Below are 72,089 nucleotides of genomic sequence, written 5' to 3'. Positions count from 1 at the left end.
CTCTCCCTGTGCCCCATGCAATCTAATCTTCCAGACCATCCTGTCATGTGGGACCTTGTTGAAGGCCTTGCTAAAGTCCATACAGTCAACGCCCGCTGTCCTACCCTAATCTATCCTCTTCCAAAAACAGGGTTTCACGCTTAACCTGCTGAGTTCTCCCAGCATTCTGTTTGATGCTCCATAATATGTCGATTCTGTCAGAATCATCTCAGCTCCAAACACCAATGGATCCACTTTGCTGAATGCCAAGAACAGAGGGCAACTTATCAAAATCAATGTGGCAGTCAGCAACCAAAACAAGCACCTCTGCTGGCAGGATCAGCAAGGTGATATTGTTTAAGTAGAGAGATTACAGTCACAGGGAAGCCCTCTGACCCAACAAACCTGCAGCAACCATCAAACGCCCAGTTTTACACAAATCCTTTCCAACATATTCCACAGAATTTCCAACAACTCCTCCGGAGTCGACCATACATATTTACAAGAAGGCAATTTGCAGTGTCCATTTAACCAAACAGCCTCCACATCTTTGGGGTATGGGTGGAGACCAGAGCACTTGAAGGTAAACCCATATAGTCCCATATGCGAGTTGACTCAATGCCTGTCACTGGCAGACTCTGTCAACAGAGATGGCACATCCTGACGTCTACCAACCAGGGTGCATGATGTGCTCTTGATTTAGCCAACATGGTGGAGTCCTAATTCATCACCTGAGAGTGGTAATCAAGAGGTTTTCATCCCAATGCCCTGAGACATTATGGGGTCTGGAGTCAAAATTGAGAAGTCCCCAGTGCCACAAACTCCCACCATATCATCCCCAGGATGTTTATCCTGCCAATAGGACTGGACACATCCAGTGACTGTGATATGCCGTTCAGTTGGCTGGCCAGTCTGTGGGAACTGATCCCCCAACCTAGGCATCAGTCCCTACGTGTTTATGAGCAGGTCTTTGCAAGGCCAACTGGGAGAGGAAGGGCATTGACATATTGCAATCCAGCACCTGGCTGAATGCAGAAACTCTCTTTAGCGTAACCGTCCATTTTGGTGCAATTGAATGCGAGGGGGGGGGGGGTGCTATCAATCACATGACGTAATGATGACTGAGGTAACAGAATCAGGAAAGAATGTAGATTTCCTTCTCTAAAGATTACAGAACCAGTCATAGCTAGAGTCATAGAGCCCTACAGCACAATAACAGCACTTTGGCCCATCTAGTCCATGCCAAACTATTATTCTGCCTAGTCCCATTGACCTGCACCTGAACCTTACCTCCTTACCCCTCTCACTCATGTATCGAATTCCCCTAACTGCTGAAATCGAACCCACATCCACCACTTCTGCTGGCAGCTCGTTCAACACTCTCACCATCTCTAAGTGAAGACGTTCCCCCTCATGTTCCTCTTAAAGATTTCAGCTTTCATCCTTAACCCATGACGTCTAGGTTTGTCTTACTGTCTGTTGGTTTTCTGGTCACCACTTCTGAGACAAGCTCCCTCTTCTCACCTTTTAATTTTCAATTATTTAATTAACTGAATTAAATTTCTACAGCTGCTGCGATGGGATTTGAACTCAACTGTGAGTTTAAGCTCCCTTAATTCACAGACCCAACACCACAACCCTTCCTCCCCGGCAATTGTAAATCATGGAACGTTTATCAGACAAGAACAAGGAACAGGCCATTTGATCTATCACATCCAAGCAAGCAAGAAACAAGCCCCTCAGCTATCCTTTCTGCACAGGATCTGTAGCCTTACTGGTCAATGCTCTTCAAGTATATACCCAGATACTATTTAAAAGCAAGAAGAACTTCTGGAGCAGAATTAGAGCATTTGGCCCAAAGAGTCTGCTCCATTTCATCATGGCTGAAATTTCCCTCTCAACCCTATTCACCTGCCTTCTTCCATATCCCTTTATGCCCTGACTAATCAAAGATCTATCAAGCTCTGCCTTAAATACAGCCACAATGCCTTTGCCTCCATGGTCACCTGTGGCAATGAATTCCACAGATTCACCACACTGGTAAATAAATTCCTTCTTATCTCATTTCTAAATGGGAATCCCTCTACTCTGAGGCTGTGGTCTCTGGTCTTAGACTCCCCCACCATAGGAAATATCCTCTTCACGTCCACCCTATCAAGGCTTTTCAACATTGGATAGGTTTCAATGAGAACCCTCCCTCCCATTCTTCTGAATTCTAGTGAGTACAGGCCCAGAGCATTGAAGGTTCCTCATATGATAAGCCTTTCAATCCCAAAATCACTTTTTGTGAGATTTCCGTTAAGGTACTATTGCAAAAACAAAACAACTTCTCTTTACCAATCTCTCCACATAGCTACTGGTTTCCAATCCTGGTAGATCTCTTCGGCAACATCTCCATTATAAAAATATCTTTCCTTTGAAGTCTTCAAGCTGCAATAATCAACCTGTATATTATTCTAATATAACTCTGATATTCTCTACCTCAGTCTGTAATGGAAACCTTGTCCCTTTCTAACCACCTTATTGACTTATCCTGTTGCCTTTACAGATCTGTAGGTATACAATACAAATTCTTCCTTTTCTTAACTTGGCTCATTATGCTTCCATTTATTGTATATTATTTTGACACTTATTATCTCACACATCTCTAAATTAAGACAAATTTTTCATTGTTTTGCCCAACCAATCATACAGTCTGTAAACAACAACACACACAAAATGCTGGTGGAACACAGCAGGCTAGGCAGCATCTATAAGGAGAAGCACTGTCGACGTTTTGGGCCGAGACCCTTCGTCAGGACTAACCGAAAGGAAAGATAGTAAGAGATTTGAAAGTAGTGGGGGGAGGGGGAAATGTGAAATGATAGGAGAAGACCAGAGGGGGTGGGATGAAGCTAAGAGCTGGAAAGGTGATTGGCGAAAGTGATACAGAGCTGGAGAAGGGAAAGGATCATGGGATGGGAGGCCTCAGGAGAAAGAAAGGAGGGGGGGAGCACCAGAGGGAGATGGAGAACAGGCAAACAACTAAATATGTCAGGGATAGGGTAAGAAGGGGAGGAGGGGCATTAACGGAAGTTAGAGAAGTCAATGTTCATGCCATCAGGTTGGAGGCTACCCAGCCGGTATATAAGGTGTTGTTCCTCCAACCTGAGTTTGGATTCATTTTGACAATAGAGGAGGCCATGGATAGACATATCAGAACAGGAATGGGACGTGGAATTAAAATGTGTGGCCACTGGGAGATCCTGCTTTTTCTGGCAGACCAAGCGTAGGTGTTCCACGCAACGGTCTCCCAGTCTGCGTCGGGTCTCACCAATATATAAAAGGCCACACCAAGAGCACCGGACACAGTATACCACACCAGCCGACTCACAGGTGAAGTGTCGCCTCACCTGGAAGGACTGTCTGGGGCCCTGAATGGTGGTGAGGGAGGAAGTGTAAGGGCAGGTGTAGCACTTGTTCCGCTTACAAGGATAAGTGCCAGGAGGGAGATCGGTGGGAAGGGATGGGGGGGATGAGTGGTCAAGGGAGTCGCGTAGGGAGCGATCCCTGCAAAAAGCAGAAAGGGTGGGGGGGGGAGGGAAAAATGTGTTTGGTAGTGGGATCTCGTTGGAGGTGGTGGAAGTTACGGAGAATTACATGTTGGACCTGGAGGCTGGTGGGTGGTAGGTAAGGACAAGGGGAACCCTATCCCGAGTGGGTTGGCAGGTGGATGGGGTGAGGGCAGACGTGCGGGAAATGGGAGAGATGCGTTTGAATCAGTCTGTATCTTCTTGAATTTCAAAACTATTCACTCAACAGTCACATAGGGAATCTCAGAATCAGGTTTAATATGCTGTTTTGCGAAAGCAGTACACAACAATACATTAAAAAAATCAAATAATTACTATTAGAAGTATATGTACATGAAAACATAAATTAAATAAGTAATACAAAAAGAGAGCAAAAATAGTGTTCATGGCTTGCTTCATTTTCCGTTCAGATGGCGGAGTGGAAGAAGCTATCCCTCAACAGTTGAGTCTGTGTCTTTGGGCTCTTGCATCTCCTCTTTGATGGAAGCAATCAAAAGAGGGCATGTCCTGGGTGATGGGGAACCTCAGCGATGGATGCCGCCTTTTTGAAGCGTTGCCATTTGAAGCGGTCCACAATGCTCGGGAGGCTAGAGCCCATGATGGAGCTGGCTGAGTTTTCACCCTTCCCCAGCTTTTTCTGACTGTGCAGTGGCCTCTCCGTACCAGACGGTGATCCAACCAGTTAGAATGCTTTCCATGGCACACCTGTAAAAATTTGGTAGAGTCTTTAGCGACATACCAAATCTCCTCAAATTCCAAATGAAATATAGCTTTCTTTGTAATTACATCAATATGTTGGGCACAGATTAGACTGTCAGAGATATTGACACCAGAAACTTCAATCTGCTCACCCATTCCACTGCTAATCCCTCGATGAGGACTGGTGTGTGTTCCCTCGACCTCCCTTCCTGAAGTCCACATAAATTCCCTGGTCTTACTGATGTGAGACCACACGACCAACTGACCTATCTCAGTTATCGTCACCATCTGAGATTCCGCCAACAGCAGTTGTGTCATCAGCAAAGTTATAGATCTGCCTGCCTCTGCCACCCCTAATCAATAATCTGGTGAGCTATTCACACTGGCCTGGCTTGACTTCTAGCCTGCAACTTCTGAGGCTATCTATCGGAAAGAGGAACCATCCTGGTCATTTTTGCTTTTGGAAATACACACCACTCAGTCAATTACCATCAGATCTTTGGGTCTAGAGCCCAGCCAAAGTTTTTTTTTGTGAACAATAGTCACTGGAATCCAACAATACAATTTTCAGGCAAGAATTCTTTCTTTCATCTCTGGCTTTTTGATCATCCCTGTACTAATCATGAACATTCAGCCATCTATGGTTTAAGCTGTGGAATTTTCACTTTAAAGCTCCATCTATCACTCTTTTCATTCCAGAGTAATCTCCTTAAAATTTATCAGCATTGACTGAGAAAACTTGTGGTTATATCGTATTTGAGGTCTCCCCAAAGCACTTTACTGCCCATAGAGTACCTTTGAAGTGTGTCTACTGTTATGTGGGCCAATTTGTACACATTAAGTCCTGTAAAAACCAACGTAGAAGAAATGAGTGATCTATTATTAACATGGAGCAGTTAATCTATTATTAATGTGAATGCTGAGTATTGAAAAATAAGGATTCGTGATTAATTACAGTTTTGATGACAATGAGAAAAGATAGCAGATTATCTCAACTTTTAAATGATTTTTAAAATTTTAAGCAATGATTCAGTGTATATGTTTAAGCGATGAGAATTTCTACTGTCACCCATTCAGATATTAAGTTCCGTACTCTTCCTGCTTCTGGGTGAAATGGTCATCTCTTGTCTAATCCTGCTATCAATTGCTTTGAATATATGCCCCTTGTTATAGATCACGATCAGGTGATTAGAATGTACATGCAGTACTAAATAACTCCTTTAAACAAAACAGAATGCAATCAACAAATATACTGCAGGATATATAGTAAATCAGCAATGAATTTAGAACGTTCCACTTACAAAGTGCAGCAGAAGTCTAGAAAGCCCTGCTTCAAACACCAATTGAAGGAAAGGGAATTGTTAATATGACAGAGTCCAGATTAAAAGTCTCAGTCCAAAACATTGACTGTTTATTTCTCTTCATAGATGCTTCCTTGACCTGCTGAATTCCACCAGCATTTTGTGTGTTGTTAATGCTAAAGATGGGTTTTGTAGATTTAGATTAATGAAAGGAAGTATGACAGACAAATGGCCTGGAATGTGAAATTAGGTCACAGATCCTCTTGAAAGCTTGTGGAGCACAAAATCTACACAGCTTGATGCAGTCAGATTCAGAGATAGCCTGCAGGAACAAAAAAAGAGAAGATTTTGGAAGTACAAAGCCAAAATATAACATGCTAGGCCGGGTAGGATCTGTGTGTTGAGAAAGTGAGGGGCAAGAACCCTTCAGCACAAATGGTAATTGTTTTTATTGTCATATGAATGAAAACCTTTGGTTTGCATGTCATCAAGACAGATGATGCCATATGTAATTACAATGAAGCTGTAAAAAGAAAACCGAATGCAGTATATAGTGTTACAGCTACAGAGGACTTGCAATGCAGGTAGATGAATGGAATGCGAGTGCAATGAGTACAAGCAGTATCAAGAGTTCATGTTTTAGCACAGAGGGGTCCATTCAAGACTCTGGTGAGAGCTGCCCTTGTGTTGTAGTACGTACAGTACTGTGCAAAAGTCATAGGCACGTGTAAAATATTCGGAAAAGTGAAGATGCTTTTGAAAATAATTAAATGAAAAGCTTCTCAAAACGAAATCAAAAACATTTACTATAAAGCGTAGTAAACAGTAAAAAAATCTAAATCAAATTAATATTTAATGTAACCATCCTTTGTCTTAAAAACTCCATCAGTTTTCTTATTACACTGTTGTGCAGTTTTTTAAGAAAACCGACTGGTAGGTGTTCTTGGGGACCTTGCCACAGTTCTTCTGCAGAATCTGGCTGTCTCATTCGCTTCCAGGTTATCCAAGGCAGTCTCGATGATGCTGCGATCAGGGCTCTGTGGAGGTCATACCATCTGTTGTAAAACTCTTTGTTCTTTCTCTCGCTGAAGGTAGTTCTTTATGACCTTGGCTGTGTGTTTGGGGTACAACTTTTAACAACTGTCTGCCGCAAAATTTCTGCTTCCGAAAGAGCTTGCTGATGCAGGTTAACCAGGTTGTGTCTTGTTGCTAAACTCAGTCTTGCCACGGTGTAAGGACTGATGATTTGAATGTTATGCGACATCCTCACCTTTTAGTTTGGTGGTCCTCTGTCTAGTTTGATTCTTTCTGCACCCATTTCTGTTTCAGTTAATCAGACTAGTTCATTCAACTCATTATGTCATTGAACATTAGCACCTTTGTTTAATCATGCACTGGGCTACATACCTACAAAGTAATTAAATTTTTATTTGAAAATTATTTTCTTTAACAAAATAAAAAAAAAATCATTGTAACTTTTTTTTGGAAAATTAATGTTTGGATCTCTAAAATGTGTTCTTTTATACTGATACTCTAATAATACAGAGGATAATGAATAAACATATAAAACTAAATTTATATAAAAGTCTAGGGTGCCCAAGACTCTTGCATAGCACTGTATCCTCTGCCTGACAGGAGATGGAAGAAGAGAGAAATGCTGGGATGATAGGGATCCTGAGGCCATGGGATTTCCTCACTGGAACAAAGACAAAACCACAGGGACTGGAAAATAAAACAAAAAAAAAGCAATGCTGTAAACACTCAGCAGGTCAGTCAGCGCCTGTGAAGAAACAGAACTTCTGTTTCCCTCCACACAGATTCTGCCTAATACACTAAGTGCATCTAACATTTTACATTCTTTTTTTTCTACCTTCCTTATTCGTTTCCGAGTGGACTTTTCACCTCAATAATAAGCAAATGCTTTGAGAGGCTGGACAAGGACTATATCTGCAGCATGTTACCACCCAAACTGGACTCCCTATGATTCACATACTGACACAACTGACCGACAATTGACGCAATAGCCACAGCTCTACACACCATCCTTACACATCTGGAGAAGAAGGATGCTTATGTGAGAATGCTGTCCTTGGACTACAGTTCAGCATTCAACACCATAATTCCATCCAGGCTCAACAGGAAGCTCAGAAACCTCGGCCTTCACCCTGTCTTGTACAGCTGGATCCTGGACTTCCTGTCAGATTGCCAGCAGGTGGTAAGAGTGAGTTCCCTCACCTCCACCCCTCTGACCCTCAACACAGGAGCCCCTCAAGGCTGTGTGCTAAGCCCCCTTTACTCCCTGTATGCCCATGACTGTATTGCCACCCACAGCTCCAATCTGCTTATTAAATTTGCTGACGACACTACATTGATTGGCCTAATCTCAAATAATAACGAGGCAGCCTATAGAGAAATAGAAACAGCTAACCCCATTAACATAATTGGATCTGGGGTTGAGAGGGTGAACAGCTTTAAGTTCCTCGGCATCCACATTACTGAGGATCTCATGTGGTCTGTACATACCGACTGTGCGGTGAAAAAAACACAACAGTGCCTCTTTCACCTCAGATGGTTGAGGAAGTTTGGTTTGGGTCCCTAAATACTAAGGACTTTCTGCAGGGGCACAATTGAGAGCAGCCTGATTGGCTGCATCACTGCCTGGTATGGGAGCTGTACTTCCCTCAATCGCAGGACTCTGCAGAGAGTGGTGCCGACAGCCCAGCACATCTGTGGATGTGAACTTCCCACTGTTCAAACATTTACAGGGATAGGTGTGTAAAAAGGGCCCCAAGGATCATTGAGGCCCTGAGTCACCCCATCCACAAATTGTTCCAGATGCTACCAACCGGGAAATGGTACCGCAGCATAAAAGCCAGGACCAACAGGCTCTGGGACAGCTTCTTCCACCAGGACATCAGACTGATTAATTCATGCTGATACAATTGTATTTCTATGTTATATTGACTGTCCTGTTGTACATACTGTTTACTACAAATTACTATACATTGCACATTTAGACAGAGACGTGACGTAAAGATTTTTACTCCTCATGTATGTAAAGGATGCAAGTAATAAAGTCAATTCAATTCAATATTGCCAGAGGGCAGAGGTCAGGACTTGCAGAGATATGAAGCTTTGGCCAAACATTGCCTTTAATGTGCCAGGAAGCGTCTTTAAGAAATACGCGAGAACGACGAGTTATCGCGAGATGTGATCCCCTCCTCCCTGAAGCGGCGCGGGAGCCATCTTGTTTGAGGACGGTATTTCCGAGCGGGGGGGCAAAAAGGCGAGTCAGGCCGGAGAAGAACGGCGGCGGCTGGCTGGAAGGAGGCAAGTGTCGGGTAGGCGGCACGCCACAGACCAGCAGGTGAGTGTGGTGCAGGACCGGGGCCGGCCGGCGACGGGAGGATATGGGGACATGGCGCCATCTTGAGCCTGCGCCTCCCGCCACTCTCATTGGTGGACACGGGTCAGAGGTGTGATTGGTCTGAGGGCCGCGGCCGCTATTGGTTCACGAGTCCGAGCTCCGTGCACTGCCTGGCGTCCCGGTGGCTGCCCGCCATCCTGGGGACTGAAGGTCCCAGCCGCTGGCCCTCCGTCTATCCCCGCTGGCCGGCCCTGCTTGGCGCCATGGGCCTTGGCTAGTAGCCGCGCGTCTCACTCAAACCCGCCCGAACACCCTTAATGGGCGTGCAGCTGGGCCAATCATCAGGCATAGACCGTGGGATAGTTGGCGCGGACTCGTCTACCCACCAATCGGTGGATTCTGGGGGCGGGTACGGTGCTGCAAGCAGGTTGGATTGTATCTTGTCCGTCTCCTAGTTGCCAACAGCTTGCATTGTGTTGACCGAAGTTGAGTTGTTCACCGTCCTGGAGTTTTGTAACAGATCCTCTGCCCTGGTGGGGGAGGGATGGTAAACGGTTGGGTCGGTCATCCGTCCCGGGGAGCTGGGGCTGAGGTGGGTGCTCTGTCCTGGAGTTCGGACTGGGACTTGGATTGTTGATGGATACTCTGGGCTGCAAGGAGCTTTGACTGGATCTTTGTAACTTCATGCTACTCTTTTTTTTTTACCTAATCGCGAGTTTGATTTAGTCTTAATAGCCTATGCCTCTCTTGCTCTGCACCCTATTTGAGTGCTGTTACAGCCACAAACTGACTCTACTTATTTTCTAACGCTGCTAATAGCATGCAGTGTTCTTGAAGATATATTGTTTCAGGCCCCATACCAGAACTTCCCCGAAACTTTATCAGTATCGATCTGTTGGAGGAAGTCAGCGGGTGGAGTAGCATCTGTGGGGGAAAGTGAATTGTAGCTGTTTTAGTTAAAACTTTAGAAAACTACCCACCAGGGATTAGAACTGAAGAAGCCTCTTGGATGAGTGGTGAAATGTTTTCTAGACAACACAGCAAGGCCAGTTACCTTGATTCACAACTGCTTGATACTGAATGACCTGGATGACTGAGAACCTTCATAGACTTCTATCAGATGCTGCTCTACCCCAACCTCCTCCCCACACCTTGATATACAATCTCTTGTGCCTCCATTTTCCTGTTCTGTAATCTTTGCAGTATGCAAATTTATTCTCATGATGGCCTACAAAAATAACAATGATCTCGTTTCAAAATGAACTTGGTGTGCAAATGAGGAAATCTGTAAAGTGGGAATTGAAAATAATACACACATACAGTAAATCATATAGTAACCAGTCGATGTTTCAACACGCTGTTCCATAGATGCTGCCTGGCCTGCTGAGTTCCTGCAGCATTTTGTGTGTGTTACTGGGTGTGTAAATTTACAAATTACCTGGTCTATTTCTGACACCTCCCACCCCTTTCTTGATCTTTCTGTCTCCATCTCTGGAGACGGCCTATTGACTGATATCTACTATAAGCCTACAGACTCACAGCTACCTGGACTATTCCTCTTCCCACCCTGTCTCTTGCAAAAATGCCATCCCCTTCTCACAATTCCTCCGTCTCTGCCGCATCTGCTCTCAGGATGAGGCTTTTCATTCCAGAATGAAGGAGATGTCTTACTTTTTTTTAAACAAAGGGACTTCCCTTCTTTCACCATCAACTCTGCTCTCAAATGCATCTCTCCCGTTTCCCGCACATCTGCCCTCACCCTTTCTGCCTACCACCCCACTCGGGATAGGGTTCCCCTTGTCCTCACCTACCACCCACCAGCCTCCGGATCCAACGTATAATTCTCCGTAACTTCTGCCACCTTCAACGGGATCCCACTACCAAGCACATCTTTCCCTCCCCCCCTTCCTGCTTTCCGCAGGGATCGCTCCCTACGCGACTCCCTTGTCCATTCATTCCCCCATCCCTTCCCACCGATCTCCCTCCTGGCACTTATCCTTGCAAGCAGAACAAGTGCTACACCTGCCCTTAGACTTCCTCCCTCAGCACCATTCAGGGCCCCAGACAGTCCTTCCAGGTGAGGTGACACTTCACCTGTGAGTCGGCTGGCGTGGTATACTGCGTCTGGTGCTCCCGGTGTGGCCTTTTATATATTGGTGAGACCCGACGCAGACTGGGAGACCATTTCGCTGAACACCTACGCTCGGTCCACCAGAAAAAGCAGGATCTCCCAGTGGCCACACATTTTAATTCCATGTCCCATTCCCATTCTGATACGTCTATCCATGGCCTCCTCTACTGTCAAGATGAAGCCACACTCAGGTTGGAGGAACAACACCTTATATACCAACTGGGTAGCCTCCAACCTGATGGCATGAACATTGACTTCTCTAACTTCTGTTAATGCCCCTCCTCCCCTTCTTACCCCATCCCTGATATATTTAGTTTTTCTCTCTCTGCCCATCACTCCGTCTGTTCTCCATCTCCCCCGGTGCTCCCCTCCCCCTTTCTTTCTCCCTAGGCCTCCCGTCCCATGATCCTTTCCCTTCTCAAGCTCTGTATCCCTTTTGCCAATCACCTGTCTGGCTCTTAGCTTCATCCTACCCCCTCTGGTCTTCTATCATTTTGCAGTTTCCCCTCCTACTTTCAAATCTCTTACTATCTTTTCTTTCAGTTAGTCCTGATGAAGGGTCTCAGCCTGAAACGTCGACAGCGCTTCTCCTTATAGATGCTGCCTGGCCTGCTGCATTCCACCAGCATTTTGTGTGTGTTGCTTGAATTTCCAGCATCTGCAGATTTCCTTGTGTTTTACTTGGTGTGTGACGGATTGAGTTCTAAATGGCTATTGGTATCACATTCTTGTCTCAGTTTGAATGGTGCGTTCTCAAGAAAGTAATTTAAACTGTCTAGTCAGGAAGGAATTTGCACATTAAGCTTGGTGCACCTACATCTCTCTTCCCAACTCCCGCAACTACCTTAGTTGATGTAAAACCTATCATTTTTCTTTCAAGATTAGTGTATTTCTCTTTGGTGTCTAATCAATATTTTCCAGCTAATATGCTAACGACTTTCAATTAATTTAGAGACACACTACCCATATGTCTTTGAGATGTTGGAGAAAACTCATAATCACAGGGAGAACATGCAAACTTCACATGAGGTTAACACCAAACCTGTGAGGAGGTACCTTTACAAGTACAATCATTGTGCGGCCCTTTATAGCAATGTAGTAAAAAAAATAGTCTGGGGTGCCACAGTAGTAGTGGTCAGTGCGACACTGTTACATCTCTGGATGTTCCAGAGTTTGAACTTCAATTCCAGTGCTGCTCTGTATGTCCTCCCTGTGGAGTATGTGGGTTTTCTCTGGGTCCTCTGGTTTCCTCCCACTCCAGTAGGTTAATTGTCATTGTAAAAGCCAAAGTAAAAGCAAAAGAGAGGGCATACAAGGAAGCCAGAGCTAGTAGAAAGATGGAGGATTGGGAAGCTTTTAAAAACTTGCAGAAGGAAACTAAGAAGGTCATTGGGAGGGAAAAGATGAATTATGAAAGGAAGCTGGTGACTAATATCGAAGAAGATACCAGGAGCTGTTTTAAGTATATTAAGGGTAAAGGAGAGTTGAGGGTAGATATAGGACCAATACAAAATGACGCTGGAGATTTTGTAATGAGAGATGCTGAGATGGCAGAGGAGCTGAATGCATATTTTGCATCAGTCTTCACAGTGGAAGACTTCTGCAGTATACCGGACATTCAAGAGTGTCAGGAAAGTGAAGTATGTGCAGTGAAAATTACAACTGAGAAGGTGCCCAGGAAGGTTAATGGCCTGTGGATGGATAAATCTCCTGGACCTGATGGAATGCACCCTCGGGTTCTGAAGGAGTTAGCTGTAGAGATTGCGGAGGCATTAATGATCTTTCAAGAATCAATAGATTCTGGCATTGTACTGGATGACTGGAAAATTGCAAATATTACTCCGCTATTTAAAAAAGGTGGGAGGCTGCAGAAAGGAAACTATACACTGACATTGGAGAGGGTTCAGGAGAATGATTCCAGGAATGAAAGGGTTACCGTATGAAGAATGTCTGGCAGCTCTTGGGCTGTATTCCCTGGAGTTCAGGAGAATGAGGGGGGATCTCATAGAAACATTCCGAAAGTTAAAAGGCCTGGACAGATTAGATATGGCAAACAACACACACAAAACACTGGTGGAACACAGCAGGCCAGGCAGCATCTCTAGGAAGAAGTACAGTCGAGGTTTTGGGCCGACACCCTTCATCAGGACTAACGGGAAAAAAGAGAGATTTGAAAGTGGGAGGGAGAGGAGGAGACCCGAAATGATATGAGAAGACAGGAGGGGGAGGGATGAAGCTAAGAACTGGGAAGTTGATTGGCAAAAGGGATACAAGGGGGGGGGGAATATCATAGGATGGAAGGCTTTGGGAGAAAGAAAGGGGGAGCGGAGCTCCAGAGGAAGATGGAGAACAGGCAAGGAGTTATTGTGAGAGAGAAAGAGAAAATAAAATTTAAAAATTAAGGATGGGATAAGAAGGGGCATTAACAGAAGTTAGAGAAACCAATGTTCATGCCATCAGGTTGGAGGCTACCCAGATGGAATTTTAGGTGTTGTTCCTTCAACCTGAGTGTGGCTTCATCTCGACAGTAGAGGAGGCCATGGAATGGGAATGGGACGTGGAATTGAAATGTGTGGCCACTGGGAGATCCTGCTTTCTCTGACGGACAGAGCGTAGGTGTTCAGCGAAACGGTCTCCCAGTCTGCGTCGGGTCTCACCAATATATAGAAGGCCACACTGGGAGCTGTGTGTCCCTCCCACCTTAAAATCTCTTGCCATCTATTTTTTCCGTTAGTCCTGACGAAGGGTGTCGACCCGAAACGTCGACTGTACTTCTCCCTATAGATGCTGCCTGGCCTGCTGCGTTCCACCAGCATTTTGTGGGTATTGCTTGAATTTCCAGCATCTGCAGATTTTCTTGTGTTTAGATATGGCAAAGTTATTTTCCATGGTAGGGGAGTCCAGGGCAAGAGGGCATGATTTAAGGATTGAAGGAAGTCAATTTAGAACAGAGATGTGGAGAAATTACTTTAGTCAGAGGGTGGTAAACTTGTGAATTTGTTGCCACAAGCGGCTGTGGAGGCCAAGTCATTGGATGCATTTAAGGCAGAGATAGATAGGTTGATTAGCCAGGGCATCAAAGGGTATGGGGTAAGGCAGGGGAGTGGAGATGACTGGAAGAATTGGATCAAACCATGATTGAATGGTAGAGCAGACTTGATGGGCTGAATGGCCTACTTCTGCTCTTATATCTTATGAGGTTAATCAGATCTGTCAGGTGTTGCTGGGGCAGTGTAGCTCAAAGGGTTGGAAGTCCCTACTCTGTGCTGTAATCACTAAATGAATAAATAAAACTGTAAATCTGAGAAACATGAGGTAGTTATTTTGTAAAGAAGCAATAAGACGATACAATAAACAAGACAATATGGAATGTAAATCTTGAAATGTACCTGTACAGATCTATAGGTTTAGGACAGTATTGTTCAAAGTGACTTGTGGTTTTAGCTAGGTATATAAGAGCAGGGAGATTGTACTAAATTGGTTTATAATATTTGTTGGGCCAAGCCTTAAGTGCTGTACTTTATAATATACACTGCTCCATTCCCTCTACACTTTTGATTGGATGGGTTAGCAAAGCTCAAATGACATCATTAAATTTGCTGGTGACACCATTATTGTAGGCAGAATCTCAGATGGTGACAAGGAGGTATACAGGAGCAAAATAGATTGCCAGGCAAGTTTTGTCTCAGTAACATTCTTGCACCAAATCTCAGTTACATAAATTGTCGAAGAATAGATTGTAGATTTCTGGAAGAAGTCGGAAGAACACTCACTGAGGAGACAGATTCTTGCATTAATACCCTGAAGCAGATGGTTGGGCAACTAAAACTTCCTTTATGATTGGCATGACAGTGGAGAATTTTCCCTCACATTTCCAGTCTTATTTTTACTTAATTTTGAACTTACTCAAGTGCTGCCTGCTATCATGGGCAGTCTTGTACCTCCCACTAGAATTCAGTTTTCTCGTCCATGTCCCAACATACCCCAACCTATAATGCCTACAGTCACGCATCAGCCACAAAATATGAGGAATTCACAATATTTTTTATCAACAAAATCTCTTCTATAAGAGAGAGTATTGCTACAGGTACTGGTACCTCTGCAGTCAATCCTATTATAAAGGTGGCAACCATGACAAAATATACAAGTATTTCTGGTTCAGATTGTAACAGGGTAAGCTATCTACTTGCTATTTCGACCCTGTTCCTCCCACATCTTTTAATAACTTTTTAGTTGTGTTTTTAATTCTGTTAGGAAAATTATTAATATATCCCTTGATACTGGAGTTTCCCCAGATGCCTTCAAAACCCTATTTAAAAAGTCAACCCTTGATAGTGAAGTACTAGCTAACTACAGGGCTATATCAAATCTTCCCTTCCTGGGCAAGATTGTTGAGAAAGTAATTTTCAACCAATTCAACAACTTTCTGAATTAGAACAGTATATCTGGCAAAGTTTCAGTCAAGTTTTAGAGCAAACCACAGGACAAAACATGGCCCTTACTAAAATGCATCAGTGACCTTGAGCTTGGCACAGATGCCAACAATCTCTGTTCTAGTTCTTCTATTATTTAAGTGCTGCCTTCAACAACTGAGCACAACATTCTCCTAGATTGCTTGAGAACTGGGTTGGCCTCTTTGGTAATGCCCTTCACTTAAATATCTGGGAATTTTTTTTTTGTCTGTCATGGAGACCTGTTTTCTAAGAGCTATGATGTACATTTTGGTGTTGCTCAGGGAAGCTGTCTTGGTCCCCCACTCTTCTCCTTACACGTGTTCTTGTGAGACATTAGTGAGCATAAACAGTTATGCAGGTGACCCACAGTTGTATAGCTCAGTTGATCCTGATGGTGATAACACTCTTGTCTGACATCTGTTGTGGCTGCAATGAATAAATGGATGAGCAATAATTTCTTAAAATAAAATGAAGATAAAACTGAAGTACTTTTGGTTGGTCACAAAGCCAAAAGAGTTAAGTAACATAATGATGCTGAAAAACTAATTCACACCTTCATATCAAATAGACTAGATTGCTGCAATGCACTTTGTACTGGCATTCCAAAGCAATCTGTTGACCAACTTAATCAGAATGCTGCTGCTAGACTCTTAACTAAAACCAGGATGGAAGAGCATCTTACTCCCATCCTAGCTACTCTGCTTTGGCTTCTTGTATCTTTTAGAATTGATATTAAAGTTGTCTTACTTTGAAGCTCTTAATGGTCCAGGACCAGTGATTATAATCCTGCTCAAGCTCTCAGGTCTTCTTCCATTAGTCTCTTAAATTTAAACAATTTTCTTCAAAAGATAAATGGTGGGTTAGATTTTCTTTGAACGAAACTGTGGAATTCAATACCAAAACTAAAGGGATGTGGACTCAGTTGACACCTTTAAACATCAACACAAAGCCTATTTATTTAACCGTTTAACTAACATCTATTTGCCTTTTATTTTCATTGTTTTTATTTTTAATTTAATTTTCATGTTTGCACTTGATCACATTGTAAAGCACTTTGAACTACATTGACTGTATTAAAAGTGCTCTTTAAATGAGTTGCTGTTATTAATGAGACCTGGAGTCATATTATTATCATCATATTACTATCATATTATTATTGACCCGGAGTCAATAATGTGACCTGGAGTCATATTATTGTTTGAATTGAGACCTGGAGTCATCTAGATTTGGCAAAACCCAATATGAATTTACAGTGTCTTGAAAAAGTATTTGGTGCCCGCAACTATTTTCGTATTAAAAGAAAAATTCCAAAGCCTGTCAACAATTTACTAAAAATTAAAAACCAAAATTGAGGCCGAGAAAAGTATTCACTCCCTTGTAATTTCTACACTAAATTTCCTCAGGTGCAATGCTATATATTACCTTACCAACTCACCCAATTTGTTGTTGTAGAAAATTGGAGGATCACCTGTTTTCAATGAATTCATAAGAATAATTGCTCCCTCTCTCTGTAAGGTCCAACAATGTGGTAGATTTTCAACAGACCAAACCAGAATGAAGAGGAGCATTCAAGACAAGTCAGGGAAATGATAATAGAGAAGCAAAAATCTGAGGAAGGGTACAAGACCATTTCAAAGGCACTGAACATACCTCAGAGCTCAGTGCAGTCCATCATGCCACACTGCCTAGTTAGAGCTACCCCTTTAAACTTGGTCGCCAGAGAAGAATAGCACTTGTAAGATGAGGTACTGTGATGCCAACAGTCACTGAGTGAGCTGCAGAAGCTGGTGGCTCCATTTGGAGATGAATTTTGTGGCTGCACAATTTCTATATCTTTGCACAGAAAGGATATTTATGGAAGAGTGGCAAGGAAGAAGCTGTGGCTAAAAAATTGGCATATCCTTGGCAATAAAGACTTTGCAAAGAATCACTCAGCTGATACTGTTAGGATGCGGAGGAAGTTTATCTTTCAGCAGGACTATGACCCAAAGCACATTACCAGAGCAACCATGGAGTAGCTTTAGGTGAAGAAAATTGATGTCCTTCAGTGGCCCAGTCAGAGTCCTGACCTTAACCCAATTGAACATCTTTGGCAAGACCTCAAGATTGCTGTCCACCACCTCTCTCCAACTAACATGACACAACTTGAGCAACTTCGCAAGGAGCTACGGGCAGATCTTGCTCCATTACATTGTGCAAAGCTATTCGAGACTTATCCAAATTGACTACTGGCTGTAATAGTTGTGAGAGCTGGTTTAGCTAAGCACTGAACAAAGGTGTGTAACACTTACCCAACAGGCTGATATATGTCTAGGGGAAAAGGAGATCCAGCCACTCACCAACCCCACCTCCCGTACATGCAGGTGCTGTGGGAATCAAGTTTATGCCGCACGTACACACACAATATCAAACTCACACCAAATACCGTTATGGAATACACTTTAAAGATTTTACTAAAACTAAAAGAGTACTATGCAATACAGTATATATGAAGGAAAAGAAAATAAAGTAAAAGGTGCCAACTTATAAAAGTTCAGTCAGTTTAGTGCACATCGTTGGAGCTCAACCATCGAACCATTCGACCCCACGTCACTTTCCTCCGACCTCCACGTCCTCGCTCCTGGGACCACCCCGGTGGTCGACCGAGCAGGGCAGCACACGTCCACCTTCCTCGGCGTCTCCTTCCCGCCTCCCCTGAAAAGACCACGAAACCCCCAAGCTCCCAGCCTCACAAGACAAAATAACATTCCCCATTGGTTTAAAAATGAATACAATCCAAATACAAGTCCAAAGCTAAACAACTGCGAGAGAAAACACTTATCAAACATAAAAGCATTCCTACTCTAGCAAACCAAAGAAGCCATTTTGATTACACATACAGTACATTGTACAGGTGGATGAGTACTTTTGAACTGCTGACATTACAGTTCTTTGAGTTTTTAGTTTTTTATGCTTTACAATTTTCCCTGTTTTTTTGGGCTTTACTGTGAAAAAGGAACATGTAACAATTATCAGTTAAATTGATCAAAATCCCTGGTTGTAATACTCATGTGAACAAAAGTTTGGGGTCTGAATACTTTCAAAAGGCACTGTATATTTGGAATTTTTATGAATGTGTTACTTGATAATACTGTTGACATTTCCTTCCTTTTGGTTGAATTGACTGTCTTTGGATAGGGTATTTTCCTGGCTGATTTTTGAAGTTGTATTGAAACAGCCTAGCATTGTGGCTCTAGAAAAGTATTCATTTCTACAACTCAAATTTGTCAGGAGTCACAGTCATTGCTACATGCAGCATGCTCAGATTTTTCTTGAAATCGTAAATCAAATTTGCTGAAAGCTGTCTCCAGTAATGAGGAGGTTTTGCTGAATTACTCACTTCACATTCTAGCTAAGGACTATTACAATCTCCTTGACTACATCACATTTTCACCCATGTTGGTTCTGTTTGCTATTAAGTACAAAAATGTTCGTCATTATGCACAAATGTATACAACAGTCTTTCAGAGCTTTGATCTGATTCATTGGTTGTAAAATTGCTTAACTTTGTCTTTAGCAAACATGTTGCCTTGCGTTTATGGGTTTGACAGCTTGCTTTTACATTGAATTTGGGTTTTGATGTAGATGGATTGAGGAAAATCAGTGATGATAATTGTGGAGTACATTATAGTTCTTTCACTTGAGAATCCAACATTCATTCGTGAATGCCAGTCTAAAGTGGCATGATATATTTTGAACCTGCCTGATGGAATATGGTATTGGTGCCACACAAAATGCTTTTTGCTTCTACAATTATATAAACAGGAAGAAAAAAGCTAAGATAAGTCTCTATCCTGGGAATACATAATGTGAAATAGGAAATAGTTGATACTTCAGATAAACATTTTAACTGTTTTCACAGTAGGAAAAATTAAAAGCTACCTTGGAATAGTAGAACATCTGAGTGTAACAGCGAGGGATTATTTAAAAGCATTCACACACTGGTGAAAAGCTTCCATGCAAATTAATGGGATTAGAGGGTGACCTGTTCTGAATTTGATGAAATGCATCCTTGGGCTGGAAGAGCAATGTATTTATTATCTGTGACCTTCTTGCATTCTGAAAACCTCCCAGCAGATTGGACAACTGGAACTATAACTCTGTCCATGGAAAGGAGACTGAAAACTGGATAACTGTATGTCAGGAAATGAGAGCCTGAGAGTCAAAGCCCTGGGGAGGAAGGGAGGCCCAGGAGTCAGCGCCCTGGGAGTGTAAACAATTGTGTAAGCAAAAATAATACAAGTTCTTTCTTCCAGGGTAAATGAAACAATAGATAATGTACAAGTATCATTGAGTTAATCAAATAAATCAAGGCAAAGGTAGATATGTTTTTGATTCTTGTCTGTATACTTGATGTGAGGAAGAAAGGTAGGTAAATTGAACCCTGAGCTACTGGATGATCAAAATAGGTGTAAAATAAATTGGGATGGGCGAGAGCACAATCAAAGGTAAAGATAAAAAAATTAATAGAGCAATTAAACAGTGAAAAGACAGGGTCAAACTCTACTATTGAGCTGAATAGCAGGTCAGTAACAAATATAAAATGGAATCATAAACAGGAAGTGAACAGGAAAACAGCTTGTAAGAGGGGATTGGGTGCTCAGAGACTGGAAGGGAAAAGTAATAGAGGCACAGAAAATGGCTGGAGTTCTGAATGAGGACTTTTCTTTGGTGACAATGGATAGAATTATTGCTGGACTTTCAGCAAAGCAAGATGAAGTTAAGATAGAGAATAAAAATTAATAGCTGATGTCCCAAAAAGTCCAGCTGCTCTTAATGGATAAATCATCGGGTACAGATGGGATCCATCTTGGGTTGTTGAGGGAAGAACATGAGGAAATAGTGGAGCCTCTCTTCCTAAAATCTATAAGTTCATTGGCAATGGCTGAGGACTGCAAAATTACAAAAGTTCCACCCTTTTGGAAGAAAGAGTATAGGGTAAAAACTGCAATTTGGTGGTGCCTGAAGTTCTAGAGGCATAACCAAGGACAGTTGACAGTCACTTGAACAAGTGTGGTGTGATTAAGGAGAGACCACATGTATTTGTTAAGACAAATCATATCCAATGCTTGATCAATATTATTTTGAACTGATGGAGTGTTAATGAGGGCCACGTGGTTGATGTGATAAGTAGGGATAAAAGAAGATTGAAAACTGCAACTTAATTGGCTTCTAATCAAGATTGAAAGCCGTAGAATAAAAGGGAACTGTTATAACAAGAAGAAACATCTAGCTATGAAACGTTGATCTTTTTCCAAATGGATTGGGGGGGGGGGGGGGGGGGGAGATTGTGGTATAGCAGAGTTCACACAGTTGTTACCTAAACCACGCTTTTGTAACAGCAAAATGATACAGATTTGCTTTTTTAAAAACATGTTTATTTTGGAAATCCGGAGGTGTATTTGTGGAGACAAATTCCAGCTGATAGAATGGGCAGATAGATGGCAGATGAAATTTTGATACTGCAAAACTGGAGTGTTACCTTTTGATAGGAAGTATGGAAGAGGCAATATAAACTTGAGGGCTCATTTTTAAAAGAGGTAGGAGCTCAATTTCAAGAAAATGGTCGTGAACCCTTTGCAGTTACCTAGTTTTCTATATTATTTGCTCATAAAATATGCTCTGATCTTCATCTAAATCACAATAATAGACAAACACATTCTGCCTAAACTAATAACGCACAACCAATTGTACATCTTCTTGTCAATACTAAGTATACCATTTTAGACAATAAGTCTAGGTTCAAAAAATTGTATGTGAGCCTCCGAAGTAACACCACCTACAAAAGCCATTTAGAGTCATGAGGTCCATTCAATAAGATGAGATTGGAGGTGGGTTGTGGAGGTGCCTTGCCTTAGAGAAAAGACTCAGTCTAGTTACTGATGAGCCTGCTTTTCTCAAGAAAGACCTGTTTATGTGCACCATGCCTTGATGAAAACAACTTTCAAAGGACCTTAGAAGAAGAATTGTAGAGATACATCAAGCTGAAAAAGGCTACAAAAGGATTTCTAAAGACCTGAATGTTAACAGTCCACAGTAAGAGAAATTGTCTACAAGTGGAAGAAATTCAGTTGCTACTCTCCCAAGGAGTGGGCGTCCTGCAAAGATCACATCAAGAGCGTAATGTGCAGTAGTGAAGGAGGTGAGAAAGAACCCAAGGGGAACAGCAAAAGACCTCTAGAACTTGTGAACTGTTCATGTGTAAGAAAAATACTGAATAAGAATGGTGTTCATGGAAGGACGCCACAGAGGAAACCACTGCTTTCCAAAAAAAAACGTTGTTGCATGTCTCAAGTTTACAAAAGACCACCTGGATGTTCCACAATGCTTCTGGTTCAATGTTCTGTGGATAGATGAGATGAAAATTGAACTTTCTGGCAGAAATGCACACTATGTTTGGAGGGAAAAGGGCATTGCACACCAACAGCAAAACCTCATTCCAGCTGTGAAGCATGGTGGAAGGAGCATCATGATTTGGGGCTGCTTTGCTGCCTCAGGGCCTGGACAGCTTGCAATCATTGAGGGAACAATGAATTCAAAATAGTATTAAGACATTTTACATAAGAATGTCAGGGTAGCAGCCCATCACCTGAAGCTAAATAGAAGTTGGATGATGCAACAAGACAATGATCCGAAACAGAAGAGTAAGTCAACAACAGAATGGTTTGAAAAGAAGAAAATTGTTTTGGAATGGTCATCCAGACCATAACCCAATTGAGTTGCTGGGGCATGACCTGAAGAGGGCTGTTATGCAATCTATTCCAGAAATATTGATAAACTGAAACATTTTTGTTTGGAGGAATGGTCTAAAATTTCTGCTTGTCATTGTGCAAGTCTGATCAGCAGCTACAGGAAACGTTTGGTGGAGGTTATTGCTGCTTAAGGAAGTTCTACTGGTTATTAAATACAGAGGTTCACATGCTTTTTCCAGTCTGGACTGAGAATAATTAAACAATGTGTTCAGTAAAGACATGAACAGTACAGTTGTTTGTGTTTTTAGTTTAGGCAGATTGTGTTTGTCTATTATTGTGACTGAGATGAAGGTTAGACCACATTTTATGAGTAATTAATGCAGAAATCAGTAATTGCAAAGGATTCACCAACTTTTTCTTGTATGTGTACAAGTTTATGTGGTTATTAAAAAGTAACAGGAACCCTGAACTTTAAAATAAAGGTAGGAAATGGAAGAGAAAAGAAGTGATGATATAACACTGGTATGGGCAGGTGGCTGGTGTAGTGAAGAAGGCATTTGGCATGCATGCCTTCATCAATCAGTGCACTGAATATGGTAATTGGAGTATTGTGTATATTTTTGTTAATCTGCTTTAAGAAGGACATCATTAATTTAGAAAGAGTGCAGAGGAATTACAGCAAGGATGCCAGGAGTCCAGTGCCTGAGTTATACAGAGAGGTAGTGCAGGCTGGGGCTCTATTCCTTGGAGCACAGGAGACTGGGCTGTGACCTTATAGATGTGAATAAAATGGTGAGGGGCATAGATAAGGTTGATGCACACGGTCCTTTTCCCTGGGAAAGAGAATCAAAAACCAGAGGGCATAGGTTTGTAAGAGGGGAGAGAGATTTAAAAGGGACCTGAGGGAGAACCCAGGATAGAGGGTGGTATGTATATAAAGGAAGTTATTGAGGCAGGTACAATAACAACTTTTTAAAAACATTTGGATAGGTACATGGATAGGAATGTTTCGACAGATAGGCCAGATGAAGGTAAATGTGTCGGGTGTGAATAGACATTTTGATTGGCAAGGATGAAGTCAGTTGAAGGGCCAGTTTCCATGCCATACAACTGACTCTATAAAATTAGTATCGAGCTTTTCTCTGTGGTCATTATTTATTTGTTGTTTCCATTATCACTTGCAATGAAGTACAGGGAGTTCATGGATTAAGAATGATATTGTGTGGTCATCTACTTCTGCCATTTCCTTTCCCCTCTCGACCCATTGCTCTCTCGTTGCTTCAATACTGGCTCCAAATTCACACCTCTTCTTGATTTTTTTGCATTACCATCAATGTTTCCCCCCCACTGTACACTTATCTCAGATATCCCTGAAGCATTGTTTTTCACTAAATTTTACTCCACAGCATTTCATGCCCACTACTTAAGTGCTGAATGAACAGAAATTCCTAGTAACTAACTCTGCTCATCATCTTTAGATTTTATCACAAATTCTGTCTCCCCAAACAACCAATTTATTCCTTGTCACTGTCCATGGACTATTTACAACTTAGTTGATGGATGTGAGCTTGAAGAATTTCGTACCACATGTTCATATAGTGAAATGAACATTACTTGTTACCACTCTATAACATTACTATAACTCTTGTCTATGCTAATCTGCTGAAATACTCAGTTGTGCCTTTGTTACCACTAGGATTAATTGTCCCAATGTAATTCTGGCTGGTCCTCATTCTCTACAAACCAGGGGTATTTAAAAATACTACCCTTTCTTAAATAGCATTAGCTTCTTATTACCATAAATGCCTTGATTTCTTTTAAATGCACACCCCATGGTCTTTCTGAATCATAAACATTTGAGATATCTACGCCCTTTGTGATTCTGATCATCCCTGAATTTGATCTCTCTTCCAGCCTCCAAGTCCCTAAGCTTTAAAATAGGATTCTTAAGAGTTGTAGAACACTCAGAGTCCTTTAGCCCACCAAGTCCATCCACGCAGACCTTTTTGTTCAACTACACAATTCCAATTGCCTGTGCTAGGGTTGTATCTGCCATGGCTTCCCTATTTAAGTGTCTGTCTAAATAGTGATTGTATCTGTACCTAGAATACTATCTGAAAATTCCTATTCTAAATCTCTCCTCGCTTATTACCCTCCTGTAAAGAATGCTTCAGATCAATCTTTTGATCATAACCCCAATAGCTCATGGTTTTTTTGTTTGGAAAATTATCGAGACATTTAATCTACATGGTAGATGCTGGTGGTGTGATTGTAATTAACGCGTTTGGCCCAGATGTTTGGTTGCTCAAACATGCATTCAGGAAGTCAATGGCAAAGTATGGGCTCATGTCTGTCTAAGATTAATAAATTGTGCTTAAGAACACTAGGCAATATTCGAGATTTTTTTATGTTTGGGTCACATTATAGGACCTACGCTGACCGAAAAGTTTAGATTTGCAAAATTGTTGTTGGAGTAACGATAACTTGAAGAGTCTTGCTGCATATTTGAGAAGGAATCTGACTACAATTGTCAATGGAAAGGATTCTTCGGAATGACGCCAATTGTTTATATGATTGACACTGTGGGTAACCAATTGGACACGAGCGTTGTTCGAATGGAATGTTCGTAAAACAGTTCCGACCTATAGAAATGTCATTGGGGCGGGGAAAATTTGGTGAAAAGCAAAGCGGCGGCAAGTTTGCAGAAAAAGAACCGCATTGCTATTAAATTCAAGAAAAAAACAAAGCAAGGTTAGAAGGCGGGGTGAACACTGCGATCCAAGCCTGCGCCAAAATATATTCCCAAGGGCAAACGAGTAAATGGATGGACAGAAAGTACAAGGCTTACGGATTGGCTGTATTGTAAAGTGCTACGACCTTTGTTACAATCATTCATGTTTTTTTAACACAATAAATGCTTCTGTTCGGCGCGTCCTGTGTCCAGGCCTCTCCTACTCCTCTGACCCCTAGTGTGCAGGGCAACCTAACCTGAAGCCGGAAGTGTCAAATCACGAGCCGATTGATGTAGCAGTGGTCCAATCAGGTTGCAAGCTCTGAGGGAACGATGACGTTGTAGGCCAATTGAAAGATGGCCAGCGTGGGAGGTGGTTCTGTAGCGGGTAGCAGGTTGGGCTGAGTTTCAGCTTTCACTTGCCAGTGGGGGAAAGGCTGCAGGTTTGTTGTAGAGAGTTTATCACTGAGACAGGGGTCAAGTGAAAGACAAAGAAAAATGGCGATTGCGTTCGTTTACGGGGTTCTGAACAGCAAGGCTTATACGTTGCATAGTGTCCTGTCTGCAATGTACTGGAGCTTCCTTTGGGATTCTCTGAATTCGAGGCGCTTTTGATTGTTGGCTTCCTTTTTCGGAGCATAGGAGAGTCTTCCATTTCTCCTTTCCCACTCCTCCTCCCTCCGGAGCAGGAGAGGGAAAAGCATACCGTAAACCTGGATGTTAGGGTAAGTTTGAGATTTATTTTATGCAGGATTGAATTAATGGAAATTATGGCAGTCTTTGCAATGTGTGGGATTTCCTTCTAAAAATCCGGGATTAAGAAAGGAAAGATCCCACTTGTATATTACTCCGTGCAAACATTTTTGTGATGTCCTTCAGCGTCTTGTTTCTTTACAAACCTGATGCAAGCAATCGAAGATTTTGAGACAGCCCTCACAAATGACTAGTGGATAGGCACTGATTATTAAAGTGGAAGGGAGTACGAGTGTTTTTGACTGGTTCTCTTTTGAAGAATTCCACTTTGATTACATTTATCCGTAGTTCAGAAAAATCAACAACCATTAAACAGTATCGAAGTCCGCTGGTTTGTTGTTGGTGGTGCAAATGGGCTGCGGCTTACTTTTTGAATCCTCTTATCTCCCCCTGCCTAAAACAATCTGACTGGGTTTTCAAAACTGCCATGAAAGAAGTTTACGAGGCTCTTGGGCTTGCAGTTGGTTAGAGAGATCGTATAATGTGTTCAGATCAGAGTGGCAAGTTCAACTGTTTTTTTTTCCAGTATACCAAAATTAGTTATGTCATTTTCATTTGAAATTTATTTATTTGTGAACCAGTCCGTTCAGAAATTGTTATTGTTGCATGACAAAGTCTTTGCCTTTTAATAGTTTGTGATATTACCATTACTGGCAGTGAAAACTGGTCCTTGGCTTTCATCTTTGTTATGGGATACATTTGTAGCAGTCACCTAGAAGGGAAACAACTTGAAATTTAAATGAGAAAGGACACAGACTACAGCCCTGTCCTGTATTTTTGGTTAGCTTGAAAATAGTGAGTGAAGGTCACTGGAATATTGGATTGAACAGCTCAGTCAGGCAGTGCCTCTCAAAGTGAGTACTGAAGTGTACTCACTTTGGAACAGATGGTGGGGGAGAGACACTTGCTTTTTGATTTATCTAGAAGTCTATTAGGATTCTTATCAGAAGTGTTATACTACCCATTGGCCTTGCTCCTGTAGTGAGAGGCTTGATATTGGTGTAACTGGGCCTTGAATTAAAAGAAAGTGACCTTGAGACACAGTAGTCTTGTTAGCTGTTCAGAGGGGGTTCTTAATCCATTGGATGGAAACAAGTCCAGGTTATGAAAGTATTCCACTGCGTTTGTTAAGTGTTTATAATTGTTTCAGTAAGAGTTTCCCATTTTGCAGTTTCCAATATTCCTCTGGAATTTTTGAAAAGGCCACAGTTTAGTAGAATAACAGGATCGATAACACAGCAAATAGTAATTATATTATGATAACTTTTGAACATGTGTATAGCATTTCACAATGAAAAGTTTTGACCATTGCAGAATGAATACAAGTTTGTTTGTTTCTGGCATGATGCAACCAGAGTAGTTTCTCTTGCCTTATTTTGATGCAGTAGTGACTCTGTGCAAGGTATAAAATAGTGTAAAAAAAAAAGTTAATTTAAATTGTTCATTCACCCATTATCAACACCTTTCTACAAGGTTGGATGTGAGAGGTGACATTGAGCCATTTAGTGAACTTGTTTGTGTGATTACAGTACTTCCATGGAATATGTTGCATCATACGTTTCTTCCAATGTAAAGACAGTGTGGTTTATATTGGCACACATATTGGGGATGGCAGCCCTCAGCCGTAAGACCTAGGAGCAGAATTAGATCATTCGGCCCATCAAGTCTGCTCTGCCATTTCTTTATGGTTGTTTCTTTTCCCTCTCAATACTATTCTCCTGCCTTTTCCCTGTAACCTTTCACATCCCGACTAATCAATAGCCTATCAACCTCCTCCTTAAATGCACCCAATGACCTGGCCTCCACAGCTGCCTGAGGCAACAGATTCATCACCCTCGAGTTAAAGAAATTCCTCCTCAACTGTTCTGAAACGACATTCCCCCTATTTTGAGGCTGTGCCCTCTGGTCCTTGACACCGCCTCCAGAAGAAACATCACTCTATCCAGACCTGTAAACATTCAATAGGCTTCAACGAGATCCTTCCCCCCCCCCCCCCACCCACCCCAATTCTTCCACATTCCTGTGAGTAAAGGCCGATAACCATCAATCCCTCCCCATAAGATAAGCCTTTCATTCCCAGCTTCCTTATTGTGAGCTTCCTCTGAATCCTTTCCAGTGTTAGCACATCCTTTCTTAAATAAAGGGTCCAAAACTGCTCACAATACTTATCTTTGACATTGAGAAACTGTGTTGTTGCTTCTAGATGGGAGTTGAAGAGCAGCCATTTTGTTAACAGAAACTTGTTACAAATGGGAAAACCACACTTTTTGGGGATAGGAAATGGATCATAATGCTTAATAAGCAATTATTTCAGATCAGCTCAATCTACTAATACTCTTGGTTTATTCTCAAATGTATGTAATCAGTTCAGATCTTTATGTTGATCCTCACTTTTCTCAGAAACCTCCAGGCCTCTGAATGAGAACATCCCACTTGGTTTTACCAACCGTTATTTGCCCACTAGTGTTCCTATTGCTCCATGTCCTTGTTTTATACAATGCAAAATTGCTGATACCACTGTGGAACTTCCATTGCTTGTTCTGTAAGGATGTTACCAAAAGTACATTTAATATTTGTGAAATAGAAGTATGTTATCATGTTAGTAGTGCTTACAGTTCTGAAGAAATGTCTTCCTGGTCTGTGCTGAGCATACATCCTCCTTATAGACAGAGTTGTAGATGGTGTTCAGAGGACATGCACAAGAAAAGCTTAATGTATTAGTGTAGTTGAGTTTACTGGTGGTTTTCCATAAGTCATAGTAATTAACAAAACCCATATCTTGCATACATTTCTCAAGGCTTATGAGCAAAGAAAGATTTACTAATATTTGTAGGTTAAGATTTTACTTTATGGAGTATCTTGTATTTTATGTATGTAGGTTACTGTTGCATATTTGGAAGGAATAATAGCCCCATTCCTTCCAAAGTATCAAACCAGTTTTTGTCAGTGTAAGTTAATTGGTGTTGTGGGAGCAAAGATTTGTGCTGTTTTATTGAAAAAGAAGGGGATTATTTTCCATATGCTGAAGTGTAACCACCTTGCGTGATCTTCCCAGGTCACAGCCCAAGCAGTGTGGAGTTCTTCCTTGTATTGTGTACATTAGATGTGCTAATTGTTGCAACATTAAATATTGTGAATACACACACTTTGCTGTAAAAATTGTGCTTTCAGTTTTCAGTCTTCAGTCATGTGACATTGATTAACTCTTTCTTCTCCATCCAGTAATGTGAACACTTAAGTAAAATGCAAGCCTGCTGGTTGTAACTGCCATTTGTTTGGGATGTAAAGGGTAAGAATAACAGTTGTTTCTGAGAGTGGCTGAGATATTTGAAAGTACTAATAATATTTAATTTTACTGGTTTCTCAGTGTTTGACATTGAAATTGGAATGTGGATGCTACATAGTAGTAGAACAAGTAACAGTTTGGTTGTATTGACTAGTGCTTCTGTCTCAGGGAGGATGATAAGTTTAAGACCACATTGTCACCCGAGTCCAAGCATTGACAAAAGAGCTGCACTCCTGATGCAAAGTAAGAATAACTGCCCTTCCTGTTAAAGACAGTATTTGACCCAATATGATATCAATGGGAGCCTTGAGCATATCCCGTTGGTTGCTAAATCTTGCAGTCATCGGAGTCACAGGATATCACTGTGAGTTTTATGATGGACAATGCTGGGTCCCGCCATCTTTAGCAGCTTCTTCATTGATCTTTCATCAATAAACCAAAAGCAGTGGTATTCGCTTAATGCCACTGTTGTCTGCATGCACAACTTAACAGCATTGAAACAAGTGGCAGGCAGTGTTCATTTCCAATGAGGAAGCTAGAACAGTCACTAAACTACCAGTGGCTTTGTCAGAGGCTGGGCAGTTACAGCGAATGGTCTCCATTGTTATTAAGCATTGACTGGATGATTCCAGCTCTAATAATCCCTCAGAGGAAATCTCTTGATTGGCACATTATGCTATATTATGAAATAATATGCTATATTACACATTATGCTATATTCTAAATGCTTACCTTCACCACTGTTGCATGGTGGCTGCAGTGTGTGGCATCATCGGCATACACGCTCCCCTAACTCCAGGACTTCAGCAGTTAAGAAAGATGAGGGCACCATTAAATGTAAGGAAACTTGTATCTCCAAATCCAGTAGCACTAATGAGAGTCCCTTCAGAAAATGTGGTGCTTTAAAATGTGGCTCACAGTCATTTTTCACTGCTAGTTAATTTGAACAATAAAAGATCCTGTTGTGCTCTTTGTAGAAAGCAGGAAGTTCTTCTACAAAAGCATTAGGATGCAGTGAATTCTTTAAAAATACAAAAACTGAACATGCCAGCCAACACATGGAAGGACAAATACTTAGTTTATGATGAGATGATTCTGATGAAAGGTCCTTGATTTAAAGTGAAGAAACACTTTGAGATACTTGACACCAAGGTACTACATTTTTGCATTTCATTTTGGGACTAAACAATGAGATCTAATTCATAAGTAAAATAAATTTGCTTCAGTTTCACCCAAGCCCAAGACAGCACAAAATAAATTTCAATTAGAATTGACTTGCTTCTTTTAGAAAGTACAGCAACTAATGTGAAAATGCAACTGTCATAGTGCAAGAAGGGTTAAAGTCCAAGATGGATCTTTGGTATGCAATTATCTGATGGGTGTAATTAACTAGATGCTATATTTAAAACATTATTTACATATTATACACTAGGCAATATGTTTGGATCCAAGATTATTGTATTTATGAAATAGCTTGCTAATGAATATTCTTAATGTATACAGCTATCTTAAAAAGATGAAATTACAGTTAAATGTTTCTAAAGTGGAAAGTTTGATTCACTGAAGTTTTGTCAGAAATTGTTGTCATCATAGCTTTCCAGTCTGACCTTTTTGTTTATATCAGTTTTGTGTTTGACCTACTGAAGGCGGTTAAGTAGCATATTGTATGGAATAAGATCTTTAACGTGTAAGTATAAAGTTAAATAAGCAGTTACAATTGAGCAGTATGTAACTGAAAGCTTAACTGTGCAGTTGTCAGCCAAGGCAAGCAGTATAGAATAAATTCTTGTTGGACAGAGCATGAGCAACATCACAGGATATGTTGTGTGACTGGAAACTCAGATGTATGTAACAGCCTGATGATTGTGTGATATGCTGTCTCACAATACTAAATTTCTAAGAGCACAGACTGAAAGAACCCTACATACAGTTGTAAGAAAGTTTGTGAACACTTTGCAATTACCTGGTTGTCTTAGTTATAAAATGTGTTCTGATCTTCATCTCAGTCACAATAATAGACAAAGACAATCTGCCTAAACTAATAACACTCAAACAATTGTACTTTTCATGTCTTTATTGAACAGATTTTTAAATTCACAGTCCCAAGTTGGAAAACGTATGTGAACCCTTGTATTTAACCTCCTTTAGCAGCAATAGCCTTCATCCACCAAACATTTCCTGTAGCTGCTGCTCAGACTGGCACAATGGTAAGGAGGAATTTTAGACCATTCCTCCACAATAAACTGTTTCAGTTTATCAATATTTCTGGGATACCTTGCATGAACAGTACTGTTTAGGTCATGCCACAGCATCTCAATTGGGTTAAGGTCTGAATCATCCAAAACACAAATTTTCTTTCTAAACCGTTGATTTGCCCTTGTGTTTCAGACCATTATCTTGTTGTGTCATCCAACTTCTGTTAAGCTTAGTAACTGTCTTGATACAATTTTGCATTTATTGTTCTTCAGTGATTGCAAGCTGTCCACCCCCTGTGCCAGCAGAGCAGCCTCAAGCCATGATGCTCCTTCCATCATGCTTCACAGCTGGGATGAGGTTTTGGTGTTGCTGTGCTGTGCAGTGCCTTTTTTCCTCCAGAGATAATGGTGTGTATTTCTGCCAAAAAGTTCGACTTTTGTCTGAGCTGTCCACAGAACATTGACCCAGAAGCGTTGTGAAACATCCTGGTGGTCTTTTACAAACTTGACACATGCAGCAGTGTTTTTATTTTGGGGAGCAGTGGTTTTCTCCCTGGTGTCCTTCCATGAGTACCATTCTTGTGCTGTGCTTTTCTTGTAGTGGGTACGTGAACAGAGACTTTAGCAAGTTCTAGAGATTTCCGCAGGTCTTTTGCTGTTGCACTTGGCTTCTTTTTCACCCCCTTCAGCATACCTGTTTTGCTCTTGGTGTGATCTTTGCTGGGCACCCTCCTTGGGAGAGTAGCCACAGTACAGAATTTTCTCCATTTGTAGACAGTTTTTCCTACTGTGGACTGGTGAACACATGGGGCTTTAGAAATGTTTTTGTAGTACTTTCTAGCTTGATGCATCTCTACAATTTTTCTAAGGTCCTCTGAAGGTTGTTTGGATTGAGGCATGGTGCACGCAAACAGATCTGTTTTGCAAAGAGTTGCTTCTGTCTGTTATCTTTGTCTTTTTTATAGGGCAGGGCACCTCTACAACCTATACATCCAATCTCGTCTCATTGATTGGAACAATCTAATGTAGAAGGCATTACCCCAGAGGTTCACATAGTTTTTGGAATTCTGACTGTGGTTGTATTGATGAGAAGTACAATTATTTGTATGTTATTAGTTAAGGCAGATTGCATTTGTCTATTATGAGTTGGGTGAAGATCAGACCATGTTTTTGAGTAATTAATGTAGAAAGTCAGGTAATTGCAAAGGGTTCACAAACTTTTTCTTGCAACTGTAGAACACTGGAATTACACTGTAGTTTGGGTCCTATTTGTGATCTGTATCATATGAGTGCAGGTTATAAAAGCAACTGTTGTATCTAAACCCTTTTATCATTGGTACTGGGCAGGTAGGATCCCCTTTTATATTAAAAAATGACTCTTAATGTTTCATGTAATGGTAATGTATGTTTGTCCAACTTATTCAAGGTGGATATAAAGATGAAGTCCATGCCAAGGGTCAAATGTCTTCACAAATTTCTCCATAGCGATAGGTTTGTGATATTTCACTTGCATGTTATAGGAACAGTTTCTTGTATCATATTTATATTAGTGCATTATCTCTAGAAGCACTAATGGTCATGAACATGCTCCAGGAAGCATTAATGGTTTGTTTCCGGAATTGCTGTGCAGTCTACTCCCTGGGTGCTACGCATCATTGGCGATGCAAATAAGCTGCTTTTGATGGCTATCTCGGAATTTGACTTCCCACCCTTATTCTGAATGCTGGGAAGGCAACTTGCCTCCACCTTAAGTGAATATCTATAATAAATATTGCTGAATTCCTGCAAAAGTTAGGGAATGAGTATTCTGTGACAGGAGGGTGAGAACAATAAAAGTTATATTTTGACCAGTAATTTGCTGTATTCACCTCAAGTTGTGTACTAGAGTAATCTATTATATGTAGAACTGTTTCCAAAGCACTGCACTCCCTTAATTTTATTTTCCTTTGAGCATGATCAAGTTAGCTCGGCAAATGTCAGTAGAAGGACTGCACTCATTAAATTTATTAAAGTTATTTTTTAAACTTTCATTTAAAAATCATTTGGCAAGATCTTTGAACCATGATGTGAGATGGGTAGGAGACATTTTAATGACATATTTTCAGATCCAGATCCTATTGTCCACTCTTACAGGAATCTGTCTTACATTCACAGTATTCAGAGATAAATCCCTCACTTGTACCTTCACATTTCTAACTAACCTTTTTTCACAATTCACCCTGATTAGTGGTAGTATTTGCACCCTTTATCATTGGTAAAAGTGATAAAAGATAAAAGTAGAAATGCTGGTATAGTTGCAAGAAAAAGTTTGTGAACCCTTTGCAATTACCTGGTTTTCTGCATTAATTACCCATTAAAGTATGATCTGATCTTCATCTAAATCAATAATAGACAAATACAATCTGCCTAATCTAATAACACACAGACAATTGTACTTCTCGATAATACGGAGTTATACCATTTAAACAATCACAGTTGAAGTTCAAAAAAGTGTGTGAAGCTCTGCCTTCTACAAAAACTGGTTGGAGTCAGGAGTTCCAGGCAATAAGCTGAGTTTGTAGGTGTGGGTGTCGAGATGCTCTGCCCTAAAAAAGACGCACACAGTCAGGTTACTGACAGAGCCTGCTCTTCTCAAGAAAGATCTGTTTATGTGCACCATGCCTTCACCAAAGCAACTTTCAGCGGATATTAGAAGAATTGTGGAGATTCATGAAGCTTGAAAAAGCAACAAAAACATTGCTAAAGACTGGAGTGTTCATCAGTCCACAGTAAGAGAAATTGTCTGCAAATTGGAGAAATTCAGTACTGTTGCTACTCTCCCAAGAAGTGGGTGTCCTGCAAAAATCACATCAAGAGCGCAACATGCAATTGTGAATGAGGTGAAAAAGAACCCAAATATAACAGCAAAAGACCCGCAGAAATCTCTAGAATTTGCTGTAGTGGATACGTGAACAGAGACTATAAGAAACATTGAATAAGAATGATGCTCGTAGAAGAACACCACAGAGGAAAGCACAGATCTTCAAAAAAAACATTGTTGCACATCTCAAGTTTGCAAAAGACCACCTGGATGTTTCACAACGCTTCTGGGACAATGTTCTTGGGACAGATGAGACAAAAGTGGAACTTATTGGCAGAAATGCACGTCACTGTTTGGAGGGAAAAGGGCACTGCACATCCACATCAAAACCTCATTCCAGCTGTGAAGCATGGTGGAAGGAGCATCATGGTTTGTGAACTGCTTTGCTACCTCAGGGCCTGGAAAGCCTGCAATTGTTGAGGGAACAATGAATTCAAAAGGGGAGGAGAATGTCAGGGTAGCAGTCTGTCACCTGAAGCATAATAGAAGTTGGATGATGCAACAAGATAACAATCTGTAACAGAAGAGTAATCAACAACAGAATGGTTTGAAAAGAAGAAAATTTGTACTGAGGAATGGTCTAAACTTTTTGCTTGCTATTGTGCAAGTCTGATCAGCAGCTACAGGAAACGTTTGGTGGAGGTTATTGTTGCTAAAGGAGGTTCTACCAGTTATTAAATACAAGGGTTCACATACTTTTCCAGCCTGGAATGTGAATGATTAAACCATATATTTAATATTGACATGAAAAGTACAATTGTTATTAGTTTAGGCAGATTGTGTCTGTTGTTATGATTTTGATGAAGATCAGAGTTTGTGTAATTAATTCAGAAAGCCAGGTAATTGCAAAGGGCGCAGACTATTTCTTGCATGACAAGAAGAGTCTGATGACTTTAAATCATTGATTTCATGTAAATTTTGGATTTTAAAGGATCCTTGATTCTTGATGTACAAGTACCACAAAAAAATTATTTCAGAACTTACTGTATTCTGCATGTCAGCGTAGCCTTGCAATGCAGTTCCTACTTATTCTGCAAATTAGATTATAGCCTGTGACATTGAAAGAGTTTTAATTGGCAGTTATTAAATAATTATTTTGTTGTTACGAGGAATTGGATTCCCATTTTCTCATTGTAAAGGTTGAGTTGCTTTGGTATATTAGATTAACTAGAAATGAGAATACACTTTCATCTTGTTATCTTTTAATGTAGAAATGTTGCTCACATGCTGAGCCTTGTTAAGGTATAATCAGCCATACTTGCTCAGACACCAACTTCACTAAAGTGTTTGAGGAACCTCGTCATTGTACAAGACATTTGATCACTTTGGGATGATGCACTTGGTTCATTCTAAAAGCACATAAATGGTTCCATTGTATTTTGCCAATATTTCTAGGAGCTGTATAAAGCAGTAGGAAACATTTTTGTTTTGTCTTTTTTTTTGAAGCATTTACAAATCCAGATTGGAGTTGAATAAATGCATGGCAAGTCAATCAATTGTATTCATTTTCAAGTTCAGTGAGTTGTGATCATTTGCATGATTAAGCAGGTTTGGTTAATATAAATATTTTCATAAAAAACTTAGTCCTTGTTTCCATAAAGCTATTGCTCTTGGAGATAATTCATTACCATGTACTGAATGGTTGGGTAAACTGAGTTAATGCAACACTTCCAGAGTTCAAACTGCCAATTGAATTAGTAACCAGGGACATTTAGAAATTCTAAGATATGACTTTTTAATTAGAATTTCCAGTTCAAAGGTAAATTTTTGGTTTAATTTTGCTGATTTGCTGAGCTGGACTGCTGAATGATGTACTTTTACCAAGAAGATATTGTGACTTATTGCCTCATCATAATATTACTTTCACTGTTCAGAATGTATATTTTCTCATTTGAAAATGTTGCCTTCACAGTGGATTTGATCTTGAGAAATGGGATCTGAGCCTTTCTACATTAGCATTTACTTGTGATATTGAGTAGTGTCATAGATTTCAATGAAATGTAATGAATGCAAAAGTTTTCTCAACATCTCCCCTTGGATTGTGCATAGCAAGCAGTAACAAAATACAATATTTTTTCCTGTGAATTTACTTTGTGGGGAGAACTTTGATCCTAGAATAGTCAAGAATAGTGTCTTTCAGAGAACAGGGTAATCTTTGACAGAACTCAACAATAACTTTAGGGCAACTTTTTAAAAAGAATTATTCATGTATGAGATATTGACACTAATGGTAGTGTTAGTGTAAAAAAAACCCAGTTAGTCCTAACGAAGGGTCTTGGCCCGAAACGTCGACAGTGCTTCTCCCTATAGATGCTGCCTGGCCTGCTGCATTCCACCAGTATTTTGTGAGTGATCTATTGTTTGACTACAATAAGAATTTCCGGTGAAGATGCCATCACAATGTTAATTGAGTAGGAATTTCCAGAATTCGGGATAATGATTTATTGGGTTTCAAGTGGAGGTAATGAAGTAGAGAAGTACCTGTGATTCATTCGTTTCAACCTCTAGTTTATACTTGTGATCACTGTAATTATGTGGTTAGTTTCTGGTCACTGGTGATGTACCTTTTGTCTCTGTCCTACCCCCACCCTAAGGACTTCATTTCAGTAATGTTACTAAGTGGCAAGGGCAAATTACTGTTTCTTTTTGTAATGGTTATTACCTAGAATTTGTGTGGCGTAAATGTCATTTACTGTGGGCTGGGGAATTTCATTTGCTGAGGAGTTGTGTGTACATAATGGAAAACTGTAAACATCAATATTTTTAACCTTTTAGCAGCTAACTGTGTACTCGGAGGGGGTGGTGCGATTTCGCAGAAGAACTCTTGCAATAAATACTTGTCCAAAGATGCCTCAATACTTTATAACTTTTAGAAGCTTTTGATTAGTTATCACTATAAAAGCAAGAATAGTTTTAAGATAAACTTTGAGATATTAAGGGAATCATGGAAAATGGGATTCATGCAGAAGAATGGCAACAAGATTAAAGAAAATCAGGCATAATCCTATTAATGGATCAGGATGATCATATCTATTTCTGATTCACCTGAATTCTAATATGTACGGGATTAAAGTGTTTCCTTGTATTGAAGCTACAGATCTCTTGCTGAAGTTATTTAGCAAAATTAGTAGTTTTAATTCGGCAGTAACTTTAATGTTATCCTACCTTTGTGCTGATTTCTAGTATCTTTTTGATCTGAGTAGTGCATCTAACAGCATTTCCTATCAATTTGGATGGTAAGACTGCTCCAGCATAGTACTGAGACACTGCTGCACAGTTATCATCACAGTATTTTAGTTGAGTCACTAAAATTTGAGAATATTTATTCTCGTGGGCAGATATAAATGATGCTGTAATAATATTTAAAAGAAAAGTAATTAATTTTTGGGCTTGTTAATTATTTATACCACAATTAAAACTTCTGGAAAATAAAGCATCCACTCCTTTTGAAATTGCTGTTTGTGGAGCTTGCATTGTACAAATTGGTTTCCAAGATTTCTACATCCATGAAGTAATTTAATGGCGGTAAGTTGCTGAGGGATATCCTGAAGACATGCTTGGCGCTAAATAAGTAAAATTCTTTTTGTTTTTTTTTTAGGAATGTCTGCCACTGCAGATAGTTCATTTAGTACAGCCTCTCAAGGCGGTGGAAACAGTGAAGCCCAACATTTGCTGCAGACATTTTGGCCCCGTGTCATGGAAGAGATTCGCAACTTAACACCGGTATGTCTCATTACTTGTTTGAATGTTCACTACAAGTTCATGAAATTCCAACTGGCTGAAATCTGGTTTGTAACTACTTTTCTTAAGGAGAAGAATGTATTGTAAATATGTATGAATAAAATTTCTTAAATTAAAGCATCAGGTTGAGCTTTTAGTTGTTAAACTTTCAAAACTGGGCTCTACCTTGGTAATGTGGACAGGAATACGAGCTGCACCAATCTCTGAGTGTGTCGTACACACAATGCAGGAGGAGCTCAGCAGTCCAGGCAGCATCTATGGAACAAAGTACAGCTGACATTTTGGGCTGAAACCCTTCGGCAGGATTGGAGAACTGAGTCTGTGTCTGGGATAAGATTAAAAGCATTAGACTTGTGCTTGATAATGTTCAGAATGTTCAATCTATTTCTTCCTTTACACAGTCTCAGCACCTTGTATAAGGGTGATAGTGGAGCCTTTCCCTTATAGGGGCAAAGGCGGGTTACTGGCACCTTAAAACCAGTCGCTTTGGGCAGATGGGGCTCATCAACTGTTGTTGGCGGATCATCTAGAAGGAAAATTCTGACCTCAAACCTCTGCTACCTTGCGGCTCATGTGGAAAGATTAGGGAGTAAACCCGGGAAAAAAATCCTGAGCTGAAGTCCCCACGGCAGCCCTAAGTTGATTTCAACACTGACCGGCAACTCCTGTGATGCTGCTGGTACAAAACTGTATTGGTCTTAGCTAGGACACAACATCCTCGGTCAACCCCTGACCGATTTTGGGGGGGTGGGGGCACTCGCCCACTCGCCATTTGATCCTGACCTCTAATATTGTCTTTGGGGAATTTGTACGCGTCTTTGTAGGTGCATGAACTTCCAAGTGCTCCAGTTTCCTGCCACATCCCTAAAATGTGCAAGCTGGAAAGTGCATTGATCTCTGTAAGCTGCCCCAGTGTAGATGAATAGAAGGATCTGTGGATTTAGAGTTGATGGGAATCTGGGGAGAAAAAAATGGAAACTAGCTCTATCAGTTCCCCTCAAGCTCAGTCTCTCTCTGATGAAACTCAAACATACTTAGGCTTGTTAGCAAAGTTCAAGGCGCATAGATTAGGGATCATTCTATTTTGTCCTTCCTGATGAACATCTGGGGTTGAGGGAAGAATCTTTTTCCACATATAACCTCTGAAGCCCTAGATTTTCCATGAATAGTTCAGCAATTTATTATGGCTGGGGCCATTTAGCATAAAACCTTTTAGGCAGCCACCTGTCACCTATCCTACCCATCCAATCCTAAACATCACGTTCATAGTTATTTGGTTATCAACACTGGAGGACATTTGCCAATCAATTAAAGCCAGATGCAATTTGTAACTCCTGGAGGTTCTTGCTGCATTTGTTAGAATTAATAATCACCAACAGAAGAGCACCCAATCTTGTGACAGATCCACTAATGAGAGATTGTCTAATTTTAAATCACAATTTGCTTTCAATGTACAGTTAATTAGTGGTCCATTTTGTGTTATCACCATTGTCTCAATGAGTCTTAATTTTTGCACAGTCATTTCCATGATATCTAATGGGAAATGTTTTGATATCAAACACTAATTTTTTGAATTTAGTTATTTTGATAGCAAGAAAAATCATACTTGTCAAAACTGTCATCTCTTTTCTGAAGCTGTTGAATATTCTGCTTATGTTTGAAAGTTTGAGATTTGATCTTGTATTTAGTGAAATATACCTTGTGCATACTTCTCAAACCATCCAGTTCTGAGAGTATTGAGGAAACTGGGATCTTTGAGTTCTGTCACAGATGGACAGGAGGTGGCTGATTGAGTGTCTGGATGTTTTGCTAGTTGATGCACTTTTGTTTTTGCTCTGTTTCTGATGAATGCACTCCAACCCATCCTAAATGTTCCTTTTTAACTTGGAGTGACCATGGGCCACTGAAGCCAGTGGGGATGTTAACAATTGTTTTGAGTAGCTTTGGAGAACAACAGTATTGTAATCTCTTGCCATGAGAATTTGTAGTATCTGTTAGAGGACTTTGGGCAAATCTTCCCATTGGAGTAGGCTGAATATAATTAAGACTTTTATACTGGGATGTAGATTTGGAAGTGGATACTGACATTGGTTCACTTAGGCTCATTTAGATGATTTTTGCAAGGATGATATTAATGGCATACCCCCAGTGTTTTAATGCTCCTGCTGTAGCTTCTGCATGACTCGTATACCAAAACGGGGTAGGGATCACTGTACCCCGTGATATTTGTGCTGGTTTGTTCCTTATTTTTGATCTGTCTTTGAGATGTAGGAAAGTAGTAATGTATTGCAGGACGTTTTCCTAGACCTTCGTTATTTTGTCGTTTGTTATTTGTAGTAGGTTCATCCTCTGTGTGCTTCAATGAATGAGTTGATCATTCATTCTCCAAGCAAGCCAAAATGCAAGTGGCATCCTGTGTACAGCAATTTAACTAAAATTTGGAGTGGCCGTAATTCTGACTAGAGGTGACTTGCAGTAGGTTGAAGAATTCTTCCATAGATTGGCTGCATTCCATTGGGTAGTTTGGAGGTGAATTGCCCCATCATGATCAAACAGACTGGTACAACTGTGAGGTGAAGCTGCTGACTTGAGACCAGTGTAAGCTGAGATTTGACCTTGTTGCAGGCTTGCTCTTCAAGGTCATGGTGTTCATTTCATTGTGTATACATGCAAGTTGGGAACCTAGAAGTTGCCCTAATTTCTCGTTCTGTAACTTAATGCTACATTTTATTTGCAAGCTCTGTGTAGTGCCTTGGGGCACTTGACTCCGTTACCATTAAGACCCTATATACATGCAGTTTAGCAAAGAGAGCACATTTGGTTGGGCATTACCAACTACTGTGTGTAATTTCCTCCCGTGCTCAAGAATGAATTAAATTGGCCTTGGTATTTTTCCCACCTTGAGCTGCTTTGAGCCTAGAGTACAGCTCCCTCAAAAACAAACATGCTTTATCTTCATTTGCTCTGCAAAGGGATGATCCAAGCATTTGAACAGACAGAATTACATGCAAAAATAATTACTTTAAAGCTGAGTTCCCAACTTAAACTATATTTGTTTTCTATTCGGTACTGTTTGTGATGTATATAATTGACCTGAATGAAAATGTAGATGTGTGGTTTAATAAGTTTGCAGATGATACGAAGATTGGTGTTGTGGATAATGCAGACGACTGACAAAAATAGATATAGATCATTTGTGAATATGGGTGGAGAAATGGTAAATGGAGTTTAATCCAGGCAAATGTGAGGTTGCACCTTGGTAGGTCAAATGTAAAGAGACAGGACACTTAAGGTTAAGACCCTTAACAGCGTTGATCAGAGGGATCTTGGAGTCAAAGTTAATAACTCCCTGAAAGTGATTACATGGTTGAAAGGGTGGTTAAAAAGGCATATGGCATGCTTGCCTTTATTATTTGAGGCATTGAGTTCAAAAGTCAGTAAGTTATGCTGCGGCTTTATAAATCTCTAGGTAGGCTGCACCTGGAGTACTGCGTATAGTTCTGGTTGCCCCATTGTAGGAAAGCTGTTGAGACTTCGGAGAGGGTGCAGAAGATGTTTACCAGGATGTTGCCTGGATTTGAGGGCATGTGCTATATAACAAGAGGTTGGCTTGTTTTCTCCAGAACGGTCGGTGGAGGCTGAGTACAGATCTGATAGAGGATTATGAGAGGCATAGATAGAATAGACAGACAGTATCTTTCTCCCAATACCAGACTGCATGCATTTAAGGTAGAGGGGGTCATTTCAAAGGAGATGTGAGGGGCAAGTTTTTTTACACTGGGCGGTTGGTGCCTGGAGTGGTGGTAGAAGCAGAAATATGAGGGACTTTTAAAATGTGTTGAGATAGGTGTACAAACGAGAGGAAGACTATAGATGTTGTATAGGCAGAAGAGATTAGTAAGCCATTTGTATACTAATTTAATTGGTTTGTCACACTGTGGGCCGAATGGCATGTTCTTGTACTCTGCTGTTCTATGTTCTTTTTTTTACAATTTTAATAAAATGTTTCATTTCAGTTTGAGAGTTACTAATCTCTGTTCCTCCTTTTCCAATTTATTTTAGCTGTTTTTGTTATTCCCTATGTGGACATTTCTAAATCATTTGCTAAGTGCTAAAATTTACTTCTAAATTCTACAATTGTGATTTCATTTCATTATAAAATGAATCCCTGTGTGTTATGTGCCAATATTTTAAAATGAATTGTTGGAGGGTTTTTAGTGGGTGGCAGATTGTAATTGGGACTAAATAATTCCACAGTTAATTCTGATTTAAGCCCAGAGCAGGGCTTTTAATTTCAGCCCAAATGTGAAAACGGTCCAGAAACAAGGCTTGTGGTCTTATTTCAGTGGTGATTGTGTAATTAAGAATCCAGTTTGGAATGTACTGTAGTTATTACTCAATGAATTTTAAAAGATTGAGAGCAGTGCACAGGCCACCCATGTAACATTATATCTAGAATAAATGCAGCTAGTAGAATTACTGGATGTCATGTTCAGTCTGTATGTTTTAGAAGCTTTTACACTGTGTTTTAAACCCCTCTTTCTGGCCCTCTTTTCATATTTGACCCAACAGAATGATTTCAAGATGCAGGATCTTCCCTTGGCTCGAATCAAGAAGATTATGAAACTCGATGAAGATGTAAAGGTACTGTGTTCATGCAGTAGTAATAGGCAATCAATGAAGATTGCACAGGAGCACTGTTTCACTCATGCATTTGGACCCAGAGCTAATATAAGTGGAAAATATTTTTCCAGCAAATTGGAGGGCTTCTGATGACAGTGGCAATTAACCAATTATAGCTCCACTGTTCCCACGGTGGTTGAAATGCTTTCACTCAGATCTAGCATTGAGCTACCTTAACTGGACAAGGTGTATGTGTATGGGCAGTCGCTCATGCGTGTTAATTTTTATAAAGGGATTCAGTATCATTGTTCCCTTTTTAGATATAATTTATCACTTGTTCCAGTGTTGTTATTTTTCTCGGTGTAGGATCTAAGCAACCAAATCAAAATGTCATAGAACTAGGATTTGTATTCTTGCAGCTCAGAGTGTTTTTAAAAAAAAAATCAACAGCTGACTCTTTCTTACTTCTCCTTTAATTCTCCTCAAAAAGTTCATTTTGATTATAAATTAATAATCCAATTATTTAATGTGGTTTTATTAACAAAAGATCTGAGTTAAACTGCAGGGTAAGTTTTTTAATTATAGCAGTCGGTGTATATAAAGGTATCTGGGGAAACCTGATACCTTTTGTGGGTTCTTTGGTGCTGCGAATGTCCAAAATGCAGTTTTTAAAAACCATACTGTTCTTCAGACACTCTACGGTGGTGGAGTGGCTGAGAGAATACACTGCTGTGAGCATCATTCAGTGATGCATTTAAACTGTAAAATACAAGCTGGCCATTGAAGCTGTGAACCTAGACACTTGGGTCAAAGATGGTGGTAATCTGGTGAATTTACCACTTTGTGTTCATGCAAATTTAGAAAAATGGAGTAGAAAACTCTAATACTGTACCTGATGGTGTAGTTGCAGTTAAGTTATTGAACTAATCCAGATGTCCAATCTACAATCTGGGACAGGATTTTTAAATGTTTGAATTTAAATTCAGTTAAACAATTGAACATTATTTTTCCCTGGAATTTTATTCAGAATTAAATAAAACACTGTTGTAAGTGACTCTGAAATTACTTGATTATCACAAGAATTAATGTGTTTCACTAATGTTCTTATGGCAATCTACCTTGTGATGCCATACACACAGCAATGTCCAGTTTAACTCTTGCATCTTGGAGCAAACCTGACAGATTCAGAATCAGGTTTATTACCCCCACGTGTGTCATGAAATTTGTTAACTTAGCAGCAGCAGTTCAATGCAATACATAATACAGAAGAAAAAATAATAAATGAGTATATCAATTATAGTATATGTATATTGAATAGATTAAAAATTGTGCAAAAAACAGTAATGATATATATTAAAAAAGTGAGATAGTGTTCAAGGGTGCGATGTCCTTTTAGGAATCGGATGGCAGAGGGGAAGAAACTGTTCCTGAATCACTGAGTGTGTGCCTTGAAGCTTCTGCACCTCCTACCTGATGGTAACAGTGAGAAAAGGACATGCCCTGGATGCTGGGAGTCCTTAATAATGGACGCTGCCTTTCTGAGACGCGCTCTTTGAAAATGTCCTGAGTACTTTGTAGGCTAGTACCCAAGATGGAGCCGACTAAATTTATAACCCGCTGCAGTTTCTTTCAGTCCTGTGCAGAAGCGCTCCCCCACCCCCCACCAGACAGTGATGCAGCCACTAACTTCAAGTTTAATTGGGTATATGTCAGTAAAAGGTGGCCATGAAACATTATTGGCAAAGGATGATATTTACTCCTTCCAAGATAGAAATTCTTCGGTAGGGAAGCAATTTATTGCTCAAAGTATACTAACTTCAGTTCAATTTTTCCTGAAGTCGAAATGCTTGTTATGTCTGTCTATGTAGTTAAGATTGTTTGTTAGGGTATTTATATAGCTGCTTAACATTGTAAAACAACCTGCAGGAGTTTTACTTTTTTGTGACTAAACTTTGAACCTTTTTATTGCAGCTTCTGTCACCCACTATGTGTAGAAACCAAAATCTGATGTGTCGTTACAAGCACTTTGAATAATAAAGTTTGATACATTGACAACATGGTGTACTTTTACGTTGAAAAGTCCTGTTAGTTTGACAACTACAATAACCACTCCTCAGCAGTGGTTAGGGCAATATCCTAATGCTTCAGTTTTTTAAAGTCTTAGTATACTTGGGGTTTCTCTTGTCCATGTAATTAACATTGCATTCTGGATTAAAAGCGTTTTGTTGGAGTTATTCCTATTTTCCCAAAATTTAACTGTTTGCCGATCTGTTGTCTTCTCAACACCGCACACGTTTTCATTCCATCATCCCACTTTGACACCTCCCTTGCACTTCTATCCAGGTTGTTTAAGTAGATCATTGAATGTATTGACTCAGTATTAATTCCTGTGGGACACAACTGGTAATCTGGCTCTGAGCTGATCCACATTTGTAAATAATTTACTGCTGAGAAGTTTAGCCAACTGTTATTCTATTGTAGTAGCATCATAGTGGTTCCACTAGATTGTGTCTTGGAGAATATCCTGCGTGATGGTAAAAGAGCAAATGCATACAAACCTAATGGGTCAGGAGAGTGAATGTTCTCGGACTATTGCACTGTTTTCAATTCTTTCGCACAGACTTCGTGGGCTGATAAGTGGCAACTAATGTTTGTACTACTGAAGTGCCAGACAATATCCTTTTCTAGCAGGACGGCCACCTACCTTTGAATTTCTGTCATTGAGACTTCCTGCATTAATGTACTGGAGGTCAACATTGTTATGGAACTCAGTTGGACTGGCCATATATGTCCTATAGCTGAGAGTTGATCAGAGCTTTGGTATCCTGCAAGAAGTATCTTGCCTGTGTCCAAAAACTTTCTACCATCTACTTATAAGGCATTATTTTGCCTCCTGTGTTTTAAGTGTAGATCACTAATGATTGGAGCAGGGGGCAGGATTCAGATTTCTGGATCATTGGGATCTCTTCTGGGGCAGGTGTGGCCTGTACAAAAAGGACAAGTTGCACTTGAATCCGAGGGTAACCAATATCCTGGTGGGAAGGTTTGCTAAGGCTACTGGGGAGAGTTTAAACTGGAATTGCTGGGGGGGTGGAACCAAACTGAAGTGAGGGAGCAAAGGGAGGTTGGCTCACAAAGAGAGAAAGCTTGGAGACTGCGAAAGGGAGGATTAGCAGGTGATAGAGAAAGGACGAGCTCAGTCCGGTGGTTTGAGGTGTGTATATTTTAATGCGAGGAGTATCAAGAATAAAGCATATGAGCTTAGAGGGTGGATCAGCAATAGACAATAGACGCAGGAGTAGGCCCTTCGGCCCTTCTAGCCAGCACCGCCATTCACTGTGATCATGGCTGATCATCCACAATGAGTACCCCGTTCCTGCCTTCTCCCCATATCCCTGGACCCCGCTATCTGTAAGAGCTCTATCTAACTCTCTCTTGAATGCATCCAGAGACTTGGCCTCCACTGCCTTCTGGGGCAGAGCATTCCACATATCCACCACTCTCTGGGTGAAAAAGTTTTTCCGCATCTCAGTTCTAAATGGCCTACCCCTTATTTTTAAACTGTGGCCTCTAGTTCTGGACTCGCCCATCAGCGGGAACATGCTTCCTGCCTCCAGCGTGTCCAATCCCTTAATAATCTTATATGTCTCAATCAGATCCCCTCTCATCCTTCTAAATTCCAGTGTATACAAGCCCAGTTGCTCCAATCTTTCAACATATGACAGTCCCGCCATTCCAGGAATTAACCTTGTGAAACTACGCTACACTCCCTCAATAGCAAGAATGTCATTCCTCAAATTTGGAGACCAAAACTGCACACAATACTCCAGGTGGGGTCTCACCAGGGCCCTGTACAGCTGCAGAAGGACCTCTTTACTCCTATACTCAATTCCTCTTGTTATAAAGGCCAGCATGCCATTAGCTTTCTTCACTGCCTGCTGTACCTGCATGCTTGCTTTCATTGACTGATGTACAAGAACACCTAGATCTCATTGTACTTCCCCTTTTCCTAACTTGACTCCATTTAGATAGTAATCTGCCTTCCTGTTCTTGCCACCAAAGTGGATAACCTCACATTTATCCACATTAAACTGCATCTGCCATACATTTGCCCATTCATCCAAGCTGTCCAAGTCACCCTGCATTCTCATAACCTCTTCCTGACATTTCACACTGCCACCCAGCTTTGTGTCATCAGCAAATTTGCTAATGTTACTTTTAATTCCTTCATCTAAATCATTAATGTATATTGTAAACAGCTGCGGTCCCAGCACCGAACCTTGCGGTACCCCACTGGTCACAGCCTGCCATTCCGAAAGGGACCCGTTAATCGCTACTCTTTGTTTCCTGTCAGCCAGCCAATTTTCAATCCATGTCAGTACTCTGCCCCCAATACCATGTGCCCTAATTTTGCCCACTAATCTCCTATGTGGGACTTTATCAAAAGCTTTCTGGAAGTCCAGGTACACGGCATCCACTGGCTCTCCCTTGTCCATTTTCATAGTTACATCCTCAAAAAACTCCAGAAGATTAGTCAAGCATGATTTTCCCTTCATAAATCCATGCTGACTCAGACTGATCCTTCTACTGCTATCCAAATGTGTTGTAATTTCATCTTTTATAATTGACTCCAGCATCTTTCCCACCACTGACGTCAGGCTAACCGGTCTATAATTCCCTGTTTTCTCTCTCCCTCCTTTCTTGAAAAGTGGGACAACATTAGCCACCCTCCAGTCAGCAGGAACTGTTCCTGAAGGAAAATGATTACCAATGCATCCACGATTTCTAGAGACACCTCTTTAAGTACCCTGGGATGCAGACCATCAGGTCCTGGGGACTTATCAGCCTTCAGACTCAACAGTCTATACAACACTGTTTCTTGCCTAATATAAATTTCCTTCAGATCATCCTTTACCCTAGTTCCTTTGACCACTATTACATCAGGGAGATTGTTCGTGTCTTCCCTAGTGAAAACAGATCCAAAGTACTCGTTCAACTCATCTGCCATTTCCTTGTTCCCCATAATAAATTCACCCGTTTCTGTCTTCAATGGTCCAATTTTGGTCTTAACTATTTTTTTTGCTATTCACATACCTAAAGAAGCTTTTACTATCCTCCTTTATATTCTTGGCTAGTTTACCTTCGTACCTCATTTTTTCTTGGCATATTGCCTTTTTTGTTATCTTCTGTTGCTCTTTAAAAGCTTCCTAGTCCTCTGGTTTCCTGCTCATCTTTGCTATGTTATACTTCTCTTTTATTTTTATACTGCCCTTTACTTCCCTCGTCAGCCACGGCTGCCTTTTACTCCCCTTAGGATCTTTCTTCCTCTTTGGAATGAACCGATCCTGCACCTTCTGCATTATTCCCAGAAATACCTGCCATTGTTGTTCCACTGTCTTCCCTGCTAGGGTATTGTTCCATTGAACTTTGGCCAGCTCCTCCCTCATAGCTCCATAGTTCCCTTTGTTCAACTGTAATACTGACACATCCAATTTTCCCTTCTCTGTCTCAAATTGTAGGTTAAAACATATCATATTATGGTCACTACCTCCTAATGGTTCCTTTACCTCGAGGTCCCTGATCAAATCCGGTTCATTGCACAACACTAAATCTAGGATTGCCTTCTCCCTGGTAGGCTCCAGTTCAAGCTGTTCTAAGAATCCATCTCAGAGGCACTCCACAAACTCCCTTTCTTGGGGTCCAGTACCATTCTGATTCTCCCAGTCTACCTGCATGTCGAAATCCCCCATGACAACTGTATCATTACCTTTGCGACATGCCAATTTTAACTCTTCATTCAACTTATACCCTACATCCAGACTGCTGTTTGGGGGCCTGTAGATAACTCCCATTAGGGTCTTTCTACCCTTAGAATTTCTCAGTTCTATCCATACTGACTCTCCATCTCCTGATTCTATGTCCCCCCACGCAAGGGACTGAATATCGTTCCTCACTAACAGAGCTACCCCACCCCCTGTGCCAGTCAGTCTGTCCTTTTGATAAGATGTATATCCTTGAATATTCATTTCCCAGGCCCTGTCCGCTTGAAGCCATGTCTCTGTTATTCCCACAACATCGTACTTGCCAATTTCCAACTGAGCCTCAAGCTCATCTACTTTATTCCTTATACTTTGTGCATTCATATATAATACTTATAATTCATTACTCCCCTCTCCTTTCATATCAATTCCTATTTCACTTGGCCATACTGTATGATCTCTTCTTGAGCTTTCTACTCCATTGATTGGAGATAGACTTGGAGCTATGTTGTGGCCATTACCGAGACTTGGATGGTGCAGGGGCAGGAATGGCTACTTCAAGTGCCAGGCTTTAGATGTTTCAGAAGGGACAGGGAGGGAGGCAAAAGAGGTTGAGGGTGTGGCACTGCTGATCAGAGATAGTGACACGGCTGCAGCAAAGGAGGAGGTCATGGAGGGGTTGTCTATGGAGTCTCTGTGGGTGGGAGTTAGGAATAGGAAGGGGTCAATAACTGTACTGACTGTTTTTTATAGACCACCCAATAGTAACAGGGACATCGAGGAGCGGATAGGGAGACAGATTCTGGAAAGGAGTAATAATAACAGGGTTGTCATGGGAGATTTTAATTTCCCAAATATTGATTGGCATCTCCCTAGAGTGAGGGTTTAGATGGGGTGGGGTTTGTTAGGTGTGTTCAGGAAGGTTTTTTGACACAATATGTAGATAAGCCTACAAGAGGAGAGGCTGCACTTGATCTGGTATTGGGAAATGAACCTGGTCAGGTGTCTGGTCTTACAGTGGGAGAGCATTTTGGAGATAGTGATCACAATTCTATCTCCTTTACCATAGCATTGGAGAGGGATAGGAACAGACAAGTTAGGGAAATGTTTAATTGGAGTAAGGGGAAATATGAGGCTATCAGGCAGGAACTTGGAAGCATAGACTGGAAACATGTTCTCAGAGAAACATATGGAAGAAATGTTGCAAATGTTCAGGGGGTACTAGCATGGGGTTCTGGGTAGGTATGTTCCAATGAGACATGGAAAGGATGGTAGGGTACAAGATCCGTGGTGTACAAAGACTGTTGTAAATCTAGCCAAGAAGAAAAGAGCTTAAGAAAGGTTCAAAAAACTAGGTAATGATGGAATCTAGAAGATTATAAGGTTAGCAGGAAGGAGCTTAATGAAATTAGGAGAGCCAGAAGGGGCCATGAGAAGGCATTGGTGGACAGGATTAAGTTAAACCCCAAGGCATTCTACAAGTATGTGAAGCACAAGAGGATAAGATGTGAGAGAATAGGACCAATCAAGTGTGACAATGCAAAAGTGTGTATGGAACCAGATGAAATAGCGGAGGTACTTAATGAGTACTTTGCTTCAGTATTAACTACGGAAAAGGATCGTGGTGATTGTAGGGATGACTTGCAGTGGACTGAAAAGCTTGAGAATGTAGATATTAAGGAAGAGGATGTGCTGGAGATTTTGGAAAGCATCAAGTTGGATAAGTCGCTGGGACCAGATGGGATGTACCCCAGGCTACTGTGGGAAGCGAGGGAGGAGATTGCTGAGCCTTTAGCAATGATCTTTGCATCATTAGTAAGGACAGGAGAGGTTCCGGAGGATTGGAAGGTTGCGACTGTTGTTCCCTTATTCAAGAAAGGGATAGCTCAGGAAATTATAGGCCAGTGAGTCTTACTTCAGTGGTTGGTACGTTGATGGAGAAGATCCTGAGAGGCAGGATTTATGAACATTTGGAGAGGCATAATATAATTAGGAATATTCAGCATGGCTTTGTCAAAGGCAGGTCATTCGTGCCTTATGAGCCTGATTGAATTTTTTTGAGGATGTGACTAAACAGATTGATGAAGGTAGAGCCATAGATATAGTGTATATGGATTTTAGCAAGGCATTTGATAAGGTACCCCATGCAAAGCTTATTATTGAGAAAGTAAGGAGGCATGGGAAAGGGAAATGTGGAAGGATATTGTGCAAGCACTAGGATTGTACACGTAATTGTTTTGTGTACATGTATGTACAGTCAGATATGCAATCAGATCATGTGTATTGATAAACCGATGGCCTGGTGAAAGGAACTGTCCTGTAGCCTGTTGGCCTTAATGCTGCAGTAACTTAATGTTGTAACTTGGGTCCTCAAGCTCTGGTAACGTCCTTGTAAATTTTCTCTGCTCTCTTTAAATTTATTGATGTCCTTCCTGTAGGTAGTTGACCATAACTGCATACAATACTTCAGCATCTTGTACAATTTTAACATCCTACTTCTGTACTCTGGTCTTCATAAATCATAGCACCATGTGCCCAAATGACCCCATCTACCTGTGAGCTCACTTTCAAGGAATTATGGATCTGATCCATCTTAGAATGGATTGTAGTAAAGTGCACACTACTAAGATTAAACAAACTCTAAAATTACATGTATTCCAGCTTTCCTTTTTAAATAATCAGTATTAATTGTCCATCAGTCATTTTGGCGTAATTCATGCGGCAAGAAGAAATAGAAAAATAACAGTTCAAACCTTTGCAATTTCTACCGTTGGTTCTTTGAGCAGTCTGAGATGTGTATTTCATTTGACAAGTTAACTTACCTACTTTCAAAGATTCTGAACTTCAAACTTTGCTTATCTTCTACAGTATTTTGCAATGTTCTCTACCAATAACATTGACATGAACCTCTCACCTTCCACTCTCCTCTTTGAAGACAGTTGCAGAGTATTCATTCAGAATCTTATGCTGTGCAGGTTACTTTTTACCCCTAATAGACCCTACCCTATGGTTGGGGTATCAGTGGGAAAGCTTTAATTGGATGCCGGTGATTCAAAGAATGAGGATGAATGTTTTTTTTTAGATATAATATCAACTTCAATAAGATGATATGATTTGACAAAAATGGTGTGGAAATAGCTTCTTCAAGGTAAATTAGTTTTGGAGTAGTGAGAACCATTCCAGGAAGAAGTTGCAAAGTTTTATACTAAATACATTTACATTAAAAGGATGAGACTCTCCAGATAGTTAAAGTATCTGAAAAAGACTGTTTAAAGAAACAAATGGTCATATTTTGGAAAAATGGAGCAAATAGGATAAGCAAGGATGAAATAAAAGCTATGAGAATCTATAGATGTGTAATGAATAAAATCTGTAACATAGAGGAAAGTAGAATTGGGGCCTTTGGAAACTATAAAAAGGTAATCAGCTTATAGAAAAGGTTAGAGAAGGATATGAGTCCAACTCTGTTGAGCAGCTTGGTTGGCATTCATGAGTTGGGTCAAAGGACCTGATTTCCATGCTGTTGACTCTATATAGCAATGGAAAATATAGATATGGTTTTAGATGAATGCTTGGTATCTGTCTTTACAAGAGCTGTTGTAATAATACAGGTATCAGTTTTTTAAAAAGTTTGAAATTCTTGTAATAGCCTTGGTACTGGTGGACTAGAAGGCTGATATGGTACCATTACTCAAAGGAGAAGAAAGAAAAGGTTGAGTGACTACTAACCAGTCAATCAGCAAGCAAATTATTGGGAAAAGCTCCCAACGGCAGCATAAATCTGTATTTAGTGCAGCAGAGGTTTATCAAGTACAGCAAGACTGATTTATTGAGAGAAGGTTGTGTGTGACTAATTGAATCATGTAACGAGGATTAATGAAAGTATGATATTTGAGGTAAATCTATATGAATATTAGCAGGATGTTTTTGAAATTCTTGCATGTAGATTAGTCACTAAGTCTACAATTCAAAGAAAGGTAGAGAGTTGGAATGAAAATGACTCAGTGGAAGAAAGCATAAAGTAATGCAGTCTTGCTCTTATTACCTTTTTGTTTTGTTTTTGCTCTTATTACTATTTGTATATTCCACAATGGTGTTTAAGTGCAGGTAAATATCTCATGGTTTATAAGACAATCACCTCAAGTCAGTTCAACAATTATGTAAAGTTTGCAAGTTTGTCCACATAGTCATTTCCTGGTAGAAGGAGTAGCAGAAAAGGATTTTGAAATGTTACCTATTAGCATATTAGCATATTGTAATTATGTAACTAGCATAAATGTAATTAGCATATTACTTTCTGAATTATCTATAAATTTGTAACTAAAACCCAGACTGCAAGTTGGTCAGTTTCAAATTGTATGAGAACACTAAATCAGGGATCGGTCAAGAGTCCTTGCCTTATCCAACCCCCATCCTTCCCTGCAGCTACAATTTTCCACTCTTGGCAGTTTCTTCGTAACTTTCCTCTGGACTCTCTCCAACACAACCACATCTTTGGTTGTGAAACCTTCTGTAAGCAGTAGGACTATCTGAGGGCTTTGTACACCAAAGCCGTTGTTATTTATTAGAAATAGAGTGTTTTGATTGGCCTGTTATATAAAGGGCACATGACAGGAGAATTTTTTTCAATATAATCTCCACATGCTCTTTTTCTCTTGCAGATGATCAGTGCAGAGGCACCAGTGCTGTTTGCAAAAGCAGCTCAAATTTTCATTACTGAATTATCCTTACGAGCATGGATACATACTGAAGATAACAAACGCAGGACCCTGCAGGTACTTCAGAAAATTAGGTTTGTTAAATAGCAAACTTGAGTGAGGTTAAGTCATATTGTGATAGTCTAGCAAGTAAGTTCAGTTGAAGGGGGCTAAGAATAGAAATACTAGCTCTTTCTCTTCACACAGATGCAACCTGATCTGATGAGTATTTCCAACATTTTCTGTTTTTATTGTGATAATCCAGTATTGGATAAGATTGACCAAGCGACCGTTCTTCAACTGATCACTTTCTTCAGGACAGGATTCAGATGTCGATTCAACTGGATTCATAAAGTAATATAGCATTGAAGCTGGCCCTTTAGCACTGATTTTAAAAAACACAACCTAGTTAAGCCTTTCTGCCTTCATTCAGCCCTTTCCCCTAAGCTATTCCTATCCATGCATCTGTCCAAATGTGTGAATGTCCAGCATTTCTGATCAGTGTGAAAGACAGGAAATATTTCAGAATTAATCCTTAAAAGTGGAATTTTATTATTTCAGACACTGTTTATATATTTTTATTAATGAAACCCCGTTGGTTTCCCTGGCTGCACAAGTCTAGGAAAGATGCAGTCCAGTTTGTGTGGATGCTGTAATTTGCTACCCCATTACAACTCAGTGCCAACAAATAACAGACAGCACACTGCATGTAACTAGAGGAATAATACAGACAGACATACAGACATACTTTATTGATCCCGAGGGAAATTGGGTTTCGTTACAGCCACACGAACCAAGAATAGTGTAGAAATATAGCAATATGAAACCATAAATAATTAAATAATAATAAGTTAATCATGCCAAGTGGAAATAAGTCCAGGACCAGCCTATTGACACTCCGAGGGAGGAGTTGTAAAGTTTAATGACCACAGGTAGGAATGACTTCCTATGACGCTCAGTGTTACATCTCGGTGGAAAGAGTCTCTGGCTGAACGTACTCCTGTGCCCAACCAGTACATTATGGAGTGGATGGGAGTCATTGTCCAAGATGGCATGCAACTTGGACAGCATCCTCTTTTCAGACACCACTGTCAGAGAGTCCAGTTCCACCCCTACAACATCACTGGCCTTACGAATGAGTTTGTTGATTCTGTTGGTGTCTGCTATCCTCAGCTTGCTGCCCCAGCACACAACAGCAAACATGATAGCACTAGCCACCACAGCCTCGTAGAACATCCTCAGTATCATCCAGCAGATGTTAAAGGACCTCAGTCTCCTCAGGAAATAGAGACGGCTCTGCCCCTTCTTGTAGACAGCCTCAGTGTTCTTTGACCCGTCCAGTTTATTGTCCATTCGTATCCCCAGGTATTTGTAATCCTCCACCATGTACACACTGACCCCTTGGATGGAAACGGGTCACTGGTGCCTTAGCCCTCCTCAGGTCCACCACCAGCTCCTTAGTCTTTTTCACATTAAGCTGCAGATGATTCTGCTCGCACCATGTGACGAAGTTTCCCACCGTAGCCCTGTACTCAGCCTCATCTCCCTTGCTGATGCATCCAACTATGGCAGAGTTATCAGAAAACTTCTGAAGATGGCAAGACTGTGTTGTAGTTGAAGTCCGAGGTGTAGATGGTGAAGAGAAAGGGAGACAGGACAGTTCCCTGTGGAGCCCCAGTGCTGCTGACCACTCTGTCTGACACACAGTGTTGGAAGCGCACGTACTGTGGTCTGCCAGTCAGGTAATCAATAATCCATGACACCAAGGAAGCATCCACCTGCATCACTGTCAGCTTCTCACCCAGCAGAGTAGGGCGAATGGTGTTGAACGCACTGGAGAAGTAAAAAAACATGACCCTCACAGTGCTCGCCGGCTTGTCCACGTGGGCATAGACACGGTTCGGTAGGTAGACGATGGCATCCTCAACTCCTAGTCGGGGCTGATAGGCAAATTGGAAGGGGTTTAAGTGTGGCCTAACCATAGGCCAGAGCTGCTCTATAACAAGTCTCTCCAGGGTCTTCATGATGTGGGGTGTTATATTTATGAAACTTGCTTAACTAAAGGTTTAGTAAAGGAAAGAAAAATAAGGCCCATTATAATTAAACAGTCAAATGTGCACAAGTTGAAGCTTCCCTGTCACTCGCGCGTTGGGCTCTCGGTCTGCGTGAAAACACACATCATCTTCCGAAAGTTCCTTACAATCCATCTTGAACAAACGGGTCACCCACCGGGTCGTATCCTACGACCAGTTCTCCCCAGCGTCTTCTCTCATTTCCCATTAAACAGAAGTTCCAAGATCAACTTTAATATCCCTCACCAAAAATCCTCCCCCAGTTCCACCGTCCTAATGGATGGCACACATTCCTCATTGTCCCTTATCTTCAACGATAACCCAAACAGCTGAAAGCAGACTGCTCTTACAGAACTGCTAAATATCTATAGCATAATAGTAAAGATGTGAATTTACATTAGAATTTCTGAACAGGCATTAACCTTAATGCTTGTTTCAAGCCATTGCAGCTCAAGCTCTTTGACTTGAATGGTGTAGGTGTCAGCATGCCGCTTGGAAAGCTGATAACCGCTTTTAATCAAGATACAAGTTTAATCTATTTGGTGTACATAATTTTATTGGGAATTAATTTTATATACTGTACAGTATCTCGTTGAAGGAAATACTGTTTAAGGTGCGACTTTAAAGCTCCCTTGCACTTGAACCTGCTATAAAGCTCAACTTCGGTCAACTTTGTAGAAAGCACTTTTGCTGAAGGAGTACTGGAATGTATATCCAGTTTGCTATCAATTGCTCCTCATTGCAGTGAATGTACAGCAAGGATGAGCTGCCATTAGAGAATGTCCAGAAGAGGTTTACGAGAATGATCCTGGGAATGAAGCTTAATTCATGATGGTGTTTGGTTCTGGACCTGTACTCGCTAGAGTTTAGAAGTGTGAGTAGAAGCCTCATTGAAGCCTACTGAATATTGAAAGGTCTAGATGGAGTGGATAAGTGTGGGATATTCCCAATAGTGGGAGACTCTAGGATTGGAGGGCACAACCTCACAATAGAAGGGCATCCCTTTAGAACAGAGATGAGGAAGAATTTCTTTAGCCTAGAGAGTGATGAATTTGTGGAATTTATTGCTACAGAAAGCTGTCATTGTGTATACTTGAAGCAGAAGTTGATAGGTTCCTGATTAATAAGGGCATCAAAAGGTACAGGGAGAAAGCAGGAGAATTGGGTTGAGAGGGATAATAAATCAGCCGTGATCGAACAGTGGGGCAAACTTGATGGTCTATATGACCTAATGCTGCCCTCTGTCTTATGGTATCGTTGGAAAGCTGGACAAGGCTTGCTGGGGTGCTGTTACCCTAGAAAACAAAGTACGGTAATGGAAAAAAATATTGCAGGAGTCTTCCATTGTTGTAAGGAACTGAGGTGCTGCTGTTCTGTGATTGTCTAATAGGAGTGAGTTTTGCTCGTAAGGTAACAGGATGGCATCATGGTCCATTTGACTGTAGCTTTCTCTGTTGTTTTTTATGTAGTTCAGTCTAGTTTTTGTACTGTGTCATGTAACACCATGGTCCTGAAAAACGTTGTCTCATTTTTACTATGTACTGTACCAGCAGTTATGGTCGAAAGGACATTAAAAGTGACTTGACAAGACAGTATAGAACCATAGCACATTACAGCACAGAAACAGGCCTTTTGGCCCTTCTTGGCTGTGCCGAACCATTTTCCTGCCTAGTCCCACTGACCTGCACCTGGACCATATCCCTCCATACGCCTCTCATCCATGTACCTGTCCAAGTTTTTCTTAAACGTTAAAAGTGAGCCCGCATTTACCCCTTCATCTGGCAGTTCATTCCACACTCCCACCACTCTCAGTGTGAAGAAGCCCCCCCCCAATGTTCCCTTTAAACTTTTCCCCCTTCACCCTTAACCCATGTCTTCTAGTTTTTATCTGTCCTTGCCTCAGTGGAAAAAGCCTGCTTGCATTCACTCTATCTATACCCATCATAATCCTGTATACCTCTATCAAGTCTCCCCTCATTCTTCTACGCTCCAGGGAATAAAGTCCTAACCTATTCAACTTTTCTCTGTAACTCAGTTTCTCAAGTCCCGGCAACATCCTTGTAAACCTTCTCTGCACTCTCAGACAGACATACTTTATTGATCCCGAGGGAAATTGAGTTTCATTACAGTTGCACCAACCAAGAATAGTGTAGAAATATAGCAATATAAAACCGTGAATAATTAAATAATAAGTAAATTATGCCAAGTGGAGATTAGTCCAGGACCAGCCTATTGGCTCAGGGTGTCTGACACTCCGAGGGAGGAGTTGTAAAATTTGATGACCACAGGCAGGAATGACTTCTTATGACGCTCAGTGTTGCATCTCGGTGGAATGATTCTCTGGCTGAATGTACTCCTGTGCCTAACCAGTACATTATGGAGTGGATGGGAGTCATTGTCCAAGATGGCATGCAACTTGGACAGCATCCTCTTTTCAGACACCACCATCAGAGAGTCCAGTTCCACCCCCACAACATCACTGGCCTTACAAATGAGTTTGTTGATTCTGTTGGTGTCTGCTACCCTCAGCCTGCTGCCCCAGCACACAACAGCAAACATGATAGCAATGGCCACCACAGACTTGTAGAACATCCTCAGCATTGTCCGGGAGATGTTAAAGGACCTCAGTTTCCTCAGGAAATAGAGATGGCTCTGACCCTTCTTGTAGACAGCCTCAGTGTTCTTTGACCCGTCCAGTTTATTGTCAATTTGTATCCCCAGGTATTTGTAATCCTCCACCATGTCCACACTGACCCCTTGGATGAAAAAAGGGGTCACCGGTGCCTTAGCCCTCCTCAAGTCCACCACCAGCTCCTTAGTCTTTTTCACATTAAGCTGCAGATGATTCTGCTCAGACCATGTGACAAAGTTTCCCACCGTAGCCCTGTACTCGGCCTCATCTCCCTTGCTGATGCATCCAACTATGGCAGAGTCATCAGAAAACTATTTTCTGATGGTAAGACTCTGTGCAGTAGTTGAAGTCCGGGGGTGTAGATGGTGAAGAGAAAGGGAGACAGGACAGTCCCCTGTGGAGCCCCAGTGCTGCTGACCACTCTGTCTGACACACAGTGTTGCAAGTGCATGTACTGTGGTCTGCCAGTCAGGTAATCAATAATCCATGACACCAGGGAAGCATCCACCTGCATCACTGTCAGCTTCTCACCCAGCAGAGCAGGGCGAATGGTGTTGAACGCACTGGAGAAGTCAAAAAACATGACCCTCACAGTGCTCGCCTGCTTGTCCAGGTGGGCGTAGACAAGGTTCAGCAGGTAGACGAACCTTATTAATATCCTTCCTGTAATTCGGTGACCAAAACTGCACACAATACTCGAAATTCAGCCTCTCCAATGCCTTATACAGCCTCACCATAACATTCCAACTGTTATATTCAATACTTTTATTTACAAAAGCCAATGTTTCAAAAGCTCTCTTTATTACCCTATCTACCTGTGATATGCCACTTGTAGGGAATTTTGTATCTGTATTCCTAGATCTCTCTGTTCTACTGCACTCCTCAGTGCCCTACCATTTACCTTGTATGTTCTACCTTGGTTTTTCCTTCCAAAGTGCAATACCTCACACTTGTCTGTATTAAACTCCATCTGCCATTTTTCAGCCCATTTTTCCAGCTGGTCCAGACCCCTCTGGAAGCTTTGAAAACCTTCCTCACTGTTCACTACACCTCCAATCGTTGTATCATCAGCAAATTTGCTGATCCAATTTACCACATTATCATCCAGATCACTGATATAGATCACAAATAACAATGGACCCAGCACTGATCCCTGTGGCACACCACTTGTCACAGGTCTCCATTCAGAGAAGCAATCCTCCACTACCACTCTCTGGCTTCTCCCATTGAGCCAATGTCTAATCCAATTTACTGCCTCACCATGTATACCTAGCAACTGAATCTTCCAAACTAACCTCCCATGCGGGACCTTGTCAAAGGCCTTACTGAAGTCCATGTAGATAACATCCACTGCCTTCCCTTCATCCACTTTCCTGGTAACCTCCTCGAAAAGCTCTAATAGATTTGTTAAACATGACCTACCACGCACAAAGCCATGTTGACTCTCCCTAATAAGTCCCTATCCATCCAAATACTTGTAGCTTCTATCTCTTAGTACTCCTTCCAATAATTTACCTACTACCTATTACAAACTTACAGGCCTATAATTTCCCAGATTACTTTTTGAGCCTTTGTTAAACAACGGAACAACATGAGCTATCCTCCAATCCTCCGGCACCTCACCCGTGGATACTGACATTTTAAATATATCTGCCAGGGCCCCTACAATTTCGACACTAGTCTCCTTCAAGGTCCGAGGGAATACCCTATCAGGTCCTGGGGATTTATCTACTCTGATTTGCCTCAAGATAGCACGCACCACCTCCTCTTCAATCTGTATTGGTTCCATGACCTCCATTGACTCCATGCCAGTTTCCTTCGTAAATACAGATGCAAAAAACCCGTTTAAGATCTTCCCCATTTCTTTTGGTTCCATACATAGCTGACCACTCTGATCTTCAAAAGGACCAATTTTATCCCTTACTATCCTTTTGCTCTTAATATACCCGTAGAAGCCCTTAGGATTATCCTTCACCTTGACTGCCAAAGCAACCTCATGTCTTCTTTTGGCCGTCCTGATTTCTTTCTTAAGTTTTTTTTGGACTTTTTATACTCCAAGTACCTTATTTGCTCCCTGTGTCCTATACATGTCGTACATCTCTCTCTTCTTCTTTACCAGAGTTCCAATATCCCTAGAGAACCAAAGTTCCTTATTCTTATTCACTTTGCCTTCACTCCTGAAAGGAACATACAAACTCTGCACTCTCAAAATTTCTCCTTTGAAAGCCTCCCACTTACCAACAACATCCTTGCCAGAGAACAACCCGTCCCAATCTACGCTTTTTAGATCCTTTCTCATTTCTTCAAATTTGTTTCTTTTCCACTTTAGAACCTCAACCCGAGGACCAGATCTATCTTTATCTATGATCAAGTTGAAACTAATGGTGTTATGATCACTGGAACCAAAGTGTTCCCCTACACACACTTCCGTCACCTGTCCTAACTCATTTCCTAATAGGAGATCTAATATTGCATCCTCTCTAGTCGGTACCTCTATATTTTGATTTAGGAAACTTTCCTGAACACATTTTACAAACTCTAACCCATCTAGACCTTTAACAGTATGGGAGTCCCAATCAATATGTGGAAAATTAAAATCCCCTACAATCACAACTTTCTGTCTCCTGCAGTTGTCTGTTATCTCTGCAGATTTGCTCCTCCAATTCTCACTGACTATTGGGTGGTCTATAATACAACCCCATTAATGTGGTCATGCCTTTCCTGTTTTTCAGCTCCACCCATATGGCCTTGGTAGATAAGCCCTCTAATCTGTCCTGCTTGAGCACTGCTGTAACATTTTCCCTGACTAGCAGTGCCACCCCCACCCCCCCCACCCTTCATCCCTCTACCTCTATCACGTCTGAAACATAGGAACCCTGGAACATTAAGCTGCCAGTCCTGCCCCTCCTGTAGCCAAGTTTCACTAATGGCTACAATGTCATAATTCCACGTGTCAATCCATGCCCTCAGCTCGTCAGCCTTCCCCGCAATACTCCTCGCATTGAAATAGACACACCTCAAAAGATTATTACCACCACACATAACCCTTCTATTTGTGACTTTGCATGAAACTTTTAACATAATTTATTTTCACCCCCGCTCCACTATCTACTCTGTCACTCTGGTTCCCATCCCTCTGAAAATCTAGTATAAACCCCCCCCCCCCCCCATAGCACTGACAAACCTCCCTGCAAGGATATTGGTCCCCCTCTAGTTGTAACCCGTCCCTGTTGTACAGGTCCCACCTGCCCCAGAAGAGGTCCCAATGATCCTGAAATCTGAAACTTTGCCCCCTGCACCAGTTCCTCAGCCACGTGTTCATCCTCCAGAGCATCCTATTCTTATCCTTATTGGCATGTGGCACAGGTAGCAATCCTGAGATTACTACCCTCAAGGATCTGCTTTTTAACTTCCTACCAAGTTCTCTATACTCACTCTTTCTTCCTACGTCATTGGTACCGATGTGTACCATGACATCTGGCTGCTCACCCTCCCACTTCAGAATTCTGTGCATGTGTTCAGAGACATCCCTGACCCTGGCACCCGGGAGGCAACAAACCATCCGGGAGTCTCTGTCACAATCACAGAACCTCCTATCTGTACCTCTAACTATCGAGTCCTCTGTCGCTATGGTTAGGAGCTGTACTTCCTTTCTCTCACTGCACTGTTTGCCTGGAGTTGTTGCATTGATTTGCAGCTGCAGTGAATGAGTTTGAGAAATCAGGCCAGTGTACAGCTCTAAACGGACTTTCCAGTTTCTGATTTACCCTCTGCCTTGATTGCTGAGGGGTGCAGTTGAAAGAGGATTCTATTATTTTTGTGTTTTAATTCTATTGGCCAAGGATTTCAAGTTTTTAGGTGTTGCCCATTCTTTGGATAAATAATATTTTGAAGGGGCCATTGTTTATAATATGGTATAATTATTGAATACTTAAAACAATTTTTGACCTGGATGACATGTTGAATTTATTACCTGGTTTTATTTTTGATTTTTGAGTTAATTACATTAAAACATTTTATTACTGATTGATTATATGCTATAGAGAATAATGCCAGCCTGGTTTCTGTAGCGTATAATTGTTAAAATTTACAGGGTAAAATCATCTTAGAATTTTTTTTGTACATTCCTTAGAACGTAATGGACTGCACTCCATTAGTAAATCCCAAACTGGGCATTATTTCAGGTGCTGAAAGTTTGCTTTGATTCTGAAAGTGAGGTGAAATGTGGAGTGAAGATATTGTGTTTGGTAAACCTGTAGAAACCTGATCCTACATATCTTAAACCTCCTCACTTCTCTTCACTCCATCACTCCCAATAAATTGATGCTTGTTGGGAAATTTCTCCTTCCCTGTCAGCATATTGGTATTGTATTGCTATCAGTATTGTGGCTTTGCCTGCTTCTGAAGTATTTTTCATGTTTCTCTTTTTACAGAGGAATGATATTGCTATGGCCATCACAAAGTTCGATCAGTTTGATTTTCTGATTGACATTGTTCCTAGAGATGAGCTGAAGCCCCCAAAACGGCAGGTAAGGAGGAGAAACAGGGTTATTATAAATCAAATTTGCACTTCTCAGACATACTGAGCTCTCAAATCTATTAGTGTAGGTTGTGTATCATTGATCACTAAGAATGGTGGTGGCTGAATATTTATACTTGTTCCTTTAAAGTTGGCAGTTGTGGCTATGCACCACTTAACCCTTTTAAAGAATGATGATATTTGGTGGCAATCTTGTCCTTGTACATTGTGTGTTGGTGTGAAGTATTGGTGGTGGGAATGCCAGGGTGTCTTGCTGTCCTAGGGAGGAGTCATTTCCGGTCACTGTCTATTAAACATTTGTTTTTTCTTCAGTAATACCCAAGTGTCTTTTGGTGACAAAACAAGTGAACAGGTCTTTTAAAATGCCTTCTACTTTTTGATAAATGTGACAGTTTGTGTCTTAGTTTTTTAGAAAAAGTGAAAATAGAATTATTTAATTTTGTTCTATTTCAAGTATTGCAGAAATGGATTGTTTTGTTGGGCTTATTTAAAAGATCAAGATGCTGCTTATTCTGAATTCTATTTTCACAGGGAATTAAAAATTCACTGAAATATTGTTTTTTTAAGGTTTTCTTAAAAGTACTGAATTTTGGGTAATAATCTGGACCACATGTATTTTACCCACAGATAAAGCTTAGTTAACAAGTGATTGGAATTTAGCAGTTTCAGTTGTCCTTCAGTTTTCTTAAGATCCAAATAAGTATATGAGGATTTGTTATTATGCTTGTGTGCAGTGTGTTTCAAACAAAACAAATCTGTACTGAACTGGTTGTAAATTCTTGTCCAAGCGTTACTACTTCAGTGTTCCTGGCAGGCAGTCGATGGCTTTCACTATAGTTACTGACTGGCTCTCTGTGTTTCAAATTATGTCTCTGGCCTCCAATAAGTATAGTCAAAGGTGAACATTTGAAAGAAATGTCTCTGTACCCAAATGGCTGGATGGTATATGTTTGATTTTAATAGTCATCTGTTTAATTTTAAAGTTGTGCTGGCCATTTTCTCCTTGGTACATACATTTGCAGTCTAGTGCAGAGGTCATGTAAACATCTTTAACTGAAAGCTTGATGTGATAAGTACGGCTTTCAGTTAGATGTTTATGTTACCTTGTCACTAAAAGTCTCTGAATATCAAGTCTCTGGACAATCCCGAAGTACCAATTTATTTAAAATACACTATCTTCTCACTCGTTCTTGTCATGGTAGTTCAGAAAGGGAGTAAATGATTGTTGATTAATTGACTGAATTGAATTGATTAAATTGAATAGAAGTTTCTTAATGTTTGTTTGACTTTTATGTGCTTGCATGAATGAATATCAGTATCACTTGAAATGTACTGATTCAACCTTTGTACAAAAATGAGTTTTTAATTAAATCTTGATTGCATACTTAGGACTACTATTACTGAGGTAATATTTGATAGTTAAAAGAGGCTAGGCCTTTGTTTATTGGAATCATGCACATTCTTAATGGCAAAATGAACAGTGCTACACGTATTGTATTTGGTTATGCTGTAACAGTACAGGGTACTGGTGAATACTACATGCAGTTGTGGCGTCTGTACTTGAGGAAAGATATACTGGCTTTGGAGGCATGCAAAAGCAGCTAACCTATGAGGAGAGATTGATCGTCCATGACTATATTTTTCTGGAATTCAGAAGAATGAGAGGGGATCTTACTGAAACATATAAAATTTGAACAGGGATAGATAGAGCCAGGAAAGTTGTTTTCCGCTGGTGAGACCAGATCTAGAGGACATAGCTTTAAGATTCAGTGGGATATATTTAGCATGGAGATGAGAAGGATCTGCTTTTCTCAGAGTAGTGAATCTGTGGAATTCTCCAGTTGGGGAAGCAGAAGAGGCTACTTCATTAAATACATTTAAAGCGCACATTAATTTTTGCATAGCGGGGAGTTGATGGTTTTGGGGAAAGGCTGGTAGATGGAGCTGAATCCATGGCCAGATCAGCCATGATCTTATTGAATTGCAGAGCAGGCTCAATGAGCCAGATGGCTTACTCCTGTTCCTGTTTCTGTGCGTTTTATGTTGGATTATATTTCTGTAGGCTAAGGTAGCCAAATCTACTGGTGTTTGGAGCTGCAAGTGATAACTTTAAGAAGTTGAAGGGATTCAACGTTCACGGTGTTATACCACATTTTACTGGCAATGTTTTGAATTAATAAAGAGAAACAACAAATATTTGCTGCATCATGGCTAGTTAATGTTGGGTCTGGAGTTGTGTTCGTTGTGTGCATTGTGTCATCCTATTTGTCCTTTAGAAATCTGATGTGTTGTCATAATGGAACTCAGTTGACTTGGTAAGAGTTGCACAACATCTTAATTTTACCAACTTCATAGTAATGTAAGAAATCAAAATCTGCAGCACACTGGTCTTGGGGTTTGTTCCTGGCACACTCTGCCAGAAGTTGAATGTTGACTCTGGTTTGTGCATCACCTTCAGTCTGATTCTTCTAGAACTCCATTGATTCTGTTTCTATGGTAGATATCTCTGTAGTTATAATAATGACACAGCATTTGTGATCACTCCCTTCCTGAAGATCTTCACACATGCACTGAAAGTCATCAACCATTCCTAAAATTCCTAGAGTTTGCATTTTCCTACTTGGATTTTTGGTCATTTGTTTGCCTTACCATGATGAGAAAAGTGAGATTTCTTGATACTGACTATCTGCAGAACTTCTGAAAGATGAATACTCTTTAAAGTGTGATATAATCTTACTCTTCCCTTGCAGTGTCCATTTGAATGTTTCCAGATGTCTGATAACAGTAAAAATTATCGGATCCTGCATACATATCAAGTTGTGGAGAGAAGTTTCCCATTTTTGTAAGGAAAGCAATGATGTGTTCCAGTAGTTTCCACAAACATACTTGAGATACTGCTGGCAGATATCCACCTTGCTGTGGAGTAGTTCCACGTATAGGTGATTTTTTTTTTGCCTCTTCCCATATAAACAGAAGAAATTGATTTCTAGGATTATTTTTATATTTAGCTTCTGCTGGCAGAATGTTCATGATGGATGGTGTAATGAGTGGGAAAATATTCTGGATATTTGGGGCTGTTTCAAGAGTCGGACAAAGACTACTTTTATCCTATCTTTTCAGGTACCTCACCCACTGCAGCACTGAAAAGTTTCCATGCTGACCCTCCGGCATTTTCCACTGTTTTGTTAACTGCTTTCTTTATATCAACATCAGTTTGTTTCTTTCAGCAACACTAGGTCCACCATTTCTTCCTTCAATTAACATGCAGAAACATAGTTGGCAAAAAGTTATGACTTGTCTTTCAACTGTACTCAATGAGAGCAAGCCTAACTATATAAAAGAAAAACCATTTTGCATCACTGAATGGGTAAATATTCTAACATTACAAAATTGAAGTTTGCTTTATTCATTGCTGAAGTTTTGTCATACAAATTTTTTAAAAAGTTAATCTCTTCATTTCCTAATCACGTGCAATGTAACCAAACTCACTTCTGCTGTTCTACCAGTTTTCATGCTGAAAGTTGGTGCTCGTTAGCTGTTTGGGTTTGACTTTAATGTCATAATCTTGCCTTTTCCCTTCTGCTTCACTTTCATAGTGATGTTTCCAAGTTGCTTATGAATAATGAGTAAGTGAATAATGCTTTGCAGATACCCATAGGAGATAGTGGCTTGCCATCTTCAACAGTGAACACAGAAACATCTTTCCACTGTGCCTTAAATTGTCATGTAGCTAATATAGGGCTATGGATGATTTAAAATGTAATTTACAATCCCTAAATTCTTGAGAAATGTTCTCCAGAGAAATCGCCTCTAACACATTGATCATTTCAGCAAAATGGCTGAATGCTATCTGATACTATTTTGTGAAATTTTGTACAGTATTTTATGGCATTTCTTCTGAGGTTGGAGGACCAAGTGTATTGGGCATTGTTGCACCCTGATCCACTTCTGATGAACCGATCATGTTTATCATTAATCTCTGAGAGCTGCGTTCAGGCTGTAGAAGCCATGTGCAGCTTTCAAGCTACAATTAGACCACCTTCTGAAATGGTTGACTGTAATATTCTGGATCTGCCTGTCACACAAGTTTGGAAATAGCTTTTGAAGAGGGTTCTGGGTTTTTGTCCCAGTCAAGCACTGTAACTTCTTAGTCATTGAATGACTTTGATGTCTGAGAGTGGTTTTCATGTTTGTTGCCTCATTTTTGGGATATTTGGTGACTCTGTAGTGCTATCAAGTTGATCAGATCAGAACTCCTGTATTGTGCTGATCAAATCTAATTTAGTGATTTCTGATTTTTACAACTTGGTTTATTAATCTTTTTAGTCTTGATGGATTTGGTTACTGGCAGTTTATACTGTTGTAAACATCCTTGACTGGAAGCTGTGCAGCAGTTAAAGGGCTTTCAGTCAGATGTTTGCAGCTGTTGACTGCTGATTGCTTCAGTGAATTGTGGCTGCTCAGAAATTACCTGCAGTTTTAAGAAGTCTGCTATCCTGTGCTTTATGACATGCAGTAATACTGATTTTTAGAGCGTAGTATTGTTTTCGAAGGTCCAGTTATGAAATACTTCATGTTAGTACAGGTTCAATAAACATTTGTCTTTTTCCTTTCTTCTATCTGTCTTCGTCACCCTTGTACCCCCCCGCCCCGCCCCCCCCCCCCCCCCCGTGCTCATCTGTAACTTAGCATGTATATTACCTCACGTGGGTCCTTTCCATCACTTGACACTTGCATCACTGATTTAGGAAATAAACTGACTGTACATCATTTATTTTGAAATGTCTGTTCTGTACAGATTTTTAAATATAAATTGGAACTTCTCAGTTTGTTAAGTTTTATCAAAGTATTTTCATGTTCTGTTGCCTTCAAGGTACAATTGAAATTCTCTTGAGGTGGGTTACTAATGGTTTGTTTGTTTTGTTTATGTGTCTATTTAATATTAGACATTCACATTTACTCTTGGCATAATTTGTCCTGGATAGTGTCCTTGGCTATGATCTTAGATTCTACACAGATCAGTTGGTGGGGATATTTGCAGAAATGTTTTAACCTCTTCTCCACTTCAATCTGGGGTTCCTATCTGTTTTAAGAAGACCACTACCATCCAGCTATGCAAGGGAAGCAAGATAATATGCCTTAATGGCTACCACATGGTGGCTGGCATTCACCATCAGAAAGTGCTTCAAGAAGCGGATTATAGCTGACATTAACTTCAGCATCCCAGAAAAACTTGATCCACTGCAACTTGCCTATTACCAAAACAGATGGCAGACACCTCCTACCCTGACCTAACAAGCATCTGGACAGTAAAGACACCTGCATTAGACTTTATTGACTGCATCTGTGCCTTCAATGCTCTAATTCCAAACAAGCCCATCTCCAACCTCGACCTGAGACTTATCACCTACTTTTGCAACTGGATTCTTGTCCAACAGACCCCGTTAATAAGGACAGCAACACCACAACAATTATCCTCCATCCTGGTTCCTCAGCCCTCTGCACTAATCTGTATACCCTGACTGCATGGTCAGATTGTGCTCTGCCTACAGCTTTGCAGATAATACTATTGCAGTGGGCTGATTCTCAAAGAACGGTGAGCTGAAATGCAGGAAGGACATGGAGAGCCTGGTGACATGGTGTCATGGCTCTATATTCAACATGGCATTAAGGTGACAAGGAGAAGACGGGAGAATGGGGTTGAGGAGGATAATAAATCAGCCATGCTGGATTGGCGGATCAGGCTTGAAAGGCTGAATGGCCTAATTCTGCTCCTATGTTCTCATGATCTCAGGACCATTGACGTAAACAGGAGCTTGCCCAATGCTCCCCAGTTTAAAATCAAACAGGTCTTGTGTTTTGCTGAATTGAGCTCACAAGACCTGTTTGATTTTAAACTGGGGAGCATTGGGCAAGCTCCTGTTTACGTCAATGGTCCTGAGATCATGAGGGTTGAGAGCTTCAAGCTGCTAGGAGTGAACATCACCAGTGGCCTGTCCTGATCCAAACTTGTTGATGCCACTGTCGAGAATACTCACCATTATCTCTACTTCCTCAAGAAGCTAAATAAATTTGGCATTTCCCCTATCGATGCTTGCCAATTTTTATTGATGCACCATAGAAACCATTCTATTCAGTTGCATCACAACTCGGTATGGTAACTGCTCTGCCAGTGATTGCATGAAATCATAGAGAGTTGCGGACACAATTCAACACATCATGGAAACCAGCCAGTCCTCTGTTGACTCTGTCTACAATTCTCACTGCCTCAGTAAAACAGCCAGCATAATCAAAGACCCCAGACATCCCAGACATTCTTTCTTCACCACCTCCCCATTAGGTAGAAGATACCAAGGCCTGAAAGTACCTACCACCAGGCTCCAGATCAGCTTCTATTCTGCTGTTACTAGACTATGCTATTAGGTCTGTCCTGCTGTTCCCCAAATTATTGAACGCTTGATCTACCTCATTATGACCTTGCACCTATTGTTTGCCTGTGTAACTATAACACTATTCTGCATGTATGATATTCAAGATGTTTTTCCTTGTACCTTGGTACCTGTTACTATAATGATAAACTAACTTACTATGTTTAGAATTTTGCTCGAAAATTCCCTTTCATTTGTTACCATTGAATTGTTAATGTTCCATTAATTATTGTAAGAGTTTACCGTTCCTGGGACATTCAACAATAAAGCTGAGTTTTGCTCTGCCCTTTTATTGAATTGGATGCCAGTAATAACAATCTACTTGGGTGCACCGACTCTGCTATCACATCAGGAATTAACATCTGTGTAGTTCCACTTGAAGATCAATTGGTTATCTGTTAGTGGAGCTGAAAGAGATGGGGGAGATCTTAAGTTGATTTTTTTTTTCATCTGTATACTCAGACCCCGCATAACACTTCTCTCAGAGGTGGAATTCTATGTGAATCAGCACTATGCAGGGTCATTATAACACTGGACATGTGTGCCTGATTTTTAAAAAATCAAACCTGATGCATGATATTTTATGTATAAACAGTAATTCACGGAGTAACAAACACACAAATAGGTCAAACCTGTACATCAGTGGAGCAGCAACGAAGGAAACTAGGTGGTGGTTACATCTTAAGAGGGACCAGGCTGTGGGTTGTCCTTTAACTTTGGCTTCTTCAAGTCAGTGTCAAGATTTGACTGCCTTTTCTTAAGTTTCCCCTCATGAAACAGTTCCCTGTAGCAGGAAATCATTGAGAACACCTCTCTTTGCCTTGTTGCTTCACTCCCAGTTGGGGTAATTACCGATGAACTGATCCATGAAGTGTGTGTTCGTGGTGATGCTAGTGGTGAGATTTCTTGGCAGTGTTTCCTCTCTTCCATCGTTGTCTTCGGATTCACCCAAAATGTGGTGCTCTGCCAATTCTCGAAGTTCTTCGTTGTTAAGGCTCTCACCATGAGAATGCAACAACTCTTCAATAACACCATCATTTACATCCTCTAAACTCACTTCATTGGAATCATAGGATGTTGTTCTTGCTTCTGGCCATAGCTTCTTCCACAATCCATTTGTGCAGTTTGATGTTGCAGGCCATTTTCCAGAGATGGGTGAAAAAAAGGAATAAATTGGTGGGGGAGCAAGAACGTTTACAGAGCGTGGCTCAGAGTGTGTGTAAAACACTCTCATTGGCTGATTGAATGTTTACTGTAACGGCAGCCCCTCTTGAAGTTTTAAGTGTTCTTTGGAATGAGTTTTAGTCATTTAAAAATTTTTAATAAAGAATTGAACAACGGCATTGTAACGAATCAGTGCCATGTGTGGTAGCGTTATGTGGGGTCTGAGTGTTTTTATTTGGGAGTCGGCACAGTCTATGGAATTGATGTAATACAACTGTGAGGTCATGAACTGTATACAGATTTCAGAGGAGGACATACTTAGGGTGGATAAATCCCCAGGGTCAGACCTTGTGGGAGGCGTGGCCAGAGGTATTAAAAATATGCTTGGAGATGGTTGAGGTGCAGGAGGATTGGAGAATAGCTAATATTGTTTTATCATTTGAGGAAGTCTTTAAGAATAAGCCAAAAATTAGATAGGGACTGCTTTGTGCATGATAGATCATGCCTAACCAATCTTATAGAATTTTTGGAGGAAGTTAGCAAGAACATTGATGAAGGAAAGGCAGTGGGTATTGTGTGCATAGCAAGGTCTTTGGCAAGGTCTCACATGAGAGGTTAGTCAAGAAGGTTCAGTTGCTTGCCATTCAAGGGGAGGTAGTAATTTGGATTCGACTTTGACTTCATGGAAGAAGCCAGAGTGGTGGTAAACTTGATCAGTGAATGACGTCAACATTGGGGGTCCAGTGGGCATTGAGGAGGCTATTGAAGCTTGCAACGGGATCTGGAGCAGCTGGAAAAATGGCAGATAGAATTTAATGCAGGCATGTTTGAGGTGTTGTACTTCGGGATGACAGACCAGGGTTGGACTTGCACGGTGGAACGGTAGACCACTGTGGAGTGTGGTAGTACAGAGATCTGGGAATACAAGTAATACAATACTTTTAAAAGTCGTGTGACATGTAGACAGGATTGTAGTGTTTTTGGCACATTGGCTTTCATAAATCCAAGTATTGTGTACAAGAGTTGGATATTATGTTGAATAAGATGTTGGTGAGGCCTAATTTGGAATATTGTACAGTTCTGGTCACCTTCCTACAGGACAGATTGAAAGAGTACAGAAAACATTTACAAGGATGTTGCTGGGTCTTGAGGACCCAAGTTGTAGGGTAAGTTAGAGTAGGTTAGGACTTAATTCCCTGGAGCATAAGACAAGGAGGGGAGATTTGATAGCAGTATACAAAATTGAGGGGTATAGATAGGGTTAATACAAGCAAGTTTTTCCACTGGGATTGAGTGATGCTGGGACTAGAGGTCATGGGTAAGGGTGAAAGCTGAATGTTTTTAAGGGAAACAGGAAGGGAACTTCTTCACTCAGAGGGTGGTGTGACTGGAAAGAGTTACCAGTGGAAGATGTGGATTTAATTTCAGCATTTAAGAGGGGTGGACGGCAAGGGTATGGAGGTATCTGGTGCAGGTACAAGTCAATGGGACTAGGCAGAATAACTTGATGGGCTGAAGGGTCTGTATCTGCACTCTAGTACTCTATGACTCTAGTTCTCCTTAGCACATCTGAAAATTGCCCAAAATAGAAATGTATTTGTTTTTTTGCCATTTCCTGTATAATGAATTACCGTCCTCCTCCCCTCCCTGCCCCAGTACAGTACCATAGAATAGATCACCTGTATTGCCAGTTGTGTGCATCTTAGCTGACAGTAAACACAGGAATTACAAAATAAAAATTACTATTGCAAAATGATGCACAATATACCTATTTCAATCATTTTTGTGAAGTTGTTCATGTGTAGGTGCTTGGATTTGCAGTGTCTCAGTAGATCACTATATTAAATAATTTAGAGACATAATTTTATGCAAGAGCCTTCTCCTCTTAGCACTGGAATAATTCTCCTTTCTTGTACTTGTCCAGTTCTCCTTACAATGCTGGCACGTGACATGGCAAATGGTAGAATCTGGACTGAAAGCAGGATTTCCACCTGGATCATCAAAAATTACTTTACCTCTGTGGATATTGCTCGACCCACTGATTCTTAAGGCAGATTGTACCTCCCTTTTAAAATACTGCTATTTTCACATGTTGCTTTGCCTTTGCCTTTTTTTTTAATTCTCTGATTCTTGACCCTTTATCAAAGGAAAAGAGGTTTGCTGTATTTACTGTCCAGACCCTTAGTAATGTTAAATATCAGGTTTGCCGTCAACCTCCCTTATTCCAAGGAGCACAAACTTTACTTGAAGAGTCTGCTGTTGAATGTGAAAATGGGCTTTCTGAAGAATCAAGCACTTACTTACAGTAATCCAATACTAATCGAAGTTGAAACTTCCCACAGATGGTCAGCACCCCTTCCATCACCCACCTGCA

The 72,089-nt window shown here is 40.8% G+C and overlaps 1 protein-coding gene across 1 annotated transcript; it reads left to right on the top strand.

The window, feature by feature from the left end:
* Positions 1 to 25,357: 25,357 nt before the first annotated feature.
* nfyc (nuclear transcription factor Y, gamma) lies at positions 25,358 to 68,125 on the top strand. The gene is made up of 7 exons (XM_073034494.1): positions 25,358 to 25,690; positions 37,658 to 37,782; positions 42,373 to 42,444; positions 52,844 to 52,957; positions 62,017 to 62,112; positions 64,874 to 64,965; positions 67,918 to 68,125. Exons 2-7 carry the CDS (start codon positions 37,660 to 37,662, stop codon positions 68,123 to 68,125), a joined length of 705 nt encoding a protein of 234 aa, XP_072890595.1. The 5' UTR covers positions 25,358 to 25,690; positions 37,658 to 37,659.
* The last annotated feature ends 3,964 nt before the right edge of the window (positions 68,126 to 72,089 follow it).

The sequence above is a fragment of the Hemitrygon akajei genome, chromosome 32 (genome assembly GCF_048418815.1).
Source record: "Hemitrygon akajei chromosome 32, sHemAka1.3, whole genome shotgun sequence".
In the NCBI taxonomy this organism is placed as follows: Eukaryota; Metazoa; Chordata; class Chondrichthyes; order Myliobatiformes; family Dasyatidae; genus Hemitrygon; species Hemitrygon akajei.
The sequence above is the reverse complement of the archived record's forward strand: the minus strand, read 5'-3'. Positions and strand labels throughout refer to the sequence as shown.

Excerpts from the sequence above, each read along its gene's own strand:
- nfyc (XM_073034494.1), top strand. The coding sequence starts at position 37,660 with ATGTCTGCCACTGCAGATAGTTCATTTAGTACAGCCTCTCAAGGCGGT. Across the intron at positions 37,783-42,372 it reads AGATTCGCAACTTAACACCG|AATGATTTCAAGATGCAGGA; the intron begins GTATGTCTCATT and ends TTGACCCAACAG. Across the intron at positions 64,966-67,917 it reads GAGAGAAGTTTCCCATTTTT|GACCATTGACGTAAACAGGA; the intron begins GTAAGGAAAGCA and ends TCATGATCTCAG.